Consider the following 72089-nt stretch of genomic DNA (forward strand, 5'->3'; position numbering starts at 1 on the left):
AAAGGATATGAGAATGCAATTTGTAGATCTATTTAGCATTGACTTTGTAAACAAATTGATGAGTGCTAATGTAAGTTCTTTAAGATTTTCAAATTTTAAAACATTGATTTGCTAAAATCTTATAGTTAATAAAAACTTTCCCGTGCATCGCACGGGTTAGTGACTAGTTATTCCTAATTTCATGTCTAACTCGAATTAGGGTTTTTAGGTGTTTCTTAGTTTCCTTAAAAGTACAGTTGGTAGCCTTAGGATTCTTTTATCTATTTAAGAGTATTGTAGCCTCTAAGACAATTCAATTTTCAGATTAATAAAATTCTAGAGAATTTTCTATTTTATTTTTCTACTAAATTATGGAGTTTTGTGTGTGTGTGTGTAGATTCAAGGGTTATCGTCTTAAGGCAGACGTGATCTATTTCTTGTGGCTTAAATTGTATATTTTTTTAGTTGCGGTAATTTGGCAGATGTAGTTTGCTAATATACTTTCAAATCAATAAAACAAGTATTACCGTGGTTGTCAAAACATGAATCGTATCGTGAATCGATTTTTAATTTTTCTGTATCGTGTATCGTAAGATATACAAACATTTAATAAAATTTATAAAAAATTATAAATATACATATAATTTATAAAAAATTATAAATATACATATATAAAGGGTATATTCATTATAAATTTTGAATATATTCAACTAATGACTAATTTATTCATCACTTATGTAATAATATTTAACAAGCTAACTAAATAAATCAAACAAGCATGTGTTTATAACATACGCATTCAAATTTCCTAAATTCAAAAGTGATAATATATTACAAATGACCCAAAAATAATAATTTATTTTCATCATATTCATCATATTGCCTAATTAACCTCATCTAAATCAATGCTATTATCATGTTTATAATTTTGCAAACTTATTTCTTCATTAAAATTTTCTTCCTCATCATTTGTCATTAACATTTACAATTTCTTCTTGTTCTTTTTATTTTAATAATTTTTTTATAAAAAAAATTTTGGCATTCTAGTTTCTTGGACTTATAACAATAACAATAAAAATAAAAAATTTATATTGTCAATTAATATTTTATTTGTAGTATATAAAATAAATTTGTAAATATTAAAGTGAAGGGTAAGTGTGTACTATGTAATCTAATTGTAGGAAAGAGAGCAAAAAAAAACTTATGAATATGTTATTTTAGTAGGGTAAACTAAGTAAACTAATAATTTTTTGTTAAAAACAAGTTTAACAACTTGTTAGATTCAAATAAAAGTACAAATTTTAACAAAAAATCTCATTTTAAAGCATTTGTCCATGTATCGTACGATACGATTCATACAATATGCACATTGTATCATACGATTCATGAGCACTTACGATACGCCGATACGATACAGAACTTTTTACACACGATACGATATGTATCGTATGATACGTATCGCGTATCGTATGATACTGACAACTATGAGTATTACTTTCTTTGTGTTCATTAAATTTTAAACAAATTAGACAAACTTTATTTGCATCAACATATGCTTTTGTAGATGTATTTTACTACTCTAGCATGTGTACGTTTATATAAGTAGTTGTGATCTAAGTCTATATAAGAGATCTCATAAGTCATAACTATTAAAAAAAGAAGAAGGAAGTTTGATGAAACTTGCCATTTTCCTTGGGGTTACTTGCCAATTACCATGATTTTGTGAAGTGCATGCATAATGTATTAATTTGTGGTTTAGACCAACACAGATACAAAGTTTAGCTATATAGCCTATATCTTGCTATGGAATTCGTTAACTAATTTTGCAAGACTAAAATACACTTAGGCCTCCTTCAAAAATAAAATAAAATAAGGCAATTCATGTTCATTCTTCTCTGTATTTGTTATTACACTTTTTACTATTGGCCTACAATTGTAGGAACAAGGGGTTCTGTTGTAGAAAAAATTTATCACACAATTTTGAACTAAACCCTTTTTGTGGCATGTCTGCAAAAACAATCATGAAATTAATGGTCCATTTGAATTGAGAGTGAAGGAGGGAGAGTAAAGTAGAGTAAATTTAGCCCAAAATTAGCTTAATTTTAGTTAACTTTACTCTACTCCCCTCCGCTCCCTCTCATTCTCCTCTCCATCTAAACGGGCCCTTAGAATTAGACAAAATTAAATACTTTAACTAGAACCGTAGAGGATCCTTCTATGTAAAACTAAAACATGCATTCATATCCATGCCCCATGAAAAGCTTATGTCGATGCAAAAAAGTCAAGAGGCATCCATTCCCTTTTGTTCTATTTGAATTTTGACCCAAGACCAAAATCCCTCACATGCAGGTGGCCTTTTGCGGATACCAATGGCTAAAGTGACAAAGATCTACCGTACGATTTGGGCCTTTCAATTTCAAATCCAAAATTGATGGCCAAAATTTGGGTATAGTCTTCAATTTCATTCAACTTTTTGTTCATATTAATTACACATGGTTGAATTTAATGGTTTGTAACGAAATTTTTTGCTGCAATGAGTAATTAATACAAACACATAATTGAATATTATTAGAAAACTTAAAGTATAATATTTAAAAATTTGTATTTAAGTTTTATCCAAATTAATAAGTGTGTGTATTTCTGTTTGTATTAGTTTATTTGTTTGTTTGTTTTTGTTTTTGTTTTTTTGTTTTTGTTTTTTTGTTTTTTTTTTGTTTTTGTTTTTTTTTCCAAACGATCGATTTTAAGTCTAACTACAACGATGGTAACTTATTACTAAGGGCTCCTTGTCATGGTCTTTTCTATCATCTTACTTGGTTTATTTAATTTATGAATAACGTTTTAAAGTTCTAGCTAACTTTCTTTGAATATAACTGTATTTTTACTTAACTTATTTGTTAAGTCCAATAAACTAATGAAAATAAATTCTTTGTAAACGAGCACCAACTCTAAGCAATGTCTTCTTACTTCATAGCATATTGTCTTGACTAAAAGTTCTTTTTCCATGAAAAAAAAAATGTCAGTTTTCCATAATCCTTACCTTTACACAATTGTGCCTGTTTGCTAGACCATTGTCACCCCAACAACTACTAAATCAAACCACCTTTCGATGGCTAATGGAAAACATGAATACACCGAATACATGTGTAAGCGGAAAGCGTAATTCTTTTATCAAAAAAAGTAAAAGCGTAATTGGATTTCTATTTGCCTCGTGATGAATCCAACAAAAAAATGACCTTTATGTGATTATTTCACGTTGTTTCAAGCTCTAAAGAAATGTCCATGGCACACCTTTGATTACATTATCACCAGCTCAATCAATTACTAGATCAAGAAGCTACATCACTAAGGCCAAAACACCCTTCTAAGAGAGAGCGGGGATTCTAGCATTTTACCCTTATTTAAAAAAAAAAATTAGCAATATGTCCATGTTTTGAAACTATTTAGAAAATTGAGTTTCAATGAAAAACTCAATTTGTAGAAAATCGAGTATCGGATGATCAAAAAAAAAAAAAAAAAAATTGCATGGAACTCGAGTTCATGGAGCTCGAGTTCCATTTAAAACGCCACTATAGGACAATCAAAACGTAGCTATAGGTTTGGCCCGATCAAACTTTAAAAAAAAAAAAAAAAAAAAAAAAATTGCATGGAACTCGAGTTCATGGAGCTCGAGTTCCATTTAAAACGCCACTATAGGACAATCAAAACATAGCTATAGGTATGGAACTCGAGCTCCATGAACTCGAGTTCCATGCAAATTTTTTTTTTTTTTTTTTCTAGTTTGATCGGGCATAACTTGATTTTAAACCAATCAAAACTCGATTTTAGTAAAATCGAGTTTCAAAACAGGAGCATATACCTAAATAGTTTCAAAACAAGGACATATTGCTAAATTTTTTTAAAAAATATAGGTAAAATACTAGAATCCCCAAGAGAGAGCAGCAACCAAGTGAAGGGAGAGAGCGAGAATTTTCTATGATCAACTATGAAAAAATGTGTTTTAGAACCTAGCACAGTTTACCACTGATTTTAACCAATTCAAACTTAACCCAATAGTTCATTAATCCTTTCACACAAAAAAGAAAAGAAAAAAAAGAATAGTTCATTAGTCATGATTTAGTACGGTAAACATCATTGGTAAACAATACAGCAAATAAATCACCAACACACGCATATAGAGACCATCATATGTTTATGAAGTGAATAGACTGATTCCAATATGAAAATAGTTGCGATACATAACAAGTTACAAAACCACCAGCGTAAGTAATTGTTTGTGTAAAGTTGTAATTTACAACTATGAGTTTTGTTGGCTGTTATTCTATGCCAAATTTGATTGTAATTATGTTCAATCTTTTGTACCCTGTATTTCATGTGGGATTTATTTGTAAGGGTTGTGTGTGAGAGAGAGAGAGAGAGTGTGTGAAGACTCAAGGCATTGAAGACTGAAGTGTTTTCGTGGGTAGCTCGCGAGTAAGCATCCCGCGAAGTGACGCATGTGCCTTACACATGATTGGAATGCGAAGAGTCAAGACAGGATGGAGACAACTGGTTTTCACGAGTATCTCGCAGCTAAGGCCTTCCCGCGAGACACCCGCGAAACATTCTATTTTGCCAAACTGTCATTTCTGATACACACTTTTTGTGCCTACACTATTTATACCTACATTACCGACAGATGTTGAGGAGTGCTTCTGAGAGAAAACCCTAGCCATAAACCTTGAGAGTTAGAGATTGTTATACCCACAATTCTCTACATAATTACTTGTGGATTTTCCTCAACTACTACCTCTCCATTTCCATACCATTGAGAGGTTGATAGCCTAAACACTTACCACACCCTTTCAGAGTGTTCAGTGAGGTTTTGGTGTTGCTGGGAAGCATTGGAAGAAGTCAGGCTTTGGCGGATGCAATCGGGCGTATTACGAGATCCGAAGAGCTAGACAAGACACAATTCTGAGAAGCCTTGTTGGAGTAGGAGCTTGGAAGGCTTAGGTGCATCGGGTAGATTAGGTTTGGAGGGTCTCTTGCTAACCCATGTATCCCAACTGATTGTCTAGTGGATCAATTACCGCTTGGAGGGTGGCCGAGAGGTTTTACGCCGAGTACTTCGGTTTCCTCTTCGATAACACATCGGCATGTTATCTTGTGTTTGCGTTCTTCTTCCCTACTCTTTTAGCTTTCATATTACTATTATGTTATATTGAATATGGCTTAGAATAGTTTGTTTGTTTATCCGTTCGCATTTACTCTATTCCGTACTTAGTATAAGTTAGAATAAAATCTATCGAGCCGTATATTTTAATTTAGGGGTCTAAACAGCTCTTGTGTTTTAACACATTTTCAAGAATTCAATTGGTATTAGAGCGGGTACACTCGCTATGGTTTAATTACCTGAGTGTGATCCTAGACCCTTTTGTAGTGGACCGATCACAATCGTTCAATGCTCCACCATTCTTTGATGGTAGCAATTATGCATTTTGGAAAGTCCACATGAGGGCTTTCTTATGTGCTATAGATGAGTTAGTATGGGACTCCGTCAAGAATGGGTATGTTAAACCCATGATAGCCAAGTCCGAGTGGGACAAGACAGCTCTTGCTTTGGCTAATGCAAACAGTAAGGCTATTAACGCTATATTATGTGGTGTGTCTACTGATGAGTTTCATGGGATATCACATGTGGGGATTGCCAAGGAAGCTTGGACGATTCTTGAGACTACCTATGAGGGTACCAAGAAAGTTAAGGATACAAAGCTCCAGATGCTTACCACTAGATTTGAAGAGCTCAAGATGGGTGACGATGAGTCTTTCGATTCATTCTACGGGGAGCTCAATGAAATCGTAATTGCTAAGCTCAATCTCGAAGAGACGATTGAGGATGCTAAGGTGGTGAGAAAGATTTTGAGGTCCTTACCAGAGAGCTTTTGAGCAAAAGTCACAGCTATAGAGGAAAGTAAAGATTTGGATGAGATCAAAATTCAAGAGCTCATTGGATCTCTCCAAACATATGAGCCGGGACTGCCTTTTCTTAAGTTGAGCAAATCACTTGCTCTCAAAACCATCACTGAGAGAATGGATGACTCTTCTGAAGAAGATGATGTGGAGAAGGAGGTAGCATTCCTTGCAAAGGACTTTCAAAAATTTCTAAAGATGAAAAACAGTGGGAAGCCATTCAGTAAAGGAAAGTTTTCATCCTCGAAGGGTGTAGGAAGGAGTTTAAGAAGAAAGATGGGAAGGAGTTTCAATCCCCTCAAGGAATTGTGTGTGAATGCAATGGCCATGGACATCTCAAGAAGGAGTGTCCCAACTATTTGAGAGGGAAGGGCAAAGTGTTTGCCACTACCCTTAGTGATTCTGACAGCTCAAATTCAAACACGGAAGGAGAATGTGACAGTGAAGGAAACTACAGAGCATTCATGACAATTGCCTCCGTTGATTCTAAGAATGATTTAAGCAATTTGGTTGATAAACTTGGTGATCTTTTCGATGATGAGGGAATTGAAGAATCGGAAGATGAAGACGTATGCCAAAATGAAGGGAAAATCAACCTATAAGAAGCATATGATTCTCTGCTGGAAGATTGTGACAAATACGCCAAAGTTGCGAATCTTGCTGTGAAAAAGATGAAAAGGGTTGAAGAAGAGCATAGGTGTACACTTGTGCAACACAAGGAAGCAAAGTGTGAAGTGGAAAGACTCAAGGGAAAGTTGGTTGAAGCTTACTCTAAGATCAAGTTTCTTGAACTTGAAATTATCCAAGCTAATGTCAAGGTCGAGCACATCTCCTCCAAGAAACTTGACAATGTGTTGTCCTCTCAAAAATCTTCACATGATAAGACCGGTTTGAGCTATATCGAAGAAGGAAGTTCGAGCAGCGAACCCAAGAAGGAAGTGAAGTTCGTTTCAGCCAAGAATATTGAGAAACTTAAAGAAGTGAAGCCTGAGATTGAGACCCTTGCTATAGTAAAGAGAACCATTGGTGCAAAGCCAACGGAAAAAGGGAAGTCATTACCAGAAATCAAATGGGGCCTCAAGTAAAGCATCAATGTCATCATTGTGGCGCACAAGGGCATACCAAGCCTAACTGTTTCAAGCTTCATGCACTTAAGAAGGCTGATTACATGCGTGGTCAAGAAAGTTCAAAGAGAAGACCAAGGGGAGCACAAGCTAAGTGAGATAGTGAGGGACATCTCATTGGAGATGTTGAAGAACATATCACTGTGCCTTGCTAGCTTCACTCCGAGGTTTGAAAGCTATGTAGGTCGTACCCCGCCATCTAAGGCCCTCAGCCAAAACACTCGTAAAGTGTGGGTGTAGAAGGGTACTTATGCATGATCACTTCCTATGCCCATGCATCAATACTTCCAATGTTTAGGGTCATTGGTTCATGCATCATGACATGCATAATTCATTTTGTGTCATTGCTTTTGGTTTATAGCATGTTTCTTTTACAAGTTTTGTTTTATACTTGTTGATTTGTTGATCTTACTTTACTTTTTTTGTTTTTGAGTGTGTTCAAAAAATTCAAAAACCCATAAAAATTGAAAAATCTTCAAAAAGTTTAATCGCTTGTATTGTGTATATCACATGTGAGTTTGGCCTAGTACCTTTGTACTAATGGCGTAGTGCATTTACGAGCTTAGCTTGTTATATATGCACATTTTTCTGTGTGGGAGAAATCTTGAAAACTATGTGTGATTGTTGTAAATAAATTTTCAAGCTTGTCATGAATGATTGGTCAATGGTCTTGATGGTCTTGATACTTGTATAGACTTGTGCCTATATATCTTCCCACTTTTATTTTTATGTTTTTGCAATAGAGCTCACCAAATGTAAATCTCAAAATGAAAAAGAGATTCTGAGCTGCAAAAGTCATCGCACATACTAGTATTTGACTAGGAAAAAGGGAAAGCGACATTTTAAAATTGAAATGTATGGTGCTCAAAAAGCCAAAAGCTAATTCTCAATGTTGAAATATAAAAAAATTTCAAGCACCAATTTCAAAAATGAGATGTAATTTTCAAAAAGATCAAATGTTATGATTTTTAAAGAAGCCAAATGAAAAGCTTCTAATATTTGTAATAATTTTCTTGTGGGAGGTCATATATGTTCATTTTTATAATTGAGATAGACCACTTGATTTAGTACCAGCTGTGTATGACTTGATTGAATTGATCATTGAAGCTTCACTCTGGTCTAAGGACTATTCCACATTTGATACTCACCCACAACACACAAGACTTTGTTCAAATAATGCTTATCTCATTTGTGTGATTGTACATGTTCAAATATGATGTGTATGCTCAATTACTTGTTGATCAAACCCAAAAATATTTTTGAATATTTTATATGTTTTTGAAAGTAATTTTATACTTTCGTGTTTTTAAGTTTTTGTTTAAAATGCCTTTTTGTGTTTTTCTTCAAAAACTGGTTCAGAGGCAGTTTCGTGAGAAGCTCACAACTTAGAGCTTCCCGCGAAAAGCGTTTAAGGGAATTCTAAAAATTTCAAATTTCATACAGAGAGTATCGCAACTACGTCGTGACTATTTTGCGACTTAACCCTTCTCGCGAAATGATTTTTAGGCAAAAACTGGAAAAACACAAGTTTCATACAAAGGCTATTGCGACTATTTCGCGACTAAAAGCTTCTCGCAAAAGCTTCTATGCTTCAATGGTGTTTTTCGCGACTACCTAACCCGCGAAAAACATGTGTTTTCAGTTTTGTAAGGCAGATGTGACAGTTTTTCAAACACTCTCATTTCCCTAGCCTTGCCTCTCTCGAACCCCTTTCAACCCAAAACTATTTTTCACTCAAAACCCCATCACTTTCAAGCAAATCTCTGCAAAATCAATCTCAAAGGTATGTTCTTAACATTCTTTTTATCTTTTCCACTTAGATTATGCATAAATTAACTTAGGTTTTTAAAAAATTGTGGATTTTTTGAAAAAGGGTTAGGGTTCTTGAGTTTGTGAAAATTTTTTCAAAATTTTGATTGGGCTGAGTCCTATTTGGTTTGTGTGTATCTGTGTTGGCCCCTTGTGGCATTTTAAGCATGTATTAAGGCATTTTTCTATGTGTTTATGCATTGTTCATTCGTGTAGTGTAGTGTTGCATGCTAAGTGCTTGTCAAAATGCTCAAGTGGCATTTTGTGTTGTTTTGGACTCAAATGAGCTCCATTGCTTGGGTTTACTCTTGATTGAACATGTTTGACATGTTTTGGTCAATGGGTGTGTGTTTTACACACTGTGCCCATTTTGTGTCTCACGATGCCATGCCATGCACCACATAGGCACACATTAAGCACTCACTAAGCACACGCCATGCATCACCTCATGCACACACATACACAACACATGCACACATATGCACAGTTGCTATATTCATACATTTGGCTAATGTTTACACTATTTTAGCACTTTCAACATGTTGTTTTAACTGTGTTATATTATGTTTTAAGTATTTTTATCTTTGGTTTGGACTAACTTGAATCTAATCAAGTTTGTGTTCAGTTTTTGTGTTTTTGCACATGTTTTCCTTTTGTGTTCTCTATGTACATGTGCAGATGTCTCTAACCAAGCATTCAGCATCCAAGAAATTCTCCAAGCGTGCTCGCACATATTCTGATAACTTTATATCAGCTGATGTAGACATGGCTTACAATGATTGATACAAACGAGCCAAAATAATTATGGAGAGATTTGTCAAATTGGATACTCTTGAAGACACTTTCATTCTAGACATGTTCAAGGAAAGGACATGGATGAAGTTGTTAACTCCGAATGGAAGTGTGTACTTGGAAATCATTAAAGAGTTCTTTTCCAATGCTAGTGTGGACGAAAACCATATTAACTGCTAGGTGAGACACAAGGAATTTGCGATTACAAGGGAATCAATCCAAGACTTCCTTGAAGTTTGTCCTCCTTCTCAGTCGATTACCATGCAATACAATGATCGTTTGGAATCTATTGAGGAAATGGTAAGGCTTCTTGGTGGTACACTAAACAAGAAGTCCATGAACACAATTCCATTCAGTTCGAAGATGAGGGCTCTTGCTTATGTGATGATCCACAACTTGTATCTAGTCACCAACCTGACGACATTGTCTGCTCCGAGGACAATCTTCCCCTATAATCTCTTTACTCACAAGGAGATTGATATTTATGGACACATCTTCCACCTCCTAACCAAGAGCATCACTAAAAGGAGCTCAAGGACAATCATGTCATTCCCCACTCTTATTATGGGCCACATTGCAAAGACAAGGCTCAAGCTTCTGAGTGGTCTCACTGTGGTACAAAGAGACCATCCTATTGGTGCACACACAGTGACTTGAAGCACAGCTCACATCAAAGGCTCCAAAATAGGTGTGTCTTCAATACCACGAGATCGTGTTGAGGAAAAGGGTGGAGATACAAAAGAGGAGATTGAGAGATTCACCACTGCTCTAGAGACTTCAGCTTAGCCATCATCTTTAGCACCAACCCGGGGACCCGATAGACTTAATCGTCTCATTGCTAGAGTAGAGTAGATGTTTATTATGCTAGACTCCCATGTGTAGCATACCGTGGACTAGTTTGCATATATCTAGGGTCAGATCACTGCATTATCTTCACAGATCGATGATTTGCCCATGGAGCAGGGATCCGATTCAGAGTTTGATCAGTTCTAGCCTCTTTGGCCATTCCGATCAAAAAGGGGGAGAAAATTTTGAGGGGGAGCTTGCACAGTTAAGGGGGAGCATAGCTTAGACCTTAGATACATTGGTTCATTCAGGCGGTTTAGCATTATTTATGTTTGGTTTAAACTATTTTAGTGTTTACAACTCTTGGATAGCTGTTTTTATTGCTTTTCTTTAAAGCTTAAGTACTCTGTTTTTTTTTTTTTAATTTCAGTTTAATATTCAGTACTTGTGTTTATCTTAATGCTTTGTAGCATTTTTTTTTTTGGTACTTTTAAGATATTGCTAATATGTCTTAAGTACCTCACACTTGTACCCTTGTGGGATCTTGTATCCTAGATGCCACAAGGGTACATGTGTGAGCATATTCTTGGACATGCAATTGATCATTGTGATTGGTCTTTATTGCATTGCATGTCCAGATGAGCATATTCTTGCTAAATGTTCATTGTAGTCATTTTTTAATGACTGACCTTTTTTGATCAAGATATGCTTACATGTTATATAGTGTTTGCAAACTTGATCGCACTTTACTTGCTCATGTACGTACCATGTATTCAACTTGTCATAAGCTTAATGAAAGTTTTGTTTGTGTGCAAGTGTTTCAGGTTACAGGTATATACATGCAAGTGCTTCATAGCTTCTAGATTAGGTGTGAGTGAGTTTTGCCATTGTTCCCAAACTCATGTTTCAGTCTAGAGTCTGTTTTAGGGGTTTTGTCACGGAATAGCCAAAGGGAGAGATTGTAAAGTTGTAATTTACAATTATGTGTTTTGTTGGCTTTTATTCCGTGTCAAATTTGATTGTAATTATGTTCAATCGTTTGTAACTTTTATTTCATGTGGGATTTATTTGTAACGGTTGTGAGAGAGAGAAAGAGAGAGTGTGAAGACTCAAGGCATTGAAGACTAAAGTGTTTTCGTGGGTAGCTCGCGAGTAAGCATCCCGTGAAGTGATGCATGTGCCTTGCACATGTTTGGAATGCGAAGAGTCAAGACAGGATGGAGACAACTGGTTTTCACGAGTATCTCGCGGCTAAGGCCTTCCCGTGAGATACCCGCGAAACATTCTGTTTTGCCAAACTGTCATTTCTGATACACACTTTTTGTGCCTACACTATTTATACCTACATTACCGACAGATGTTGAGGAGTGCTTCTGAGAGAAAATCCTAACCACAAACCTTGAGATTTAGAGATTATTATACCCACAATTCTCTACACAATTGCTTGTGGATTTTTCTCAACTCCTACCTCTCCATTTCCATACCATTGAGAGGTTGATAGCCCAAACACTGTCCACACCCTTTTAGAGTGTTCAGTGAGGTTTTGGTGCTGCTGGGAAGCATTGGAAGAAGTCAGGCTTTGGCGGATGCAAACGGGCGTATTGCGAGATCCGGAGAGCTAGTCAAGACACAGTTCCTAGAAGCCTTGTTAGAGTAGGAGTTTGGAGGGCTTAGGTGCATTAGATAGATTAGGCTTGGAGAGTCTCTTGCTAACCCATGTATCCTAACTGATTGTCTAGTGGTCAATTACTGCTTGAAAGGCGGCAGAGAGGTTTTACGCCGAGTACTTCGGTTCCCTCTTCAATAACACATCGGCGTGTTATCTTGTATTTGCATTCTTCTTCTCTACTTTTTTAGCTTTCATATTATTGCTGTGTTATATTGAACATGGCTTAGAGTAGTTTGTTTGTTTATCTGCTCGCATTTACTCTATTCTGCACTTATTATAAGTTAGAGTAAAATCTATCGAGCCATATTTTTTAATTTGAGGGTCTAAATAGCTCTTGTGTTTTAACACATTTTCAAGCATTCAGTTTGTATATTCGTGTTCCCAGCTCTTACTAGCAACATGTTGCACCAACTACTTCTTTTCAATAACTTCTCAGGATGCAAGTTGATTGTTGAAAACAAATTTGATCTCTTGGAAACTTCAAGATCACTTGAAGTTGATTATGGTCATTGTCGTTTCTAGCAATCCAAAGTGGTTAATCACTAACTTATATAAATTGTGTCTCCATCGAATTTTTCTGTCCACGTTTTAATGAAGATCAAAATAAATATAGGTTGAGTCATTTGATTGGTATAATAATTCAAGGAAATCATTTCATTTTTGGAAGGCCAGTGAGGGTAATGGTGACATTGAGTATATTCTCAATAGTTTATGAACTAAATTCGACACTGTTGTCAATTTGTGGACAAAATCAAACTCTAAGGCTGCATTTGTTTTGGCTTCAAAGCACTTCCAGAAATGCTTTTGCACCCACAGCTCTGTTTGGTAGGTGCTGAAAATTGAGTCAAACGGAATTGGTATTCCGCATTGACCGTAAAATAAGGCATTTCGGGCGTAAAATGATTTCAGGTTCTATTTTACCTTCAAATGAATTACACCCCAGGAAAATAGAAGAGAGAGAGAGAAACAGCAAGGAGATTGCACTAGAAGCACCAGCTCGTCGCACCCAACACCGGCCCACCCCAAATCGCACCAGTCTCGTCGCACCTTAGCACCTCCGAGATCGCGCCGCCTGAAGCACCGGTGAGATCACATCCCAGCATCGGTGAGATCGCACCCTAACACCGGCGAAAAATGCACCCATAGTCGCTACTAGAAGCTCATTGGCGCCGCCATCTAGATCGTCACCACCCAAGCTTGATCCACCCAAAACCAATCTCGTCCTTGACCCACCTAAGATCGAGCTCATTCTTGACACACCGATCTTGTTCTCCCTCTTGCTCAACGTCGCCGATCTGGCCGCCACCGACCACCGGCCCACTCCACTCCACCCCCAAACCCACTCGATTTGGCCGCCGTCGTCCTCCATGGAACTCTGATCTCTCTCTGGCCGCCATCGATCTATCTTTCTTTCCTTCAATCTGTCACTCTTTCTCCCTCCGATCTCACTTTCTTCCTCTGCTCAATGTTTTTATTTTGATTTTTGGTTGTGTTAAGCATATGTATTGAAATTTTCTATAATAAAATTTGTTTGGATGCTGAGAAAATGGCTAAGAAAATGTGAAAATTTTGCAGGAAAATAGCATTTTTAGAATGTTACCAAACATCGAAAATCATTTTCCGGACTATTTTCCATTGCACAACCAAACACCTGGATATTATTTTCTTTACGGAAATTCACTTTCCCCTGCATTCATTTTACACTCGAAATTCGATTTACATTGAACCAAACGCACCCTAAAACATAGCTCATAAAGCAAACTTATAATTTATCTAACTTTAGACAATGTGCCGCACTTTCTACACCTACAACATTTATCCGCCTAAAAAAAGGTGGCTCTAATGTCAAAAGGAATGATTGGTTAGCATTGATAGTTCAAAAAAGAAACCTGATCCGACAGATGTTAGTGAATGTGGGACTGTACACATCTCCAACTGTCGAGGTTTAAAGAGAACAGGCTGGGAGCAATAGCTAAAATAAATATTTATTCCACGCTTTTTATCCTGAAACACTTGCACATACAACAACAAACTTTCATTAAGCTCACAACAAGTAAAACACAAGGTATGTATAGGAACAAGTAAAATGCGATCAAGATACCAAAAGAATTGTAAGCTATAAAGCATAACTTGATCAAACATGAACAGTCATTAAGAAAAGACCACAATGAACATTTATCCAGTAAATGATCATCTGGACACGCAATGCAATTAAGAGTAACGCTAAAATCAATTGCATGTCCAACAAGCATGATGCATAAAAGAAACTTGTAGGAACCAAGTATAAGACTTCTGGGTCTTAGATCACTTGGGCTCACAATTTATTTGTAGTGGGCTTGAGGATTTCCTACTATGGGTCGTTCTCGGCAGAGAGACTCAAAGTAACACTCAGTTGATACTCTCTTCCTTGATTGTTTTCTCTCAATTTTTCTGAACCCCTCCTTCTCTCAACTTTCTTCTATTTATAGCCAAGGTTAGTGGGGGGATTATGATTACAGTCACCGTTAGTGCTACTGAAGGTCCAATATTATCTGGTTAAAGTGGGTGTTTAGGTGAGAGGGCGGTGTAGCATTTATGATCTTGGAACTTGGTTCCATCTTGACCGATTATGTTCGGCAACTCAGTTTCCCGTGCATATCACATTTTCCCGGGCACGGCTCATATACTTGACCGGGAACGGTTAATCGATCACCTCTTGGAATTCAATACCCTAAACTTGTTTGTACACTAAGGCAGTTTCAAGAAGGGCGCAGGGTAACTGGACCTTTCTGCTGGGCCTGTGCCCAGGGCCTGCATGGGCCTGGGATCTCGGTGCCGTACAAAACTAAAACTAAAAGCATTAGAAAGTAATAAGCATCAAAACGACTATAAAAACCAAGATACAAAATAGTACTAAAGAAAATTAAATTTTAAACTAAAGTACTTGAAAGCTTTAAACGAAAGTAATGTAAATATCCAAAAGCTATAAAAACTTAAAGTAAACTAGACTAGCCAAACAATGGTTAGACTATCCAAAAGTGTGTGACTATAGGAAATCTTCCTCCTTTTGATCCCACAAATCTCCCCCTTTCAATATGTACACCTCCTTTCATGTGATGCTCTCCCCCCAACATTGCTATATAGACAAATAACACCAACAAGAACATCACTACTACCCCCACAACACCCCAATCTTTGCACAAAATAGCTAAAGCTTTTATTTCCTTGCACATCGCATCGTCAATACCACAACATAGCAATGCTCCCACAAATGGTGGTTAGACGAATCTGAACCTGGTTATTGGTAGAGTATATTACATTAGCAAGACCTAAAATATGTTCATGTAAGCCCTCAACCAAGATTGTTAGCCAATCGGAATGAGAACTAGATGGTCTCGACTAAGTGCTAGTAGGCTGCGGCTCAGGAGTGTGAGGAAATGCAATCTCGGGATGCCCAAGGATAGTGGGAACAACTAATCATTGTTCAGAAGGAGTGGCATGATGGGAGGAGTCGCTTTTTGGAGTTTTGGAGGGACTTTGCTTTATCCTTTCAGCAGATGAGTGACTCTTGCTCATTTGGAATGACATCATTGAAATTGGATGTTGATGAGGCAAGATAGTTCATTCTTTTGGTGGACGGACACATTTAAGAACCATGATCTTCACGACAAGACTGCAAAAAGGAAGACACATTCGTGCAACTAATCGGCCTGTCATTTTTCCCATGGTCTGAAATATGTAAGCACAAATGTCAATTTGAGCTTCTTTGATTAGATCACACAAAAATTGAGCTCTTCCAAGATTGATGAAACCAGTGTTGGACAGAGGATATAGATTGGAAAACATGATCAATGTGAGAGTCTTCTATTCCAGTCCAAACTTTACAGTACCAATGGAAGTGCCTTTAGAGGAGACCTCATGATCAGCTCCTAAAATGTCAAGAATCTCTGTCACTAGAGCTAGTCTATCATCATATGGTGAAATGTCCACATTCGCTGGACGATTGATGTGAAGAATCTTCGCAAGATAATCCGGGGTGATGATAAAATCCTTTCCTCGAACCTAGCACTTTAGTTCAGCTCCAATGAACCAAGCGTTCAAGTAGAACTCTATGACCAATTTGTCAATGGGATCCTCAAAGTTTCCGAATAGATTTGCCCAATCTTTATCCGCAAATATCTTAGGGATGAAAGTGGATCCCAAGGTATCAAACCAAATAATCCTTTCCACCACAGTAGGTGCACTTTCAAAGTTGTTAGAGAAGGGCTGAAAATTCAAGAGAGTTTTGAATCTCCTGTTGTCAAAGTCATCGAATGAATGATGGGTCCTCTTTGATATAGGAGATGACGTGAGGTCAATCACTCGTTCTTTACCATGAGAGGAACAACGATACATCTGCAAAAAGAACAGTCACACAAAAACAACGACAAACACAAGCAAGGAAACAAACTTGATTAGATACAAGTTAATCTATAAAACCGAACAAAAGTTCTAAAAAGAACATAAAAACAAGTAAACAAAGTCACAAGATCATGTTTTAGACGCTAAATATGTAACAAGACTTATCTAGTATGAGTGAAATTCAAAACATGTCAAGTGATCAAGTGTGTGCATCAAGTGTGCATGTGGTGTGCATGTGAGATGCATGAGCAATGCATGACAAAGCACTCATGGGGAAAAGTGTGTAAAACACACAACCAATATTTAAAACTTGTTAAGAATGTAAAAACATAGTAATCCTCAAAAATTGGTACTCATCAGAGTCCAAAACAACGAGAAAATGCCATTTGGGCATTTCATCAAACACTTAGAGTGCATACAAACGACTAATATGTAAAAAAAATGCATGAACATGTTGAAATTTTTCCTAGATACATGTTAAAATGCCATTGGGGGCCAACACAAACACAAACAAACACAATGGGACATAGCGCAATCAAGAAGATCAAAAGATTTTGCAAAAAAATAAGTTTTTCCCAACCCTTTAAAAAATAACCCAACCCTAAAAACCCTAGAATCTAAGACTTAATCTAAGGAATCAATAGTGAAAAATTGTTAAAACATATTTTAGATGAGTCTTAGGAGGGATTGATCTTGAGTTTTGGGTGAGAATTTGAGAGAAAATGTGTTTAGGGTTGAGAGAGGCACGGAGGAGGCAAAATGAGAATGTTTGAAAAACTATCATTGTTTGGCTTTAAAAACTGCAAAATCGCTCATTTCGCGGGTAAGCTTCTCGTGAAGTTACTCGCGAAATGGTCACTGAAGCATATTGACAAATTTCGTGGGTAGCCTTTACTTGCGAGACAGTCGTGAAAGTCTCTGTCTGAATTTCAAAAGTTTTTAAAATTGCCTTCCTCATTTTTGCGGGTAGGATCTTAGTCACAACTTACTCATGAAAATGCCTTTGAAAAAGATTTCAACTAAAATGAAATGGACTGATTGGAAAACAAAACTCTAAACACACAAAATGCATAAAAACACTTTCAAAAACATTTAAAATACTCAAAAATCTTTTTGGGTTTGATCATCAAGCAATTGAGTATACACATCACATTTGAACACGAACAATCACACAAATGGAATAAGCATTCGTTGAACATTAGACTTGTGTGTTATGTGTGTGGATCAAGTATGAACTAGTCTATATTCTAGTATGAAACTTTAATGATCAATTCAATCAAGTCATACACAACTAATACAAAGTCAAGTGACCTATCTCACTTGTAGAAATGAACATATATGACCCCTTACCAATGTGTTTACAATTGATTGAAAGCTTTTCATTTGGCTTCCATTTTTCATACTTTTGATCAAATACAACTCAAATTCTTGAGAAACGATGCCATGAACTTTTTGATGTATTTTTTTTTTTTTTTTGACAAATAAGCCATTGGCTTTGGCACCATACATTTTAATACAAATTTGCTCCACCTTTTCCTAGTCAAATTAGTTTTCGAAGCAAGGCTTTTTCAGCTCTTTCCCCTTTTTAGAGATAGACATTTGTAGAGCTCTTTGAAAAAGAAAAAGAAAATGTGAGGAGATATATAAACACAAGTCTACTTATGTACCAAGATCAAGCAAGATTATTGACCAATCATTCATGACGAGCTTGAAGATCTATTTACAACAATCAAATGTAGATTTCTAGATGTCGCTCACACTTAGAAAATGTGCATACATAACAAGCTAAACTCGTAAATGCACTACGCCATTAGTACGGAGGAACTAGGCCAAACTCACATGTGATATACACAACACCAAATGATCAAACTTTTTAAGATTTTTCACTTTTTATGGGTTTTTGAATTTTTCAACACACTTAAAAATAGAACAAACAAAGTAAGATCAACAAAAACAAGGTAAACAACAAAACCTTTTAAAAGAAACATGCTTAAAACGAAAGCAATGACACAAGAAGATTACATATGTCACGATGCATGAAACTATAACCCTAATACGTTTGAAGTATTAATGCATGGGCATAGTGAGTGATCATGCATGAGTACCCTTCTTCACCCACACTGTACGAGTGTTTTGGGTGAGATCCCTAGATGGAGGGGTACGACTGATATAACTCTCAAACCTCGGGGTGAAGCTAGTAAGGCATGATGAAATGTTCTTCAACATTTCCATTGAGTTGTCCCTCATTTTCTCCTTTAGCTTGAATTCCCTTTGGCATTCTTCTTGAGTTATCTTGACCATGCAAAGAATCAGCCCTCTTGAGTGCTTGAAGCTTGAAGCAATTTGGCATTGTGTGCCCTTGCACGCCACAATGATGACAGAAATGTTTCACTTGAGGTCCCCTTTAACTATTGGGTAATGACTTCCCTTTTTCTTTTGGTTTTGGACCAATGGTTCTCTTTGCAGCAATAGGGGTCTCAATCTTGGGCTTCTCCACTTTAGGCTTCTCTACATTCTTTCCTGACACAAATTCACTTCCTTCTTAGGTCCGCTACTTGACCTTCCTTCACTGGTATAGCCTAAACTGGTCTTGTCATTTGAAGATTTTTGAGAAGAAAGCATGCTGTCAAGCTTCTTGGTGGAAATGCACTCCATTTTGACATTTGCTTGGATTATTTCAAGTTCAAGGAACTTGATTTTAGAATACACATTCAGGTACTCTTCCTTTAGCTCTTCAACTTTACATTTAGCTTCCTTAAGTTGCACAAGTGTGGATTTATTCTCTTCTTCAATTTTCTTCATCTTTCTAACCACATTCTTTGCAACTTTGGCATATTTGCCACAATCTTCAAGCAACGCATCATACACTTCTTGAAGGTTCTTCTCACCTTCATTGAGACACATCCTTATCTTCCAACTCTTCAACTTCTTCACTTTCGGAATATACACCTAGATCATCAACCAGGTCACTCAACTCATCTCTAGAGTCAACTGCGGTAATTGCCATGAAGGTTGAATAGTTTCCCTCACTATCACATTCTCCTTCTGTATCAGAATTTAAGCTTTCTGAATCACTAAGGGTAGTTGCAAACACTTTACCTTTTCCTCGCAAGTAGTTTGGACATTCTTTCTTAAGATGTCCATGCCCATTACATTCATAGCACACAATTCCTTGAGTTGATGATGAATCTTTCCCATCCTTATTCTTGAACTCCCTTTCATCATTCTTTGAGGATGAAAACTTTCCTTTGCCAAATGACTTCCCTTTGTTCTTCATCTTAAGAAATTTTCAGAAGTTCTTTGCAAGAAATGACACATCTCTACATCGTCTTCATCGGAGGAATCACCCAATTGCTCATTTATAGTTTTTAGAGCAAGGGATTTGCTAGATTTGTGAGAAGGCAGTTCGAGCTCATATGTTTGGAGAGATCTAATGAGTTCTTGAATCTTTATCTCATCCAAATCTTTACTCTCTCCTAGGGCTGTGACTATAGCCCGGAAGCTTTCAGGTAAGGATCTCAAGATTTTCCTCACCACCTTAGCTACTTCAATGTTCTCCCCAAGATTAAGCTTGGTAATCACTATCTCGTTGAGTCTCCCATAGAAAGAATCAAATGACTCATCGTCGCTCATCTTTACTTTTTCAAACCGAGTAGTGAGCATTTGAAGCTTGGTATCCTTGACCTTCTTGGTACCTTCATAGGTTGTTTCAAGAATAGTGCACGCCTCTTTGGCGGTCTTCACATGCGAAATCTTGTGAAACTCATCAGTAGAAACACCACAGAAAATAGCATTAATTGCTTTGCTATTGGCATTCGCCAGAGTAAGAATAGCCTTATCCCATTTGGATTTGGCAGTAGTGGGTCTTACATACCCATTCTCAACAGAGTCCCACACCATCTCATCAATGGCACAAAGAAAAGCACGTATACGTACTTTCCAAAAAGCATAGTTACTCCCATCAAAGTATGGAGGAGCATTGAGAGATTGAGATCTATCCATCTCACTTAGGGTCTAGGATCACACTAGGATGATGAAATTTGATAAGTGTACCCGCTCTGATACCAATTGAAAGCTCGGAGTCTTGTCTTCTCTAGCTTTCCGGATCTCGCAATTCAGCCCAATTGCATCCGTCAATGAATGGCTCTTTCCAATGTTTCCTAGCAGCACCAAAATCTCACTTTACACTCAGTATGGGTGTGGCAGGTGTTTGGGCTAGCAACCTCTCAAGGATATAGAGATGGAGAGGTAGGAGTTGAAGAAAACCACAAGGGAATGTGTAGATGATTGTGGGTATAACAAACTCTAACTCTCAAGTGTATTTTCTAGGGTTTTCTCTCTGAAAACACTCCAATTTGTGGGTAATGAGGGTATATATAGTGTGGGTAAAGACTTAGTAAAACAAAACTTCACTTGCCAAACAGAGAGTTTCGCGAGTCCTACGCGGGTTGGCCTTACCCGCGAGACACTCGCAAAAACCTCCAGCCTAGCATGACTCTTCATCTTTCAATCATGTGCCCTACACGTGGCTCTTTCAGGGGTCAGCTTCTTGCAAGACACTCGCGAAAACTACTTGTTCATTCTTTGAAGCTTCAGTCTTCACACTCTCTCACACTCATCCCTTACAATTAGAAACCCACATACATAAAGGGAAAAATGATTGAAGAAATTACAATAAAATTCGGCACGGAATTAAAGCCAACACAAAATAGTTGTAAATCACAACTTTACATAAACTAATTAATTAATTAAAAAGGCAGAAGTTGAAAATTTGTGAGACAAATTTTAGGATAGGAAAAAGAAAAAGAAAAATTGATGACAACAATTAGGTTTTTATATTTATCCAAAAAATTGAAAAGTGGTTAGAACAATTAAGTTGTTGTTTGATCCAAAAAATTCCTACTATTTGGTGCAATTATGTGGCAATTAAATAGTTAATCCACTTTGCGCAACAACGGATTCTAGACCCAACTTTTATTATATAGTATAATATATGATATAATCTCTAATTGAATTTAACTTTTACCCTGCATTTACACATTCCATTAAAATATTGGCACATAATGTTTTTCTTAAATAGTAGAATCTATAGTTCCATATACAAACAAAAATCATAATAAATCTTTATTAACAATTATCAAATTCCATATTTTGATAAAATAAAAAGATAAAATCATATTATATAAAACACTCTTATGAATTATACGGATTATTGATTACATTGTTATTAAATCTGTTGATGCAAATACAATAATAATGGAAATAACACAAAGAGAAATTGAATAATACTTCTGAATATTATTAATTTAAAGAGAAAAATTACATAACATTATTTGGACTGAGGTGCGATACTCGCTCTCTTTAAGGAGATTGAAGTCCTTGGTTGGCTAAATGTTGTAACCGATGCAGACCTTCTTTGACTTGTCTCTCTTAGGATACAACAGCCCAACAAGTGTCATATGGCTAGAACAACCTCTGCACAAAGTGTTCAAGCCCAAAACTCCACCAGAAAGAACACCCTTCCTTGCCAAGAACCTCTCTATTTTTTTAGTGTATATTATTGTAGTCATTTGGATTGGGTCTGAATGAGTCTATTTATAGGCTCAATGGGCCTCACAAAATTACTACCCAAATTAGTCTGATTAATTAGGTCTGATTAATTATTGGATATTAATCTGATGGGCTGGAGTTACACAATTAATGGTGAGATAAGGAGGTATTGAAGAATGATAAGGCCCAAACGGATAGTCCATTAAGTGGGTTAATGGCTCTTCATTTTTCATAATAAAAATGGAGTATTAATTCGGCCCATTTACTCACCAACGGATATGGTAATTATTTTGAATGGGTTGTGAAGTAGGAGGATCCAAGAGGCTGATTCATTGCCATTTTTGACACCTCCATCCTTCACTTCCCCCTTGTGCACATATCTAGTCCAATATCTAAGTCAATTCATATTAGCCCATTAATCACCACAATTAAAAAGAGTAAAATAATCTCTTTCCTTTTCAATGTGGGATTAAACAATTTCACTAACTTCTCATCTTCTACATTCATTCTCACATCTTTACATTTATGTTGTAATATTTATTCATTTTATTTAATTAATATTAAAATGCTCCAACAAAATCTAAACAGGACATTGACCTGGTTTAGGAGTCGAGTCATTGGTTCAAACAATAAGTCATTAGTCAAACTATAGAGTTAAATTAAAAAAAAAATCAATATAAAAAAAAGTTAAAATAAATATGTAAATTGAAAAAGGAATGTCTAAGTTACAAACTAAAATTAATTCTAAAAAACTAGTCACATTTCACAAGTAGCACTAGAAAACATAAAATAAAATAATGTCATAAATACAACCATGTTTTTAATAAATAAAATCTTATCACATTACTTAAAATTATTTTAACAAAAGCATATCTCAAACTCCAAAATCACATTTTATGCATATTGCATATCTCACTATATTTCTACTTCCATTAATTACGAGAGATAAAACTTAAAGCTCTATCTTTATTGAAATGCCCAATATCAACTTCATTATAAAATCTTTAGTTCTCATTACACTCCTCATTCAATTGATGATACTGTAATGGACCTATACTAGATTTTATTGATTCATGGTCTAACTAAACAATTGAACCAACTTAATGGATATGTACTCAATTAAGTTACATTAACTACTCATTCTTCTCATCATTATTTAATGTGGGACTTCACTCATATGTGTAACCCAACAATCTCCCCCTAACGTGTGAGTCTCTACCTTTCTATGGGTTTCAAGACCTCTCTGTGAACCATGAACAAGTCCTACTTGCTCCCCCTTGCCTAATGGGCCTTTCCATTCACTTAGTGCATCATCCTTGGGCCTCCATGTGTCAACTCTGCATGTCCTTTATCCTTCATGGGAACCTCGCACTTCATTGTTGTCTAGCACCAATGGCAATAATAATCTTTTGTTGGGCTTTGTCCAAGATCGTTTTTGTGGGCTTAATGGGCTCACTTGGTTCAATATACCATCCCCGCTCCAACTGCGAAAGGGACCCGCCCTACTCCATTTGCGAAAGGGCTTTAAGTACACACACCATGTTCTTGCTCCAATTGTGAAAGGAACCTCGATAACCTTGCCACCTTTTCCCCACACTACCACGGGCTCTAATACCACTTGTTGGGGAGATAAAAATCTTAGGGAGCTTCCTTGAATAATTAATATAACATGACACATTTTAACCCAAAATGCCTAAGCTCAATGGGTATTTGCTCAGTTATGTTATATTAATTACTCGTTCTTCTTATTATTATTCAATGTGGGACATCACTCACATGTGTAACCCAACACTTATGTATCGGTTTACCAGGTTAATGGCCTACCCTAAGAAATCTGCCCATTTTTAATAATTATCACTGACATGTTAAACGAAAATAAAATAATATTGTTAAAAATCATACACATAGGGTATGTTTGGTATATTGAATGAAAATTACATTAGAATTAGTAAACTTTATTACTAGGAATAGAAGATATTGTAATGGAATAACTATTATTATTCATAAGTTTGATTGTTATATATGGAAAACTTCTAAAAGATGAGGTATAAGGAAAATTTATATTTTTGAAAATATATTAATTTTAAAACCTATTATATGCACTAGGGAGTTGTTATTACAACTATTTTAAGGAGGAATAACCATTCGGATTTAGATCTTCTAGAGTTCCTAAGATAATCTACCACATAGAGTTCTTTTAATCTCAACCATTCATTTTAAAATAAATGGTTTAGATTATACCATGTCATTAATCCATTGATAAAAATATTAAAATAGGAATAATGCTAGAGATACAAACTATTTTACAAAAAAAATTTACAAATTGCTGATGTGGTGAGTAATTATTAGTAAATGAAAAAGTGATATTAATGGGGGCCTAGATGAAAACTAATAAAATGTTGGCCATATGGGTGTGTATGGGTCGGGTTAAGGGGATTTTTTGACCCAACCCACCATAGTGGATTAAAAAAAATCCAACCTAACCCAACCCAACCCATCACAAGGGTACACCCCAGCCCAACCCAACCCAACCTACACGAATTGGGTTGGGTCGAGTTGAACCCATGGGTTAGACAGTTTTTTTTTTATTCTTTTTTTTATTACTATTATTATTAACTTGAGCAGGAAAAATATATATCCTACTTGCCACCTGAGTTGATAAATAAAATATTCATAAATTAGTATTTTAACTTAGTTATAAACAAAACATATCCAACTGAGTTGATAAAAAAAAAAAAAATACATGAACTATTATCCCAACTCAGTTATAAACAAATAGGAGTGAAATGGGAGAGTGGGAGTGGGAGGCGGTAGAGAGAGAAATAAGATTGTTAGGGTTTGTAAGGTAATTGGGTTTTAGATAGGAAGAACCGAATATGTGAAAACATTATTAATTATATAATATATTTCTATATATATAATTTAAATTTTAAATATATAGATGGGTTAGGTCGGGTTAGGCAGGTTTGTGATTGTTATGACTTGCACCCAACCCGACTTGCTATTAAAAAAATTTTCATAACCCAACTCGACCCACCAACCACTAAAAACCGAACCAACCTAGCGGGTTGGGTTGGGTTTGGTGGGTTGGCTACATACCCCTAATTGGTCACATCAACATTGTGTAAAAATATTGTAAAATAGTTTATATTTGTAGCATTACTCTTTAAAATAAATGCCATGTCAACTACAAAAATGGACACCTCAGAGGGATTAATGACATGTGGTAGAGTACCCTAAAAATTCTAGAATATTTGAATCCTATTTATTACACATGAACTGTTTTTTGAGAAACAAAAATAATAACTATTCAATTAAATGAGTTATTATAGCATACGAAACATACCCATAATAATGTTGCCAATGGCATAACAATTTATGATGAGAATCCTTATTTAGTTACCTGCCAAAACAAGGTGGATTCTATTTTCCAAAGCAAAATAAATAGGCAATCTACCAAGACCTGTACTCTTAAAGGGTAAAATTTTGAGAACCAAGTCTGGATGTCAGATTAATTTAAAAGAATATAATTTTTATTATTATTTATAACTCAAATAGTTGAAGTAGGTTTATTGCAGTGGCAGAGCAGTAATAATATTATCTTTTATGATGCTCTGTTATAGTATGTATTTATTTATTTTTTGATTGATGCTCTATAGTATGTATTAATTAGTCTTCTACCGATTTTGGTAAGAATAGTATTCTGAAATTTAAAATAGTGTTTTCTTCCAACTTAATTTAATAGGACCATAAAACTTAAAAAATTCGGTACTATAAAAAATAAAATAAAATAAAATAATGCAAGTTCTGTCTAGTAGCTTTACAAATTAGCATTCTAAAAAAAAAAAAAAAAAAAAAAAAAGCTTTATAAATTAGCCTTCTAGATCTTGGTTCACTAACCCAAACAACCCCCGGTTTTGCTCTCTATCTCTCTTTCTTCTCTCTCTCTCTCTCTGTGGGCAGCGGGACTGTGTGAGATACTATCTAATTAGCTAGACTGATTTGATACTGCAAGCTTTTGTCTTTGATTACCACCATGGCCATGGTGGTGCTCACAACTCTCTTGGCCATATTCCTATCGTTGTTCATTAAAATTGCGTATGACACTCTCTCATGCTACTTTCTAAATCCAAGACGCATCAAAAAAATCATGGAGAAGCAAGGAGTGCGTGGCCCCAAACCTCGGCCTCTCATAGGCAACGTCTTGGACATGGCCTCCTTTGTAGCCAAAACTACCTCCCATGACATGAACTCCATCGACCATGACATCGTGGGTCGCCTTTTACCACATTACGTCGCGTGGTCCAAACAATATGGTATTGCTAGCTAGCTACTTCCATTTTCCCCTCATAAAACTTTGCATATATATATATATATATATATATTTATAGTCTGAGCTCTAATCGCGATGGTACTTCGGGGTCCACACCCCCTATGGGAGAGGAACAGACTCTTTCAGTAAGTAGGAGTAAATAATTTTTTTTCTCTCTCCACGTGGGTATGTTTGGCTTCAACATCCCGTGGACACTAGTCCCGATGTATATATGTGTATATCTTCCTCTCTTTTTTTGGTTATTTTTTAATGAATACTTGTTCATCTTTTCCTCATACTAGCTTGTTTGCAATATTAGGAAAGAGATTTATATTTTGGAATGGGGTGGAACCAAGGATGTGCCTGACGGAGACTGAGTTAATAAAAGAGCTATTGTCCAAGTACAGCACCATGTCCGGTAGGTCGTGGCAGCAACAACAAGGATCCAAACATTTCATTGGGAGAGGTGTATTAATGGCTAACGGCAAAGATTGGTATCATCAGCGTCACATCGTTGCTCCGGCCTTCATGGGAGACAGGCTTAAGGTATGATAATATATGATAAGATTGATAATTGTTCTCAATGATATTGCAATATTGACACAACCCCACTTTTCACTTCAAAATCAAATTTTTTATTTTTATTTTTTAAATGTTCGAATTAAGAATGTGATAAATTGATGGTTGGTTTTCATTTTTCTAAAGAGTTATGCGGGGTACATGGTGAAATGCACTAAGGAATTAGTCCAATCACTACAAAATGCTGTAGAATCAAGCCAAACAGAGGTGGAAATTGGTGAATACATTACTAGACTCACTGCAGATATAATATCTAGAACGGAGTTTGATACTAGCTATGAGAAAGGAAAACAAATATTCCACCTTTTGACAGATTTGCAACGGCGTTGTGCTCAAGCAACTCGCAACTTATACCTTCCCGGAAGTCGGTAAGTTACATATATAGATATATAGTCATGCACACGTCTTTGATATCTATACCATGTTTTTTTATTTTATTTTATTTTTAACCGGACGATTCTACCTTTGATAGATAGGGGATATGTCTTTTACGATGATCTGATTTTCTTGTTTCTACTTTTGTGGATTCCATCTTTTTACTTTAAGCTTATGGAGTCTTTATTTTCTGTTCATCACTTTTAAGAGGGCTACAATATCTAAGATATTTCTAAGGATATTTCAATTAAATTAAACATCATCTATCACGTAATCATTATAAATGCGTCAGCAAAACCAACCCCCTAAATAAAAAATTAAAAAAAAAAAAAAAAAAGTCATCTAGCATAGCATACAAAAATTCAAACTCCTTAATTTATTTATGATTTTTTTCAGGTATTTTCCTAGTAAATATAATAGAGAAATAAAATTATTGAAGATGGAGGTGGAGAGGTTATTGATGGAAATAATTCAAAGCCGAAAAGACTGTGTAGAGATTGGTCGGAGCAGCTCATATGGGAATGATTTGCTGGGTATGCTCCTTAATGAGATGCAAAAAAATAAAGATGGTGGATTCAGCTTAAATTTACAGCTGATCATGGATGAATGCAAAACATTCTTCTTTGCTGGACATGAAACCACTGCCCTCTTACTCACATGGGCCATCATGTTACTAGCCAGCAACAATTCTTGGCAGGAAAAAGTTCGAGCTGAGGTGAAGGAGGTTTGCAATGGTGAAACTCCCTCTGTTGATCATCTTTCCAAGCTCACCTTGGTAAGCAAGAAATGATTATTATTATTATTATTATTATTATTATTATTATTATGATGGGTGGAGTTCCGAGAAACTGAGTTATGCTAGGAATACAATTATTTTTATATGTGAAGTGATAAATTTTGATTATGATAACATTACTTTTTCATAGTATCATCATTAATACTATTTTTATTATGTACTAATCAAAATAAAATATACATGAGATTGGGACAAAACATGTAAAATATACTCCTAAAAACATCAGGAAGAGTGACAATTGGCAATTTGCCATTGCCCCTAATTAACCAAAAATAGCTCTTTCGCAAAAACAAATAGAACCTAACAGATCCTACTTCTAGCACTACTGCACTAGTAGCAAATAGCAATTACTATTTTCTTTTTAGTCATAAACTCAGGGATATTCACTTTTGAATTGTATGTAATGTCAACCATGGGTTTAACTTCTTAAAATAATCAAAATGGTATTGAAGAAGTCCAGAACCCTCATTATGTGCCGTCAGTTGTTTAGGTATATGTATATAGTTAATTGTGAAAATGATGGTTTTTATTTTTTTATTTTTATCACACAGGTCCAGGTTTATGTAACCTTCTCTACCTTTTGGCTAACATCAAATTCAAGTCTTAGGTCTTCAATAGTAGTAAAAAAATAATGTGCGATGGACATCGCGCCGCTTTTCTTCCCCTAGAAAACTAAATCCAAAAAGGAAAACTGAGGACACTGGCTAGTGCACTCAATTACTTACTCCCCACTTCAGAGTCTGAGAGGACAAACCTAATATAAAATTTTGAGAGTCAAAAATGATTGTTTTAGTGGCTTAGTTGGTATTGAAAGGAGACCAAAAATGGTCATAGGATCTGGCATTGCCTTAGTAGGCAGAGTTTTAAAAGTTGTATTAGTGACGTAACGTCATAAAATGTTTGATTTAATTTTTTTTTTTTTTTTTTAAATTGTTACAAGTCAGAAGGAAGGATTTCAATCCTAATTCTTCTCATAAAATAGATCCATCAATGCCATTGAACTGAATCCTATCTTTGAATCTATTTCTCAATTCTCATATTATCTGATTAGAAATATTCTTGCTTTCATTAAAGGGTTTTTTATTTTTTAAGCTTTTTATTTTTATTTTTATTTTTACACAATTTTTAAAATTTGTCTTTGCAGTTGAATAGGGTAATAAATGAAACTCTTAGACTCTATCCACCAGCTACTGTTCTACCTCGAATGGCATTAGAAGATCTTAAGCTAGGTGACCTGCATATCCCAAAGGGTCTATCAATATGGATTCCAGTGCTTGCAATTCATCATAGCAAAGAATTATGGGGTGAAGATGCAAATGAGTTCAACCCAGAAAGGTTTGCTTCCAAGTCATTCACACCTGGCCGGTTCATTCCTTTTGCCTCAGGCCCCAGAAATTGTGTTGGCCAAGCTTTTGCCATGATGGAAGCTAAGATCATATTAGCCATGTTGATCTCGCGGTTTAGCTTCACTATTTCAGAGAATTATCGTCATGCTCCTGTTACTGTTCTCACAATAAAGCCCAAGTATGGAGTTCAAGTATGTTTGAAGCCCATAAGCACTTGAAACATACTGATTTTGAAGTCGTATAGAGAGCTTGTGTTTTGATGAGGGAGTTTGGAATGAGTGTTTTGATATAGATTTTAAATGCTGGAAGTCTTTTTCAATTTAACCAAAGTTAGAGGTAATAGATTCAGGGAAGAAAATATGCTATTGTAAGAATTACAAATGAAATGAAAGAACCATTATGATTTTGGTTTTGGTCATCTGGTGTCAAAACAAGCACTTAATTAAAGTTAGAGGCAGTTTAGACGTGCCTAAAGTCCCATTAAAAAAAAAAAAAAATCAAAGAAGCCAAAACATAAGGTGATGAGTTAAAAGTGTTTCTTCTTTAGCTTGGATGCTCCCCAGACACTTACATTGGTAATGTGATTCTTCCATCTTTTTCTTCAAATCAACTAATTTAACAAATGCTCAACTTTTAACATTTAAAAATAGACAAAGGTAAGGATTTTTTTTTTTTGAGAAAGGGATAGGGTCAAGTTGTTTTGCTATAAGTTTGGTGTGCTAAATTGTGAGTAGTAGTCTATCATTCTCATATGAATTAATTATTTTTTTTTTCAATACTTACAATTTACTACATTAAAATTGTGACAAAAAAAAAAAAAAATTGTATTCTTACATTTTCTTTATATATTTTAGGTTCAAGTCTCAAAGGTGCTAACTCAGCCAACCTATCAAATGCTAACAGCAATCTGGGATTCCGCTCCCCCCACTACTAATTTCTCTAATTTCTTTTTTGTTTCAACTTCCATGTTCTTTATTTCTCCTCTGTCCCTGCCTAACATGCTTCCTACGAGATATTCCCACCTCACGCTCCTCTATTGGGCGTGTCATTAGCCACTACACAACACAATTAAACTAAAATATTAATTGGTTTTAGTGTAACAATATTTGAATACATATATTTTATTTTATAATAAGAAATTTCATCAAGGTTTAAAAAAAAAAAAAAAAAAAAATTCACCAATTGAAATAACTAAAACCTGCTTTTAATTAAGAGTTATGTAGGCACCTCCTTAGAAATATTTATATGGAGTAGGTTTAAACTGTTATCTTATTTTGTGGCCTAAAGATAACGAATTATTCTAATCTAGGTTCACTGAATTATTCTTCTAAAAATAGGTTCATTGAATTATCCTAGAAATTATATTTCTACTACCACTATTCTCTCTCTCTCTCTCTCTCTCTCTCTCTTAGACGTGGCAAAACGGGCGGGTTGGGTCAGGTTTGAGTCGGGTCAATTGGGTTTGTGGGTCAATCAGGTTACGAGTCAAAACGGGTCATTTTTAAACGGGTCAAGCGGGTTGCGGGTAATCTTGGTATAATTCAGTGAACCTAAACACTTGATATCCAAATTTGGTGCAACTCTTGTTCCATCTTTCTAGAAGCTAATCTTGGTATAATCTTCGATCTGTTTAAAGTAGAAAGAGAAAATGAACGTGGCAAGTAAAGAATGACAAACTATAATGGAGTACATAACATATTAAGTAAAAAAGAATAAGTAAATATTTTATAAGAATTACACCTCAATCTCAATTTACTCAATGTTGGTAAAGGTGGAAAAACGGGCAGGTCGGGTTGGGTTTGGGTTGGCTTAATCGGGTTGCAGGTCAAAACGGGTCATTTTTAAATGGGTCAATCGGGTTGTGGGTCAAACGGGTCGGGTCAGAAAATTTTGACCCGTTTTGCCATCTCTCTCTCTCTCTCTCTCTCTCTCTCTCTCTCTCTCTCTCTCTCTCTCTCTCTCTCTATATATATATATATATATCTATCTGTGTGTGTGTGTGTGTGTGTGTGGTGTGTGTGTGTGTGTGTAGCAAAAATACAATTTTGATCATTATATTTTGGGTTACAGTCAATTTGGTTTTCAACTTACAATCAATTTTCGTTAATGAGTTGACAATAGGGACCATTGTACCAAAATTTAATATTCAAATTAACAGTAACCCCAAATTGTAGGGATCAAAATGATATTTTTACCTATATTTTTAATAAGTTTATTGTAACACAAAAATGCTAATGAAACGGCCTTTATTTATTTTTTAGAGATTTTTATAAAACACCCTACTGAGTATGCCTAAAATTTTATTTTAGTTTGTAGCTTAGAGATATCACAATCTAAACCCTTTGTATTATTCTAATCAAGGTTTATTGTATTATCTAAGAAATCATAATTCTACCTATGGATGTTACTTACTCCTAAGGTTAGCTCATGATTGTATATATATATATATATATATATATATATACACATGCATGTGTATTTGTGTACGTGCACACACTCATGAGAGAGATCGTACCCCCAGCCCTCCAATTTTCTAATTGGCCCAAACTCATGTGAATGAAAGTACTCATATTGGTGCGTTTTAAAATGGACATTCTACTATTTATATTTTTTCGCCCTAAATTGAGGGTTTACAATAGAGACATCACTTATTTTAATTAAAGAAAAATTTTTTAAAAAAAACCCAAAACATATATAATTTTTATTGATATATTTGAATGTACCTCATTTGAAAAAAATATAGAATATTACATGGCTTTGATCTTAGATACAATCTAAGAAGAAGTACATTGCTTGGATTCTAGTTACAATCTAGAAATTGGAAAGTAAATGGAAAATCTTTAATCTACAAATCATTGATCTAAGTTTAGAGGTTATGTTACAAGATAAGAATATGTTAGGCACTCACCTTACTCAATGAAATTGTTCTTCTAGATTATGGTGGCCAATAGTTATACTATATCATCCAAATAACATACCATAACATTCAAGAGAACATCATCCAGAATTTAAATAAGCATTCATGTAAGCATGGTGAAAAACCTTAATTAAAACATACAATCAAATTTGAAAAAATTGGAAATTGAATCATGGTGATTATGTGTGTGTGTGTGAGGTCAAAATCCTAATTTAAACATGTGATTCTACTATTATAAATCAAAGGCATGGCAACATGTTTACTATTAGGTGAAACCACTAATTCTAAACATATGACCACATTATTTGAATTAAAAGCATGGAAACATGTTTATTACCAAAATAAATAACATCCTAAGATCTAGCATGCTAGCATAAAAGAACATGGGAAAAATATTCAAGAACTTAAGAATAGATATTCAACAATATTTAATATAAAATCATACTTGAATCTAAATTGCTAGGATTTAATTAAAAGAGAGTTTTAAGAGACCATTCATCGATTTCAACAAAGTTAGATTGCTACCCAACCATGGTGGTTAGGGGAGGTCCTTTAACCCAAGGATTAAGGGGCATGCTAGAAATAACAAACCAACACTTAACCAATTCCACCCTAGCAATTCCAACATACATTCAACCATCTTAATGCCCCCGAAAAGAGGAGGAGGTTCCTCTTAGAGGTTGTTAAGGAATGAGATAACAATGTGAAGGTTTGTAAACTCAAAACCCGTAGGATTTGATGTTTATCCCAAGAGGGTACCTTACTTTGTTTCTTCCTCTAAAATCCTAAAAATAATGGAGGTACTCCAAGAGAGTCTTTAGAGGAGTGAGGCAACAATTTGAAGTTGTAAACTCAAGACAAGAGGACTAATGCTTACCCTTCTATTGATTTGAGGACAAGAGGACCAAAACACTAAAGGAACTTTTCTTACTACTTCCTCTAGATCTCTAGGGGATTCTGAATGGTATTGGAGGAGTCCATTTATATTGAATGTTAGAGGATTTTAGAATAAGATTTAATCAATGTGGGACTTGAAAATTTCTGAATTTGGATTGAATTTCGAAGTTATGAAGGCTTGACCTGAAAGGGGAGTAAGTGAAAAACCGAAGTATGCGTTTGGCTCCAAATTAAAAAGTTAACTTATTTTACTATTCAGCTTATTTCTACTACTATTCATGAGTTCCACTGCACTTTTTGGTACTATTCATGAGTCCCACTGTATTATTTCAGCTAACTTTTACCTTTATCTACAGTACTTACAACAAATTTTTTTTTTCAATTTTAGCAAAATAAGCGAATTCTAAATAGACCCAAAAAGTAATAAAATTGAGTGCTGTTTGGACCATCTATCGATTGACAAATGGGCCCGGTAACAACTTACCCACTTGCTTTTTACACGATTTTTTCATTAAATGCATTTATTCCTCCAAATCTTAACCATATCAGCCCCTCCTTGGACCTCAAGTTTAGCTAATTAACTCCTAACTCCCTTTCAATCCATTAATAATTAAACTAATGTATAACCCGTGCATATCCATGGATACATTTAAAAACAATTACAATTAAAAAGATATATGAGTTCAAATTATACCTCATGTAAGAGTTGCAACTTATAGCTTTTCTAAGCCATGAATTTCTAAAATATGTAATGATTTCTCATTATATGTATGATTTAGAATTTAATTAGATTTGGACAAGTCACTAAATTTAAATTGGACCAATTAAAAGCAAGTGCTTGTAATCACGTGTGATTGAGACTCAATTCATGCAAATGCATATTAATCATTAAAACTTGATCTCATGATATCTTTCAATCTAGTGATTCAATTGAGGCCCATGACTTGTCATTTTGATTGTTGTGACTTCAAGATTTATTTAATGGAATACATTTGGAAATCAAATAGCCAAAATTACAATCTTACCTTTGGGATGTGAAATGACCATTATGCCCTTAGATGAGGTTAACTGTGAGTTGCAAAATAAGGTGTCTATAATGTGGGATAGAATCAAGTTACACTTAGTGTAACTTTAAGCTATATTATACCACTTGGTAAAAGCAAGCCACATTAATTCATTACATTCTCTCTTAATTTTGTTTTTCAAATTTTAATATAGAATTCTGTATTTTTTAAACCTTTTAAAATTACATAAAAAATTAGGGAAACAAGAATATTATAGCATAGTAAAAATAATTTAAGATTTAAAAAAAAAAATAATAATAATGATTTTTTCCCCATGGTTGATCTAAACCAATTAATAGGCGACAAGGCGACAAAATCATTAACTAGTTGAAGAAAGCCAAGTACTTATCATTTTGCCTCATGACAATATTATATGTGAATGTCGTAGGGATAGTGCAGTCTACCTTGATGGTTAGGAGCCGCAAAACCAATCAAGCACGGGTCGCCTGGTGGAGCATTTTGAGTAAATTGGGACAGGATAGAAGCAATAAAGAATAGTGTTCACAAAGCAACTTGCATTGGCATCGAACAAAGCAACTTGCATATTTTGTGGGACATTATGGACGGTGGTTTTAATCGTACCAACTGAGTTGCACTCAGTTGCATTGTTCAATGAATACGGATAAAAAAAAAAAAAAAAATAATAATAATAATAATAATAATAAAACTAAATAAACTGCATTGTCCAAGACTAGTATTTTGAAGAGGAATTAGTTTGGCTAGCATTCTATCTAATTCATATTTATAAGCTAATTTTTTTTCTCTTTAACTGAATTTTTTTCTCTATCAAAAGATTCAAAACAAGCCAATCAATTTTACTAATTCTAAATCTAGAACAAAATTTTAGCAAAGACCCTTTAAAACTATGATAGTTTGGATGGTATCTCTCCATGCACTAGAGGGTTGGGGACTGGGGAGGAGTATACTTAGTAACTATATATTTATAAACCAATTCAAAACTATTATCGAGAAACCCTCGATTATATAGTTTAAAGTTAAAAGATCTCAATATCATTATTAGAGTCAAACCTATATGATCTACAACAAACGAGATTTATATGAGTTTGATACATAAATTAGAAAACTTCTTGATAAAAAATTGACAAAAGAGATGAATGTCCCTCACTCTTGTCCCACTTTTTTATGGTAAGAAAGCTTAGAGAACCAAAAGAGGAAAAGTCCATACATATATATATATATATATATATATATATCAACTGTAAGAGTCTTAATAAACAATTAACATTTAATGGATAATTTATTTCTCAAAAAGATATCTTGGTTACCAAACCAAAGAATTAAAACATTTTACTATTTTAGTATAGAGTTAACAGAGGAATCTTGACCTTTAACGACATTTAGCACTCTTAGAGGATATTATCATTGGAATGTAATGCCCTTTGAACTTAATATAGTTCTTCAAGTGCTAAGAGTCTTGTACTTTAGTGGTATAATAATAATAATAATAATAATAATAATAATAATAATAATTGTAAGGACACAGTTTGAAGCCCAAGTCAAATTGTAAATGGATATTGGTCCAACGAGTCCAGTACAATGAATTTGTAGAGAGTGGGTCAGAAAACTAGGCCCTAATGAGTTAGAAAACGGTTAGAATGGATTTAAAAGACAATCAAGCAAGAGCAGGAAGGATTTTTCTAAGTAAATTCGCCCTCGGCACAATCCGCGAAGGTCAATTCTTATATAAATCAATTGTTCATGTTACAAATACAATTTTTGATTGCTACAGTGTTTTCTCTCTCTATTTCTCGATCCCTTTCTTTCAGGGTCCTCCCTCTAATTTATAGTATCTCCTTTTTCTTATCTTCACCTTACACGTGGATAGTAGATCACTCATATTGAACCTTGTTCCATCAGCACCTTATTGAAGTCTTCAAGGGTAGTTGTAAGGCTGAAAAATACTATTCAGAGATCACTTTCTCATTAATGCGGTCAGAGGGTTAGCTACAGAGCATTTAATGCGATGGTAGCATCTTTCTCTTAGATATTTCTGAGCTTCCGTCCCTCCTATACGTTCATAATTCACATCCCTATCAATGGAATTTCCTGCAAGGTCACTTTGAATGATAGGATATACATTTGGTCTGTGCTTCGTTTATCTGAGGAGATACTCCTCCTCGAACCACCTCCCCCAACCTTTCCATTTGTAACATACTCATGGGACTTTAAGCTTAACACCCTCACTACTGTTTATTCATCCTCAGACCAACCAATGTCCTTGGCCAAGGCCTAAGGCTCAATATATAATTTTGAGTTCTTATCCCTACAATAATAATAATAATAATAATAATTTATTATTATTATTATTATTATTATTATTATTATAGCTCTCAAATCTTTTAAAGATGGACTGACAAAATCTCTACAAGACCTTAAAGACTTTTGTGCAGTTCATATAAATTATATTCTTCTATTCTCTAAAATATCTTAAAATTGTTTGTACAAAAATCCAAAAGAATGGAATATTCCTTTCCCCAAACAAAATTGAGATAGAAAAGGAATCCCTAGAATTTCTAGGCATAGTTTTAAATCAATTATATTTAGACTACAAGAACATATAGTTTTTAAAATAAGAGAATTTTTTGAAAAAAATGAAGATAAAAATAATTGCTAAGTTTTTTAGGAATTCTTAACTATGGAAGAAATAAGGGGAAATTACACTTTACTATCTTAAACTATACTCTCGATTATACTTTGCACCTAAATTTTTTAAATGCACACTTTGCACTTTAAAGTATGATTATTGTTTCACTTTGCACCCCGACATTAAGTTTGTTGTTGACTTTGATAGCAAAATATGGCATAATGTGAAAAGATCTAATTGCCCATCTTCTTAATCCCTTACAAGCAAATGAAAAAATTATACTTTGCACCCTAAAATTTAAATTTCCATCCAAGCTAACGGCAAACTTAATGTTGGGGTGCAAAGTGTAACAATGTTCATAATTTAAGATACAAAACGTGTACTCAAAAAAGTTTATGGTGCAAAGTGTAATATGAGGAATAGTTTTGGTTGGTAAAGTGTAGTTTTCCCAAGAAATTATATAAAAATCTCTCTAAAAAAACAATCCCTCTTTTTGGTTTTTTTTTTTTTTTTTTAAAATTCTTTTTGAAAACTTAAGAAGAAAAATTATTTTTTGGACCCAAAAAGGCCCAGAATTTGTGAAACAAATAAAAAAAAAAGATTTAAACTATACCTAAGGGACACTTGATGAATAAGGTAGAAATTGATTAATATTATGAATGTATAATTGTAGTTTCCTTATATGGAAGAGGAAACATAGATAGTACAATATAATACAATAATAAAACTCCATACAAGGAAATATATGAACAGGCCCAAAACTACATTTTTTTTTTTTGAAGCCCCAAAACTACAAATTGATTTGTGACAAATAAAATTACTTTAAAATTTAATCTTTAGGCATGGTATAGCATAACAATTATTTATTTATTTATTTTAGGATTGATAGTAGCATAATAGCTAAGAACAAACAATAACATGTTGTAATTTAGCAATAGTTCTATCTCTTTTACGAGGATAATCAATGTACAAATCTCCCTTCCCTTATTTGTTGTAACCATCTCATCATCAAATAGCAACAACGCGTTAAGAAGAGAAAAGTTACCGATACTACTCTCCCTCTTTCCTTTTTAAGTCACCATCACTTGATTCAAAAAAGAAAAGAAAAGCAAAGCACTACTATATCTGCCCCCATGAGCCGTGAAGTAAAAAGTCAATTAAGCAAAAGTCCTCTAAAGTCAAAAGCTAAATGTGATGCACATGATAATAATTTAGGTATGAAAAAAAGATATCTACAATTTCCATTCAAAGTAGAAAAAGAAAAAGGCGAAAATCATATTGGACATTGCTTTCACAAATGTGAACATATGTACGAGCAGGGTGAGAATACTTGGTTACAATCTTCTTGATGGAGACCCTTTTCCTACCATGCCACTCACAAGGATTTTGACTTACAAGCATTATTAGCAAACGATCTTAAGTCAACGGGTTAAAAAGCCAAATCAAAATCTAACCCAAAGTGCCAATTGTGGAATTTTTTAGACTGATTTGGGAAACTTGAGGCAGAGTAGATTTGGCAGAAATGTATCATCTCTAATGCGTTTTTAATTGCGCCATATGCATCTATACTTGTCTTCCACGACTTGCATGCATATCATGGACAAGCATCTAAGTTACTTCTTAACTAACCATGTAACTATATATACATAATCATAGTGGGATGGCCCTTTAAAGACAAAATGGAAGTCATATCAAAATATATGCCACCATAAAATAAAACAAATCAATCATTATATTATAAATAGGTCAAATGTGTCAAACATTAACAATTTATTTAAAGCTTTTGTCATGTCAAACCAATTTGTATTGGCAAAAGGGAAACTTAAAAATTATAAAAATAAATAAAAACAAATCCACGTTTCTTGATTTGGGGATGATATCCTGATTTATTTTCTTAAGAACGGGGGTGATATATAGATTTGAAGTATTTTTCTTCTAGGATAGATTTGAAGTATCTGTTTAGGCACAAAAGTGAATAAAATTAAAAATAGACAAAACTTATATACAGTATTTTAGGTGTTATTCCTTAGGTTCTCATCATAAAATTCAGCCATGTGGCTACTTAACTAAAAATAAACTTTCATCCCATAAGAAAAAATTCACATGAAAAAATTTAAAAAAAGGAAATTTAAGGAACACCTAAGTATTGTACCTAAATTTTATCCAATGAAAATTTGCACTTTAACGTGCAAGTGAACAAATTTTATGCGTTGGTATCTGTAAACCATATTGAAATAGGTTGCTGAATTCCACTCAGCCAAGGCGTACTCCCCCTGTTGCGCCCACAATGGCTGATACACGTAATTGAGATTATTTTTACTCATTGCCTAGGGACGTTAGGTATGACTATGTTATTCAAGTGCTCACAAATGTAGGGGTGAATACATTATATATGTAATAAATCACATTTGTTTTGTCGATGTTGAACTACTTTTATTTTTATTGTTACTTCTAAGGTCTTATAAACGTTGTCAGGTTGTTTAGTTATGGATTAAGTTCTTTTAAAAATTATGGTTAAAAATTAATTTTTTCCCCTTTCTATATCTCCTATTTGGGATTGATTAGATACTAAAGTAAAATAAATTATATATTTTTATTAACAAGACATGATGATGTGATTTTTAATAAAGAAAAATAATTTAAATAGTTATTTTTGTATTGTATTTGTCATTTTGAAATTTTAGACTATAGTTTTAATGAATTTGTCATAATTTATAGTTTATATTTTGTTTTTAATTATTTATTTGTAGGGAGAATTGAAAATTTAAAAAAAGAAACTTGATATTGGATTTACAAATCTAAGAATAGTATGGGAAAAATAAATAATTTATTTAAGATTCCTAGGAATAAACCAAACATTATAATTTCACATTCCTAGGAATCTAAATTGCAAGGCATCACATTTCCAATAATCTAGATGCCAGGGCCTAGGAGTAATGTGGATTTCCTCATACCAAACCCCACCTAAAGGAAAGATCCATGTATCTCATAATCACCTTCAAGTTTCATGCCTCCAATTCCATAACGGGTATGGGATAATCAAAAAATAGATGAAGATGGTCCCGATCGTTATTAAAGATAAGAGATTAGATAAGATAAAACCCCTAGAATGTCATACTAATTCAATCCCCAACCATCATATAATTAGCATCCTCACCAACCCTAAAGCATCGGAGGATCTTCCCTGCCCGCATGCCATCAAGCCTCTATAATTTTGGTAGGTGTTCACAAATCGAGTGCCCCTCATCAAACTGCGTTAAGTATAAAGTGGACATATGATTTTTTTTTTCTTTAATAAATTAACCTCACAGATCCGCGACATCAAATCCACAGTCACTAGCCCTCAATGGGGATGGAATGTCAATTGGACTATTTTTCATTTATTGGTAGGTAAAGAGGGAGAAGATATATTGAAGTAAGGGACAAAATTGGCCTCTATCCTTTTCGGGAAAAATAAATAGCATTCTATCCCCTTTCCCAAACTAATTAGGAAAATGTCATTCTTTTGAAACTCGACTTTCTCAAAATCCAGTTAAAAATATATATATATATATATATATTCTAGAGCCCTATAGTGGCATTTTAAGGAGCCTATAGTGATGTTTTAAAGACCTATAGTGGCGTTTTGTAACTTGATCTCCATGAAGTCGAGTTACATGCAATTTTTTTTACCTATAACTCGATTTCATGGAGCTTGAGTTAAAAAACACCACTATAGGTCTTTAAAAATGTCACTATAGGACTTAACTCGATTTTGAGAAAGCCGAGTTTCAAAAGAGAGGCATTTCCCTAATTAGTTTGGGAAATGTGATAGAATGCTATTTATTTTGCCCGAAAAGGGCAGAAGCCAATTTTGTCCTTGAAGTAAGGGTTCAGTATTGATGTTCAAAAATTTTTAGTGTATATACCTTGGGATCTTGGGGGTCTTTTAGACATCCAAACTTGTTACGTAAAGATTCTCACTTATTAATAAAACTAACTACTTCTTTCTTTTATATATGTATTTTTGTGTTGGTCCTATTGAAAATGAAAATTGAACTTTTAAATGAAAATTCATGCATGGTTTTTTTTTTTTTTTTTTTTAATAAAAATTTGTTAAGGCATGTTTGGTACATTATAATGATAATTATTTGGAAATAATAATAAGTATTAAAAAAAAAGATATAATGGAATAACTATTTCTATGCATATATTTAATAATAACACATAGATATAACCATGAACATGTACTTCACAGTTGATATATCATGATTTTATGATAGAGTGGAATCATATTTCAATCAAACTTCTTAAAATACCCATATATAATTATATGTATACTCACTGTGGGATTCGTTTAATTGTATAGTTAATATCGTTGTCCTTTTTTTTTTTTTTTTTTTTCAGAATCAGTATCTCCATAACTGTTAAAAAAAGAAAAATAAAAAAACACCTAACAACATTTTCCCTAAATATTAAATTCTAATAAATGAAGAACTCAATTGCTTGAATAAAATGATGATATATATATATATATATATATATATATAAGGGTTGTTCTTTTTTATTTATTCATTTATTTATTTTTTTTAAGTCTCATACAATATATATATATATATATAAATACAAAGGTCAAAACTAACAATTTAATGGTGGGTTTCAATTTTCTGAAGTAATAAAGTCTCTTGTCATTGAATAAGAGATTTGAGATTTGAACCTCACCTATAATAAATTTCAATTGGTATCATAGCTTGATGATAAATAATAATCATCATTGATAGGGAATATTTCTCTAAGGCAAAGTGACTGGCAAGGTTTGACTGTTTGATAGGGTCTTAGTCGCCCGTCGAGGTTAACCTAAGGACTAATTGACAAGCACGTACCCAATCAACCAACTGACACTCCATATGTAAGTTATGTGAATCGTATTTCCTTCTATGACATATTGGCATGTTGGTTCATTTTCATAAAAGCGGGATTTGCAATATTTAACCTCCCTAAATGCAGTTTGAGACTCGAAGCCAATGCGAACTTGGGAGTACGCAAAGCCTCTTATAAAGAGATGACATAGTCGCCACCTGGTTATAGGTTTGGGGTGTCTAAGGTCTTTCTATTGAACTAACTCCAGAGTTAAGGTACAAGATAGGAAGAGCTTAGACACCCCAAACCTACCTAGCCATAATCGGCCTTCATATATCGTTGAATAACTGGATGGGGTATAAACTATCCTAAAGACTTAAACAGATGTGTGATTTTATCTAAAACCTAGGGAGCGATCTAATGTCATATGAGACAAAAGAGGAAAAGCATGTAAAACATGTGATCATGTAAGCACATGGAGAGATAGGTACAGATAGAGGCAAACAACTCATGGCATCATACTTAAATCAGCACCATAAAAACATGGAGAACATCAAAACAACAACATTAAGTGTGTGCATGTTTATACCCAATCATGCATGTGTACAAGACACATGCATGTTAGCAAGGTTTGGCCTAAGGTGGCCCAGGCCCCCCCTAGCCAAAAAAAAAAAAAAAAAAAAATTATTAGGCATATTTTGGGGTTTTTTTTTATAATTGGGCCTCCCTCCCCTAAGATATAGTAAAGCCTAGCCCAACCCAAAAAAATTAAAACCCATTACCCATTTTAAGTTTTAACCTATGGTTACAAAACAAATTTAGAAAAAAAGAAAAAGAAAAAAAAATGATGGAGATAAAGAGACAAAGAAAAATACATAATAAAATAAAAATATCACTTGCCCACCTTGCTAACTCATACAATAACTAACAGTTTTAAGTTAGATAGATTTATAATTGAAAACTAGTAAATCTATAAATTGAAAAATATTAGATTTATAATTAATACAATTAGTCCTTTTGTGAGAGATAATATATGTAATTCTTATTTGATTCGTAGATCATGGGCAAATCAAATACTTAGTAACCAATTTTTTTTTTTCACTTATACTCCAGCCTTCCTAACTAAAAATCCTGGGTCCGTCCCTACATGTTGGTACCAACCAAGGTTAAGAGCTTTGTTTAGTGATGGGTGATTAAGTCTTCATTAAAGTTTGAGTATCTTCCCTTATATAAACTTAAATGATTTTTGTTGATCATGAATGATTTTCCATGTTTTAAGGATCAACTTGAATCTTGATTAATTGAGAAAGGATTGATTTGACTTTTATGTTTCCATTTAAGTTCAATTAAATTACCTCAATTACTTTGAAGCTTTTAAGATATCTTCTTCTAGTTAAGCCGTAATTGAATTATTGCTTAAATCTTGAAATCATGCTTATTGAATGCTATTTTCCTCTATATTTAAATAATTAATTAACTTCCAAAAGTAATTGGAATTTAATTAATTATTGACTTGAGGTTTTTAGAAAGTATTTAGCATTATGAGTCAAAAGTCTTCCTTAATTATCTCTAATTCTTTTAATTACCTTGTGGGGTTCAAATCATAATTAAAGAGTGGATAGGAGAGAAGGAGAATATGCTTTAGGGTTTTAGATTCAAGAGAAGAAAGAAAAGAGAGGTTCTTTTAAGTATTTTGGGTTTTATTACATGTGATACAAAATGAAACAAACAAGACACCAAACATACATTTAAAGCAAATGAAATAGTTAAGGAAAGATAATAAAACATGGCATTAAGAAAAAAAAATGAAACAGAAAAAAACAAGAAATCTAAATTCTGCCTATATTGGCATACGCCGCAAGAAAGGTGCATACGTATCCTTCTACTGGTGTACACATTTAGGCATTAGACATATTCTCAAAAAATAGACCAAAACATGAATGCTAGCTGTCTAAAACATGTGTACATAAATATGATGGTGCATACAAACGTCATTTCATGCATACACATCCTGAGGTGGATTCTTGGGTTTTTGACAGATTTGCAGAAGCTCAAGGAAAATGAAGTAGGCAACAAGCATAGAACATGTTATGGTATAGGAACAACATATTAGAAAATTAAAATAACATAAAAACACAAAATAAATAGAAATTGAGGAGGAGAATATGGATCATGGGAGATACCCACATCTCCTCTTTGTAGCACTTATAGTGTTGTTGATGACCGGCCTCTCGACTGAAATTGACTACAGCAACTATGTATGTGGAGCGAAACAACTTGGAACTACTTGGATAGGGTTTTTTGAATGGCCTTAGGTGGTTTGATAACAATTTTAAATGCAACTCCAACTAAAGTTTAGAACCTTAGTAAGTAGAAGCTTATATTTTAACCAATACTCACTATTTCTACCCTTCTAGCCTTCAACTCTTTAGTTTAGGGTTTGGGATGGTATTTTAGCAAAGTTTTAGTTGGTGGAAGAGTCTGGATCCTTTGGATGGTGAAAATGATGGTATTTTTATAGGGGACCTAGTGTTATAGGGTTTGGTGGGACATTTGGGTAGCTGGTTGATCATACTAGTTGCTTTAGGATCTCATCAAAATGGAAATGGAGTGATTTAAGACTTTTGTCTAGAAGGTGTGTACGCTATAGATTGGGTGCGTATGCATCATATACCCAGCGTACACACCTTTTGTAAGCCTTGGCCAAATTAGATCAGAAATGGGCTTTTGGGCTTGATTTGTGGGTCATAATTGGGCTTGGATTGTATTGGGCCACTTTTGGGTTCATTTGCTTATTGGGCTCCACACATGATACTTATCATTTTGGTAACAGATAGATTTCTCGTCGTTGGGACCGGGGAGTTCAGGTATAGGTTGGAACAAGATACGATGTCAACACCATCTAGCACTACTTGTTTAGCCCCCTTGGAGACAAACGATCCATGGAGACTAGCAACTCTTAACACTTAGCTCCCTAGTATTTGCATGTCCTCCACTCCATCATGGAAAGAGTTGCACACCACGTCTAATGATCCTCCTACAACTTTGTATCTACCAAGTATGGGAAGTTGAACCTGAAGATCTCGGAGCCATTAATTCCATTCCCTCCATTACGCTCCCTACAAGGGAAGTGTCTAAATTCCTGGAAGCTTGATTAGCTCTAGACCACTATATAAGTAACAAGCCTCCTCCCACATGCATAATTTCCTAACTCTCACACTTTTAAAGTTTTGTGAAGCCTATTGTGAGTTTTTGACTTAAACATTGAAGAGTCATTGGTAGGCACCACATTGTTGCACTCTGTAAGTTTTTCATTCTTCAAGTATTTTGACACTATAAGTTTGAAATTCTGGCTTACTAATAGTTATGTGGATCATCAATCAAGGAGTGAACCCTACACATTTAAATTCAATTGTATCTTAAAAAAAAAAAAAAACTTTTAATGAATAAAGGTATATATAGTTAGAAAACTTTTAATGCTTAAGTTGAAATCTCATAATATAACGAAGGTGAAAACTTTTAATGCTTAAGTTGAAATCCTTGGGAAAGCTTATCAATGAATAAAGGTATATATAGTTAGAAAAAGATGAAATGGCCTAAATATTGATCTTGAAATCTTTTCTTTCTTTTTGTTTTTTGAAAGCAAAAAACTTGATTCAAAAGCTGCTCTCAATTCAAAATCAGAATTATAATAAGCTTTTATATATATATATATATATATATATATATTTATACGTATGTATATTTATAATTAGATAATGGGCAAAAGGGAGGTGATGTTCAAACTGCAAACATGGAACATCACAAAATATCTCATTACCATTGTGCTATAACTTGAACCTATAACCTATAACAAAATTAATATAACATAAGACAACACAATTCTTCAGGTCTTGAATTAAAGTCACTCGACTAAGAGACTTGTAAGTCAAATATCACTTTATAATGTTTCCATTGAAATGTTCAAGGTTCAAGTTATTCCACCGTCAGCTATAAAATTAAAAAATAAAAGAAATTGAAGTCACCCATTAAGAGCTTTTTTTTTGGTTCAAAATATTGTTAGGATATATGTGATTTAATCTTAGGAACATATGTCAATATAGAATTAGCTAATCCTTTGACAAAACACACTTTACTTGTAATTTGGTAGATCTTGGATGTGTTTAATGCTTCAAGGAACAAGGTTTCAAGTTCAAGTGTTAAAGCCATGCAAGTATGTCCAAGAAACAAGTGAAGAAGTGTTGGATTTTAAAGCTCGATAGCTAGTATCTATCGAGGTTTAAAAAGCTGCTAAAGCCTGATGCTCGACAGCTATCTTAACAGATAAGCTATCTATCGAGGATTATGAAAATCAGTTTTTCAGAACTGATTTCACTTCAATCTGTGAATAGATGTTTGGGCTTTTTTTTCTCACAACCCCAAACATATATAAGTGATATGCCAAAAACATATTGACCTCTCGTGATAAATTAATTGATTAATTAGCCAAGTTTATTAATTAATCAAATTAACATACAAAGCGTGTGGTAGCACAAAAAAAATCATCAATTAAACTAAGTATGCAGTGGAAAATAAATTGATACGGTAATTTGTTTACGAATGGGGAAAACCTACACAGCGAAAACCCCATTGGGTGATTTTATGATCACCACTCCCGAGAATCCATTATTATCAAAACAAGTGGTTACAAGTAAAGGAATCCCAGTACCTTATACCAACCTACAATTGAACCCTTACCCTAATACCCAATTGGACTTGTTCTGTAGTGACAATTTTTCCTTTCAATGCACGGCTTCCAGTACATGACTAACCAATTGCGTGGATCCCAATACGCGACTTCAATCACCAACTAGAGAAGGTTGTTGGCTACAAAGTTCTTCTGTTCATCACTCGATGAAGATCATGAAGTTACTTGGTCACAAAACCCTATGGTGTACAAAACACAACAGCTTCTTGAAGAGAATAAAAAACTAGGGCAAACTAGGTTTCCGGTTACACTTTTCTTCAAACTTGTGCAATTGTGCTCTTGTGCAACTGCTCTAACCTTTTACGGCCCTTAAAATAATTTTTATACATGTTTAGGGTTGTGAGAAAAGAAAGCCCAAATATACATTCACGGATTGGATGAAAAACAATCCTAGAAAACTGAGTTTCATAAACCTCGATAGATAGCCATCTATCAAGCTAGTTGTTGAGGCACAGGCTTCACAGCTTTTTAAATCTCAATAGATGCTAGCTGTCAAGCTTTAAAATACTGCACTTTCTAAATTGATTCTTGGACAGACTTGCATGGCACACTTGAACTTGAAACCTTGTTTTTTGAAGCATTAAACACATCCTAGATCTACCCAATTACAAGTAAAGTGCATTTTGTCAAAGGATTTGCCAATTACATAAAATAGACATATGTTCCTAACACTTTAATCACATATGTCCTAACAATAAGGATTTTTTTTAAGGGTTGTCAAAGGTTGCGTGAGTGTGAAGCCAATTTATGTTCATGCAAATTGTGATCAGAGACAGAATTTGCCCTAATTCATCTTTCTCTTGAAGAAGCTTCTGTGTTTGTACACCGTAGGGTTTTGTAACCAAGAAACTTCGTGATCTTCAACGTGTGATGAATCAAAGAACTTTGCAGTCAACATCTTTCTCAAGTTGGTGAGTAAGCTGCATACTGGGATCCGTGCATTGAATTGGTTAGTCACGTACTGAGAGCCGTGCATTACAAGGAGAGATTGTCACTACAGAATAAGTCCAATTGGGTATTGAGGTAAGGGTTCAACTATAAGTTGGTATAAGGTACTAGGATTCCTTTACTTGTAACTGCTTGTTGTGATAATAGTGAATTCTCAGGAGTGGTAACCTTAAAATCACCTGGTGGGGTTTTTGCTGTGTAGGTTTTCCTCATTTGTAAACAAATCACTGTGTCTATTTAATTTCTGCTACATTCAGTTATTCGGTGATTTGTTTGTGCTACCACATGTATTGCATGCTAATTGAATTAATTAATTAATTAACTTGGCTAATTAATTTGTTAATTCATCACAAGAGGTCAATACATTCTTGGCCTATCAAGTGGTATTAGAGCAGGCACACTCCAATTAGGTTTTAATCTTTATTGTGTGATCCATTGACCCCTGTTTGTCTTGGATAGAGGACAATCTCTTATTATACCTCCTTTATTTGATGGCACTAACTATGCATATTGGATAGTACACATGTGAGCTTTCTTGCAATCATTAGATGAAAAGGTGTGGCAAGCTGTGGAGATAGGTTGGACCAAGCCGAAGGAAGCGCTGGTTGATTGGGATAATGCTAAGATCAAGGCGGCTAACTTCAATAGTAGGACATTGAATGCGTTATTCAGTGCAGTCACAAATAAGGAGTTCAAGAAGATATCTTCTACTGAAATTACTAAGGAAGCATGGATCATTCTCTAGACAACCTATGAAGGAACCAAGGCTGTCAAGGATTCAAAGCTTCAGAGGCTTACCACAAGCTTTGAAGAGATTAAAATAGAGGAGGATGAGTCATTTGATGAGTTTTATGCCAAGTTTAAGGACATAATGAACTCAGCCTTCAATCTTGGGGAAACTATTCCCGAGCCTAAGATTGTGGGAAAGGTGCTCAGATCTCTACCCAAAAGATTTCATGCCAAGATCACCGCAATTGAGGAATTGAAGGATATTGACAAAGTTTATTTGACAGAGTTGGTTGGCAATCTACAGACCTATGAGTTGGGCTTGACAAAAATAAGGAAATCTAGTAAGGGAAAGAGCATGGCATTGAAGGCCAATAGCAGTGACATTGATGAGTCTTCAGATGATGAAGATTCTAAGATGAAATCCTATATCACGAGGCAGTTCAAAAAGTTTATGAAGAATGCCAATGCTAAAGGCTTTAATAAAGACTACAAGCAGTCCAACTTGTCTCAGTTCAAGAACCAGGACAAAGAAAAGAAGGATGCTAGGGATGGCAGTCAGTACACTGTTCCCTCAGGACCAAATTGCTTTGGATGTCAAGGCTTCGGACACATGAAACAAGAGTGCCCTACATATCTCAAGACCATTGGGAAAAGCAAGGCACTTGTTGCTACCTTGAGCCTGAAGATGATTCTGACAATAAGGATGATGGAATCCTAAATGCCTTCACTACCACTGTAAATCCTACTAAGGGGATTGTTGAAGATGTGGATGAAGCAGAAGACTTGGTGGAGTCTAAGTTTGAAAAGATGGATGAGCAAGATGACATCCACACAGCCTATGCAAAGTTATACAAGGTCTCAGAAAAGCATGAGAAGTTGTATAGGTTGGCCACCAAGAAGCTCAGTGATGTGGAGCTTGAACGAGAAGAAATCTTCATGAAGTTTGATGAAGCAAATCAGACCATTGGAGCACTTAGATTTGAGAATAATTTCTTAGCAGAGAAGACCAAGAAGCTTGAGGTCGAATTTTTCCAAGTCAGATTGGAAAGAACTTCAAGTGCAAAGCTTGATGAAATGCTCATTCTTTAGAAATCTACTTTTGATCGAATCGGTTTAGGGTATAATTTCTCTTCTCCTAGTATTGCTTCTGCTAGTACTACTATTTTTATTCCTCCTAGTAATAATGTTGAATATGAAAACAATGATGTGCAAAATATGTTAGCTTATGAGAACATAGATAAGGGTAAATCTAACTTAGGAGCACCCCCTAAGCAGGATAAGAAAGAGATCAAAAACCCAAGGCTAAGAAGGGAAATACTCAAAATCCTAAACAAAAGAAGCAACATCTTTGTCATCATTGTGGAGCAGCTGGACATACTCGACCAAATTGCTACAAGTGGTTAGCCACTCAACAGAGCAATAGTATGATCTCATCGGGAAACCAGAATCAATTTCCATTCTCCTTTGTTCCTCTTAGAGATCTTCTCAAAGCCCTTATGTTTCTTTCGAACTTGAACAGTTTTAATTCTTTCCCTTCACCCCTGGATCAAGGGTTTGCTAAAATGAAAGGTTCTTCCAAGGTGTTGAAGGAAAAAGGCTCCAAGTGATTTAATCACTTTTTCTCTCTCTCTCTCCTTCTTGTTTTTCTTTTTGCATTACTTATATGTTTTGCTTTCATGTTTTGAGTCAGTCTAGTTTTATGCATTACTTTGCTTAACATATTTTTGTTTGTTTATTTTTTAGTTTTGTTTTATTTTCTTTTTGTAAAAATAAAAAAATAATTGAAAATTCAGAAAAATACAAAAAACAGTATGTGTTTGTGTAAATTGGTATTTGTGTACCTTGGATGGCCATTGAAACAAAATTTTCTAAACTTTGTATCTTTCATAGCTTAGATGAGCATCTCTATGCGCAACTAAGCAAGTGAGTTTTGTGGCTCGTGTTTGTGATGAGTAAGATTAAGTAATCTCTTGTACTTAACACTTGTATCACTCTTTTTGACGGGAAGGACTAGAAAATCCTAAGAGAAATGCATAAATAACCATCTCACCACTGTTGCCCACCAATCATGAAATGACATTTGTATGCTTTGGCATAGAAAAAGTGAAATTTCAAATGCTTAACATCATTGGGTATTTCTTTTCTATCTCTTATATGCCCATCCATGGTTTGCTTTAAAAGAAAAATATGCAAAGAAAAATAAAAAGCAAAAAGAATCAAAATGCTTTATATATGATTGCAAGCGTGTATTCTAGGAGATGTGGGAGTTATAGGATGTACCTCGAAGGTGATAGTCTCCATCAAAAAATTATGATTGTGTGTGAGTTAAAGTAATCTTCTCATATCTCAAATCGTCATAACATATAGACACTTATGCAATCTTGCGATATTTTTCACACTCAACATGCAATATTCTTTGCTACTTTTGATACATGTGTAAGTACAATGTGATTTGGCTATCACAAGGAATACATGTGTTAATGTATGCTCACTAAACTATTTTAACTTGTTTTTGAAATATAAAATTGGTTAGACTTGTTTAGTGTGTGTGTGTGTTTTGGATCTATGTGCTTGATATTTTTTTCTTGTTTAGAGATGATTTTGAGAGCTTAAATGTTGCTTGGATCTTTGGTTGTGTAGCATGCTTGATTGCATTCATGTCTATTTTTTTTCTCTTTTTGGAAAACTATTTTTAAGCAATCTCTACAGCTGCTAGACACCTCTTGAAAGTTAGGCTATCTATCGAGCCATTTCAGCTTCTTTTTATTGCATTCTCAATAGCTTTTCGACAGCTACTCGATCCATCGAGAAAGTTTCTGGATGCTCGATAGATTCTCAATAGCTTCTCGATCCATCGAGCCCCTTTTGCTGTGGACACCTCTCAATTTGTCGAGATTTATGATTTTCTATATATACAGTCAGCACGAAAATTCTCTCATTTTCTCCGATCTCTCTCAATAGATTCTCTCTTCTTTCACTCCAAAACTCCTAAAACTCAACCTTTTCACATTCCTCACTTGATCTTCGGCCTAAATCAAGTGTTCTTCATCTGGAATGATCTTATTACTCTCTTGTATCATGCATTTCATTCTTTTTGACCTAAGTTTTGGGTTTTTGAAAAGTTTTTGGGGTTTTTCAAAATTGATGAGGTTCTTGCAAAATTTTTGGGTTGTTTTTTTTTTAAATGAGTTTTAAAACATCATGCATTGCATTATATCTGCATTATAACAATGTATAATGCATTTTAGATATGTGTTTACTTTGTTACAATGATGTGTGCTGGTAGGTTTGGATTGGGCTGAGCCCATGATGTTTTTAAGTTTGCATGTCACATGTTCATGCATTTTCATGCATACATACATTCTTTTATCTTTATATTGATATTGATATTGTTAGTGCTTTTCTATGTGTTTCTTTCTCTCCCTCTTTCTTTTGTTAGTTGCTTTATGGCACCTAAACGAAAATCCACTCCGTCCTAGAACCTTCTTTGTTTTGGGGCATCCTCTTCTTCTGACACCACTCCTTCACATGTATGGTTTCATGATGATAAAACCCGTAAGGACTTTTCAGAGAACCTTTTTTGATGAGGCATTCATTTGGAACACCAAGTCATTCTATCAGATTTTTCCGATTCTGACCTTCCCACTGTCATCTACAGTCGGGGTTAGGAGTCACTGTATGGCAACCCGGTCACCTATCCCTCCATGATCATACAAGAGTTTTACTCCAATATGCATGAATTCGATACTTCTATACCTCATTATGTCACTTGCGTTTGAGGTACGCGCATTGTAGTTACTCCGGATATTGAGGTACTACATATTCCTAGGGTAGTGCATCTTGACTACCCTGGTTACGATTGTCTAAGGACTGTGTCCAAAGATGAACTCTCGTCTCTATTTTATGAGAAACCTTCATCATGGGGTGACCCTCAAAACACCCCTTGCTCGGGCTTTGCAAAAGGTTCGAGATTCCTTAACATGGTGATGACATTCATTCTTCATCCTTTGTCTCACTATAACTCTATCACAGAGTCTCGTGCTCGATTTTTGTTATCCCTCTTAAAGGACATTTTTATTGACTTCCCTTCTCATTTTATTCTATTCCTTATAGATGTCTATAGGGATACGACGACTCATGATAAGCTCATTTTTCCTTCTGCTATCATGAGGTTTCTTTACCATTTTTTCTGTCTTCTTTCCTGAGTCTCCTCATTTTTGAGTTATGAGTGCCATAGATGCAACTACTATTAGTTGGAGCGAGGCACAACTTAGATCGAGGCGGCCTCGGACAGAAACGACGACTCCTCTAGCTTCTACCGCTCTATTCACCTCCTTTCCTTCGTCTTCTGCGAGTGGAGTGACTCTCAAAACCATCATGGATTAGCTTATGCGCATGGATGCTCGCCTTGACACACTCAATGATGAGTTGTGTTAGGTGAACACTCTTGTTGGTCGTATTGCATGACGATAAGCTGCCATGGGTGGTTTCACTGCTTATACATCTCCATCTCCACCGGCTTTAGAGGATGAGAGTGATGGTGGCTCCGGGATGCTGATGAGGATGAGGATGCTAACTCGCCTAGCGATGATGAGACATCTACTTGATGTACTTACTCTTTGTCACTCGTGACAAAAAGGGGGAGTAGTTTTGATATGAGAGTAGGCATATACATAAGGGGAGAGTTAGCATAGGAGATTTTTGTGATAGAGGGAGTGTTTATACTATGAGGGATGTAGTGAGGTTTTTATGTATTTTCTTTTCTTTCTTTTACGTTTACCTCATGTATATTACTTCGTGACCATTTGACATACATTGTACTTATATTTGGATTTATATATGTTGATGCATGTTATTCACCTATCTTTACATGTGTTGGTTCTTTTTTCTCTTTATGCACATGATTCTTATATATTGTATGCAATCTTCTATTTTTGTTTCACACTAAGATGCCGTGATGAGTTTTGTTTAAAGTGTTTCAAAAATACAAGTTGTCAAAGTCTTTTTGCCATAAATTCTCTTCTTGCAAAGTTTTTCAAGAGTTTGTGTTATGATAGATTTTATTGTATTCAACAAGTGAGTATGAGTTGATTGATTTATGACCTCTCTCATATGTTCATTTGTTTGTTGTGGCTTTGTCATGGATTGCCAAAAGAAGAGATTATTAGGACATATGTGATTTAATGTTAGGAACATATGTCAATATAGAATTGGCTAATCCTTTAACAAAACGCACTTTACTTGTAATTGGGTAGGTCTAGGATGTGTTTAATGCTTCAAGGAACAAGGTTTCAAGTTCAAGTGTTCAAGCCATGCAAGTCTGTCCAAGAAACAAGTAAAGAAGTGCTGGATTTTAAAGCTTGATAGCTAGTATCTATCGAGGTTTAAAAAGCTACTGAAGCACGATGCTTGACAACTAGCTTGATAGATAAGCTATCTATCAAGGTTTATGAAAATCAGTTTTTCAGAGCTGATTTCACTTCAATCTGTAAATACATGTTTGGACTTTCTTTTCTCACAATCCTAAACATATATAAAGATTGTTTTAAGGGCCGTCAAATGTTGTGCGAGTGTGAAGCAAAGTTGTGTTCATGCAAATTGTGACTATTGACAAAATTTTCCCTAATTCATCTTTCTCTTGAAGAAGCTGTTGTATTTGTACACTGTAGGGTTTTGTAACCAAGGTGCTTCATGATCTTCATCGTGTGATGAACTAAAAAACTTTGCAGTCAACATCTTTTTCAAGTTGGTGAGTAAGCTGCATACTGGGATCTGCGCATCGAATTGGTTAGTCACATACTGGAGCCTTGCATTACAAGGAGAGATAGTCACTATAGAATAAGTCCAATTGGGTATTGGGATAAGGGTTCAACTGTAGGTTAGTATAAGATACTAGAGATCCTTTACTTGTTACCACTTGTTGTGATAATAGTGAATTCTCGAGAGTGGTGACCTTAAAATCACCCGGTAGAGTTTTTGCCGTGTAGATTTTCCCCATTCATAAACAAATCACCGTGTCAATTTAATTTCCGCTTTATTCAATTATTTGGTGATTTGTTTGTGCTACCATGCGTATTGCATGCTAATTGAATTAATTAATTTGTTATTTCATCGCAAGGGGTCAATACATTCTTGGCCTATCAATTATGATAAATAAACCCAATAAAGGCCTCTTAATTAGCTCCATGACTAAGAACAAAGTCCCTCAGGATGGATTTAACACTTCATAGCTTTGCGAACTCTTTTGTCAAAAAGTATAGAGACACATTTCTGCACACTTTTCCACAACTAATACACATGTTGAGTAATGATTTGATTAATTTTTATAATTATCAATGGTAGTCTCATGTGTAATTAATGGAATCTAAATACATGTTGAAAAAAATAAAAATTGTGTCAAAATATGTCCATAGAAGAATTTCAAATAGTAAGTGTGCATTTGGGTTAGGATTAAAAATGAAAATTATTTCACTATTTAGCTTATTTTTGCTACTATTCATGTATCTCACTGCACTTTTTGACACTATTCATGAGGTCCACTATACTATTTCAACTAACTTTTACCTTTATTTATAGTACTTTTAGCAATAATTCTTCAATTTCAGCAAAATAAGCAGTATCCAAACACACCCTAAGAAATAGTATTACTAGTCTAAGCCAAACATGGATAAACATAAAAATATTGTGTCATGTATACAAATCTTTCCGCACGCACGCACACAAACAAATAAAAGAGATTATCCCATGATAATGATTAGATTTAAACCCCTTCCGTCTTCTGCCCACATGAGTGGGTCTTAGTGGCTAAAAAGTGGTGGCCTTTTTTCTCTCCCTCTCTCTCCATAAGTGATGGTATATTCTTCTTTAAAAAAGAAGAAGAAAAAAGTGGTGGTATATGAAGTCCATAGTCCTAAAAGATTTTAAGAGAGTCAAAATAAGATAACAATGACTTCTAGTACTAAATCTTATGTATTAGTTTTTTATTGACATGAAAACAACTGCAAATTATGCTCCACCACTACTCTCAGCCCCACCACCTTCCCCTCTCCACCACTCTCTTCGCTTCATGGTACATAATGAAACCTACTTAATGTATTTTCTATTTGTTATCTAATCAAGAAGTGCTTCATAATTTAAAAAATTGTACTTCGCTAAAGACGGTTTTTCCTTCTCAAAAAATGTGACTAGCTTGGTTTTCATACTAATTAAATTGTCCTTTGTAAAATACCGGTTCAAGTGGCTAACCATTATTACATACTTTATATTATGCCTCGTGTGACCATTATAATATATAAATCAGAAGCCCCTACCTCACAATTTTTTAAACAGCTAGTGACTTCGTATCATGAGTTAGGCTGCGCTTAACATATATAATACCTCGGAAAAGTTGTTGGAATTATTCCTTATCGTTCCAATAGTTATGATGCCCTTTACAGTGATGTGATTTGTATGTTATCGCAATGGTGGGGTTGTAGCCAGCTTATGCTATCCAAAGACTGCAATAGCATGTCTAACCTTACCTCCTTTGACGTATTATTCACTAATTTCATCATTTACTTTCATTATTCTTTTTGAATATGGTGTGAGTTTGGCCTAAGGGACAAGAAGCGAGAGATTGGAATTAGTGAGCTCTCATCTATCCCTTCTGTTTCATGAATTATGGTTTCCCATCGATTTTTTTTTTTTTTTAAATAAGTAATAATAATTTTATTCAAATAAAAGGAAAGAATTTACACTATCAAATTTGGAGTATCTGTGTGTGTTTCTCGAGGAAAAAAAAAATCAATATTGCTTAAAAGAGAATGTTATGTATAATATAACTTACCACACCATTCCTTACAAGTTACCATGACTTTTAAAGAGAGTTTGTAATATGTCTTTGTCTTAAAACCCCACCCACTCTAGGGTACTGCATTCCAAGCTCGAGAGCGTCGATGGCGATGAAATCTCTTTTCCCAACAACATAGCAATTAAGCCACTGTATATGGCATGATTGCGGAGATTGTCTACTGTCAATATACTTCCTAATAATTTTGTTTATGTGATGAAGGCATCATTTCTAAATACTAGCTTGTAACATCATGCATATGCATGGATATACTTAAAAGATACACATTAAGATGCATAGTATAATTCTTACATATACAATTTAAATATTTTTGATAGTTATTCTTATATTTTTTTAACTCTTTAAAAAGTCTTGTAAGAATATTATTAGCTAGAGAATGTAAATTGTTCATTTTTTAAAAATATTTTTAGGTTCATTAATTCTAGACTTTTTGGTTTTTGTACACAATAACTCACTTGAATGGATATTTATGATTTTGTCCCACATTTGATTCCAAAATTAAGAAATAAAACTCTCTAAAAATAAATAATTTAGAACACATGACGCAAAATTGGATTTCAATTGTAGAATCAAATTGGATTTTCTCTAAGGTTTACCTATTAATATATATATATATATATATATATATATATATATGACTTATAAATTTGAGTTGTTTTTAGTAATAAAAAAAAATGCTCATAAATATAAAATCATTCAAACTCTCTCTTCCTCTAATTTTATATATAGTGTTAGATATATGATAAACATATGATTATGTTTTTTATGATTTATTTATATTGGACTCCTCATTTTTTACTCTAAATTAACTCATTTGGCACAAAAATTAAAAAAAAAAAAAAAAATAGATGGGACACATGCCATAAAATTAAACTTTAATTGAATTTTCAATTTCTGCACTAAACTAACTAACTTGATACCAAAAAAAAAATAATAATAATAATAAAAATAAATTTTTATTAGATGGGACACGTGATGCAAAATTTGAAATCTAATTGGATTTTCTCTTAGTTTTACCTATTATATATATATATATATATATATATATATATATATATATATGACTTATAAACTTGAATTGTTTTTTGTTCTACCAAAAAAAAAAAAAGGCTTCATAAATATAAAATCATTCAAAAATTATGTTTTTATGGTTTACTTATATTGGACTTCTCATTTTTTACATAAAATTAACTCATTTGGTACAAAAATTAAAAAACTTAGATTAGATAGGACACATGTCGCAAAATTAAATTCTAATTAAAATCCAATTTTTACATTGAATTAACTCACCTAGCACAAAATTTTAAAAACTTAGATTAGATGTGACACGTGATGTAAAATTATACTCTAATTGAATTCCAATTTGAAATCTAATTGGATTTTCTCCCAACTTTACCTATTATTATATATATATAGATGACATGACATTGTGGAGTGGTCGCCATACTTTCAACAATATCACACACATTAAAAAAAGTGGTGCCTCAATATGTTATATTAAGACTTCACTTGGAATCTTCCACAATGCTATCCCCTCAACAAGAGGTCTTGCAGCCCACAAAAGAGTTAATGACTCACAAGTGAGGCAGATATTGTGAACACATAATGGTAAATGTCAACACTATATTTTGTTCACCCTCGTTTTATGTATAAAATCTTTAGAATGTGGATGTCCGAATCTTTTCAACGGTACCTCACTTGAGCCAAATGAAGGTTCGAACAGTTGGAAAGCAAAGAAAAAAAAAAAAAAAAGGACAAATCATATGAAATCCATAAAAATTGGGTTGTGGTGCTCTCTTCGGACTCAAATTTCACAATAATCATGAAGATTTGAAGCAAAAAGTTGGTATTTCTTGAAGTAGAAGTAATTATCTACAACCCATAACAAAAGACATCCTAAGATCATGTCTAGTTTGAAAGTTATTGTCCACACAAGATTGATAAAAATCATCATGCAAAACCCACTTTGTTTGGACCACCCAACTTCCAAGGCAAGTGATTTTTGGCACAGCGCACGACAGAACTCAAACACAAAATTGAGTTCTTTGGAAAATAAGCCGTGAGAGATTTCAGACAACATTAAGAACACGAAAAACAGAGATCATTAAGGCCTCCAATCAGATCTCGAAATTCAATGCATTTGAATGCTCGAAAATGTGTGAAAACACGAGTTATTTAGACCCCCAAATTAAAGTTACGGCTTGAAAAATGTGAGTGGATAAACAAACAAGCTACTCTAACCTATAATCATTATAACACAGCAGTAAAATGAAAGGTAAAAGAGTAGGGAAGAAGAATGCAAACACAAGATAACACGCCAATGTGTTATCGTAGAGGAAACCGAAGAACTCAGCGAAAAACCTTTCTGCCACCCTACAAGTGGTAATCGATCCACTAAACAATCAATTGGGATACATGGGTTAGCAAGAGACCCTCCAAGCCTAATTTACCCGATATAACTAAGTCCTCCAAGCTCCTACTCCAACAAGGCTACTTGGAACCGTATCTTGTCTAGCTTTCTGGATCCCGCAACAAGCTCCATGTTGTATCTGCCATCCTTAGCTTCTTTCAATGCTTCCTAGTAGCACCAAAACCTCACTGAACACTCTAAAAGGGTGTGGTAAGTGTTTGGGCTATCAACCTCTCAATGGTATGGAAATGGAGAGGTAGGAGTTGAGGAAAATCCACAAGCAATTGTGTAGAGATATATGGGTATAACAATCTCTAACTCTCAAGGTTTGTGGCTAGGGTTTTCTCTCTGAAGCACTGCTCTACATTTGTGGGTAATGAGGGTATATATAGTATGGGTGAAGGGTAGGGAAGTCACACTTAAAAATCCTCTAGGCAGAGAAGGCCTTACCCACGAGACACTTGCGAAAACGACAGCCTGGCACGACTCTTCAACTTCCAGTCATGTGCTCCTTACATGGCTCTTTTGCGGGTTAGCTTCTCGTGAGCTTCTCGCGAAATCTATTGATTCTTCATTTAAGCTTGATTCTTCACCAACTTAATACTAACCCAATACAATAAAATCCCACAAAATACAAGGAACAAAATTAAAGCAATTATAACATTTTTTTTCATGGAATAAAGTCAACATAAAATATAGTTGTAAATCACAACTTTACAGCATCAAAATTAGAAAACAAGGTTGAATGAGACTTAGGAAAGTGTCAGAAACTGCCAAAATCTAGACATAGAGAGCCTTACATCTTAGTCCGTGTCAAGAACTCTATGCATGGACTAACTCTGTGTGAGGTTGTTATAAATTTTGGTCTACAAGAGTATAATTCATTACTTTCTTTTAAATTTCTTTACCTACCTTGATTTGTTTAATTTGAATAATTGCTTGTAGTTGATGAATAACATGATTTAACTACTTTAATTACTTAGAATTTCAATAGCTATGCTTGTTTGGATGATATTTTGATTTCCAAATTCTTAGAATATGTTTATTCTCATGTTTATGTTTTTACAATCTCCATGACTATGTATCTATTGTATGTTTACAGGCTATTTGATTTAAATGTCTTACCCATTTTTAATATGTAGCATACCCTTTTTAATTCACTTGGTTGCTAGTTGAATCACATTATAAATTTTTGGATTGCCTGAATATAACATGGTGCTAGTCATAAACTCACGCAATGCATGAGAATAGATAATTATTTTGTAGTTATGGTATAATATATAATTTTTTTTCTCTAAATTTTTGAGAACAATTTGTTTTCCTAAAAAATTAAACAATTTCCCTTGTTGTGTTCCTATATTAAGTGGTGATAATTATAATGATTGGAAAGAAAGAGTTATCTTTTCCTTGGGATGCATGGATCTTGATTTGGCACTCCATGTAGATGAACCATCCATCCCCATAGGATCAAATGCACCCAATGAGCAAATAGAATATGTATGGTGGGAGCGATCTAATCACTTAAGTTTTATGTTCATTAAATCTCATATAAATAAGAGCATTAGGGGTTCAATCCCAGAATGTTCTAACATTTAGGACTTCATGAAAGCGACTGAAGAACAATTTATAAGATCTGATAAGGCTTCAATGAGCATCCAAATGTAAAGGTTTTCAAGTAAAACATTTGACTATTCTAAAAGTGTGTGTGAGCACATCATGGAGATAAGGGACATGGTTGTGCAACTTAAGTCCCTAGAAATTGAGAATTTTGAGTCATTCCTAGTTCATTTCATACTTAATTATCTTCCTTTTGAATAAGCGCTTTCAAATATCTTATAACACAAATAAAAAAAAAAATGGTTAGTAAATGAACTTTTGACTATGTGTGTTCAAGAGGAAGAGAGATTAAAATATGAGAAGGTGGAAAGTACTTGTTGATACCTCGCGGTGGTAGACCACCCATCTAGTGATGCTCGCGCCCTTTCAAAAATGGCTTTGAGCTCGAGTGCTATGAAATGAGGGTGAACTTCTAGTGTGTGTGACTGAATTGAGTTGATTTTAACCAATATTTACCAAAGGTAGTGAAGTCACCACCAATCATTGGGTTTTTTCTAAGGTGTGATTGGTCACCTGACTTTATTTGATTTTATTACCAATCCTAGGTTAAGAAAAATTTCGTTTTCCTAATCTAATATAGACGGGTTAAATATCTTGATTCATGAGTTTGGAAGTTTGGTTACATGTGGGGAAGGTGTTAAGTACCCCACAATGCCTATCAGGAGACAGTCCTTTATTTTGATTAAATCTTAATTTTGGATATTGGCAATTAAAAACAAGTTATTGGCATTAGCTTTTGGGGCTTTAAAAGAATTGAGCTTTGAGGTTTGATTTTTGGAAGGGGTGTGGTCTTAATCAATGCTTTGCTAGTGCATTTTAGAATTGTTGCCAAATTTCCTGACAAAAATCCAATAGCATTTTGCCTTAAGTGCGTCATAGCACATAAAACACTATTCTTACCAAGATTTTGTTGTGAGAATATGGCAATAGAGGTGCCCCATTTTCACGGTAAAAATCCAGCAGAGTTTTGCATTTGGTGCACTATGGCACATGTAGACACTCGATTTTGCACCCATGATTTAATCAAAGAAGATGACTAGAGTGACCATCCATGTACAAAAAAAAAAATAAATAAATAAAATCATTCTTGCATCACATGCATCATTTTGTTCTTGCATCACATGCATCAATTTGTTCCTGCATTGTATGCATTAATTCATTCATTGCATATCATAAAAATGATCTTAAGATTCTAACGGTCGCAACGGTGTTTCCGATTTTCAAATCGGACCATCGGATCGAAAGATATCGCATGATCAAGTTTGCACGATCAGCATGCATTGTGTCTAGGTAGAATCGACAACACATGATTAATTTAAATTAATTCCGATCGGTTAAGCAATCAAAGTTAATTAAATAATTTTGTGATTGGTTGATAATTAGTGTTTAAAATTGGGATGTGTTGGGAAATTTAGACCCCAGTTGATAGAATTAACAAGTTTTAAACCAAAGTTGTTAATTAGATTTATTATGAATGAAACTTGTTAAAACAAACAAAATAAAATAAATAAGACAAGATATGATGACCTAGGAAAACCAATGAAACAAACTAGTTTCACCATAAAAAAATAATAACAATAAAAAAAAATAAATAATAAAAAAAAAAAACTAGGGGGAAACCTTCCCAAAAAGCAATCCACTATAATAAAGAGAAATTTCAGATCTAGTACAAAACCTTTGTCCTTAGACTCTACAATCCTCATAGATGAACTTACAGCAGAAACCTTCTACCGCTTTGGAACATTTGAACTCTTCAATATATGAAAGCCATCATTTTTGCACAGATCCTAGTACGTGACTAACCAATGATGCATGGCTCCCAGTACGTGACTAACACACCAACTTGAAGAAGATGTTGGTTGCAAAGTTCTTCACTTCATCAACAATGAAGATCAAGAAGCACTTAGTTACAAAACCCTAAGGCGTAAACATGCAATAACTTCTTTTAGAGAGAATAAGGCACTCGGTCACTTTTTGCATGTGTTCTCCTTGTAATCTCTTATATGACGGCCTTTAAAATAAGCCTTATATATATGTCTAGGGTTGTGAGAAAAAAAAAACCCTACATAAATACATAAGCATGGGTAGAAAATCAGATCTGGAAATCTGAATTTCGTAATTCTCGATAGATACCTTGATAGATAGTATCTGTTGAGACCTCGATAGATGGTATCTGTCAAGCAACTGTCGAGCTCGATAGATAGCTATTTGTCAGGAATCTGTCCAGCTTCAATGAACAAACCTTCTTCACTTATTTCTTGGACAAATTTGCATGGCTTCCATACTAAACTTAAACCCTTGTTCTTTGAAGTATTAAACACATCCTAGATCTACCCAATTACAAGTAAAGTGCGTTTTGTCAAAGGATTAACCAATTCTAAATTGACATATGTTCCTAACCTCAAATCACATATGTCCTAACAAGATGCATGCATAGGAATAAAATGGATGATTGGATAACAACAAAATTGGGGATAATCATAACATTATCAAGATTTATTTTAAGGGATTTATCCACAAGATAATTGTTCTTAAAAAAGCCTGAATGATCCAAAAAAGAGATAAAAAATCATAAACGGAGGTTGAAAACACGTCTAGGTACAAGGATTGGCCAAAAAACCCTAGAAGGAGAAACCAAATGGCACTAGAACACGAAAGCGTGTTCGGCCTCCAAAAGCCAATTCGGCACTTTTGGAGTGCCGAATTGCCATCTTGTGGGCTTTGGCCCAACAGCCTTTGGGTGACGATAAAGCACACCCTTTTCGACCTTTTCTCACAAGGATGCGTCCAGATTCAAACCCTAATCGTCCATACCTTTTTTTTAGAGTCTTCTGGCCTCTATAAATAGAGATTGAACCTTATAATTCGGCAGCTTTTTTTCTACGCTCTGGGAGGCATGCGTTTTTTACTCTTAAACCACCCATATTTTCTGATCCCCTCTCTGAGTGTTGCTGCTTAAATTAGGGATTTTAAGTTTCAAAGAAAATTGAAAAAATTTCTTTGAACCCTAAAACATCCTCTCAAGAACAAAGTGTGCTCATGCAAGAGGTTGTTTCCTTCACCTTTTTTCTTGTGATGTGATGATGCATGTTATATCTTTTTCTTTTTCAAATATCTATAAGATGAATTGTTAATTGTTGTTTTGTTAAAGCATGATTGTTTTTTATGTGATTGTTATAATCTTTTTCTTGAATGTCAATAAATTTGCATGTGAACAATTATTTTTCTCAATATAAAAACAGATTTGCATCTTTCTAAGATCTGAATTTTTCTCAACACAAAAACAAATCTGCATCTTTATAAGATGTAGATCTGAATTTTTCTGAATACAAAAATAGATCTACATCTTTATAAGACGTAGATATGAATTTCTCTCAATACAAAAAGAGATCTGCATCTTTATAAGACGTAGATCTAAATTTTTCTCAATACAAAAACAGATATGCATCTTGATGAGATGTAGATCTGAGTTTTTCTCAATATAAAAATAGATCTACATCTTCCTTAGATGTAGATCTGAGTTTTCTCAAACAAAAAGAGATCTGCATCTTTATGAGATGTTGATCTAAATTTTTCCCAAATTTGATTTTCTTAATACATGCAAATTGTTGAAATGAAGAAAGAGATTATATATTACTGTGTTTGTGTTTATTTTAATTCATGATTGCATAAATTTAGATTATGAGTGGAATTCTATTCTTAGAAAATCTTTTTTTAAAATACATAGTAAAATAGATCTGAATTTTTATTATCAAAAACCACTTTTTTCTACATACTACAAAAACAGATATGATATTTTGACAAATCAAAACCATTTTTTTAATCATTAAAACAGATCTGGATTTTTTTTTAAAAAAAAAAAAAAAAAAAAAAAAAACCCCAAAGAAGAGACTTCATTCATAAATAAATTTGTGTGATTTAATTTTTCATTCACATGTTCAACATATCATTCATGACATGCATGGGAAAGTACATTGGTTACAAGAGTCTAGAAGACCAAACTTTGTCTGGGTATAATGGGTGCCTAACACCTTCCCATTCCGTAACCTAGCCTCCGGATTTAGGTTTTTGGCTTAGTAGATCTAGCCTTATCTTCATTTGTTTTGGGTAGAATGTAACTAGGACAATAAGCCATGTAAATATTTAGTAGATTGTAACTAGGACCCAAAGCTATGTAACTTTTTAATTTTCTTTCAGATATGTAATTTTATTCAATCAATGAATGGAACTATTCAGTCATGTATTTTTTAATTAGTATTTTTTCTTATTTTTTTTTATGAAGAATAATAAGTAGCGACTCCATACCACTTACCCAAAAAGAGAGGTACCCTAAAAAGGTACCCAAATCTCTTTTTTTGAAGGACACGTCTCTCATAGTGGTGACTCCACTGGGGATGTCAAGGGCTAAGCTTCGTATTAGACTTAAGTGATCAAATATGTACTTTTGTTTTGCATGGTCTTGCATGATATAGTTGTTTTTTTGTTTATTTATGTTTGATGGGATGTTGTATTTTGGTGTACGATATTTTGTTGTTTGTTTTGGTTGTGAAAATCTTTCCCTAACTGTCATAGTGTGTGCCATCCAAACAATAATGTATGCACCCCTTTCAACAATTTTGTGGTAGTAGTAATCACAGATCACCGATCTTCATTAGATTCGGGTACGTAGTGGTGAACTCACCAACTCATAGCCTAAAGTCACTGGATCATTTCCTGTTGACTGTAAAGGAAAAACCATGCCACTTAGACCAACACAATGCTCATTACATTACAAGTTGGGAGGTGTAACATCCTAGCTATGGGAAACAATGAAACAACAGACCCACCCTACAACATAATGACTTAGAACCTATCCTTAGGTCAGTCCTGGTTAAAATTGCATTGCATGTTATGTGTGTGTTTGTCTTGATTGACTGATGGATGTGGATGGGGTCTTAGCTTTGATTAACTCGGCCAAGCCTGTCATTAGGGGAGAATCTGGTCAAGATCTAAAGGAAGGCTACAAAGAGAACTAAAGTTTGACACACAAGCTAGTAGCTCTAACTCCAAGCCTGTCACTCCCATCACAATACTGAAGCCTTCAAGCATAGAAGTGACCCCACTGCTACAACATCATAGCCCCTTCTTCGACCTCCAAGACAGTTCAAGTCACAAGAAGTCTGAAGCTCCTAGTAACATGGTAGAAGAGGGAGAACACCCAAACACAGAAGAACCCATGAACACCCAAGAGCTACTTTACACTATGGTAGCTAGTTAGATTCAGCTAAGGGAAGATATGAACCGTATGATGCAACATTTTTAGAATTTGAAGAACAATCAAGAGGGGGACAATACTGATCATGATCCACTAGCCCTAGAGAGTGAGAAGAAGATCAATGAAAGGATGAATAAAATGGAGGAGATTATTAGAAGAGCCCGCAAGATGGAGGAACTTATGGATTACGATTCTCTTTCCCTATTCCCTAATGCAAGGTTGCCACCCAAGTTCAAGATGCCCAATCTAGACAAGTTTGATGGGACCAGCTACCCAAAGTCTCATATGAAAATGTATATGAGAGCTATACAGCCCTTAAGAGCGACCGACGAAGTACTTGCTTAGATGTTCCAAAACACATTGATTGGAGGCGCTCTTAGATGGTTCCTCAACCTGGATGATGCAAGAGCAAGAAGTTGGGAGGACATCTGTCGAGAGTTTCACAAGCAATACAAGTACAATATGGAAGTGGACATCACAAGAGGAGACCTTAAGACTACCAAGCAAGAGCCGAAAGAATCCTTCTCTACTTTCATCACCAAGTGGAAAGCCAAGGTAGCACAAATGATGAGTAGGCCGAGTGAAGAAGAACAGTTAGCCATGGTTGTAAAGAACTTATTGCTTGTATACCATAAATATTTGTTTACACAATATTTTCCCAATTTTAAGGCTTTAATTGCTGCCGGAACTCAAATTGAAGATGCTATAAACAATGGTACTATAAAGATTGATGACCTTCCAAGGTTTAGAAAGAATCTAGGATCTAATTCTAAGACTGCAGAGGTTTCCAATATTCATAAAAATGATCCTTATCAATTGATTTCACCCATTGCACCTATGCAAAAACCAAAAGGGCCTAGACCCAAGAGAGAATTTCATGAATTGTACATGCTCATGAGCCAAGTGTTTGATAAGCTAAAGGTAAAAGGTTATTGAAACCCTTGGACCCAAGACCAATTCCAAACCCCTTGCCCTCAGGATTTGATATGAATAAAAGATGTGCCTACCACAAAGTACTTGGTCATGACATTGACCATTGTTTTGCCCTTCGTCATGCAATTCAAGACATAATAGAAAATAAAGTGATTGCGTTGCCTACAAGGCCTAGCATCACTAACAATCCCTTGCCTAATCACAATTTTGGGAAAGGACTAAGGGTTAATTTCTTGATGACCGAAGAAGATAATAAGGAAGACCCGTCTGACTTGATCTATAACCTCCCCGAGTGTTTCATGATGATGTGGGAAGAATTAATGGATAGAACCTCTGCTACCGTCACAAGATATGACATATGGAATGAAGTACAAGAACAAGAGAACATCCAAACATCCACAAATGGGGGGAGACACTTCAAACCCCAAGAGAATAGACAAACATCCAAAAACAGGGGGAGGCACTTCAAACCCCAAGAAAATAACCAAACATCCACAAGTTGGGGGAGACACTTTAAACCTCGAGACACTGATCCCTATGATTCAACCAAAATTGCCCACATCACAAGTGAGAGAGACATTTCAAACCCCCACATTTAGAGACCAACAACCCGGTTGAAGCTCTGAACAGGTCCATTCAACAAACACCTATCGAAGAAGATAAAGTCCACAAGCAACTGCAGAAGACACAAGACAACATACCCTTATGGGATTTACTCTTGGCCTCATTCAATTACCGACAAAACCTAGTAGACTTGCTCAACCAAATCCAAGTCCCAACGACCACAACCTCCCAAGATCTGAATGCTATGATTGGGTCCATAAATAGGGAACTCACTATTTCCTATTTCGACAAGGACCTGACCAAGAAAGGGAAGCACCACAGTGATCCATTGCATATCATTGTGGATTCCATGGGGGAAAAGGATACCAATGGTTTTAATAGATGATGGAAGTGCCTTGAATGTCTATCCTTTGAAGACTGCAAGCTGCCTTGGCTTGAGCATCGAAGACTTTGCGCCTACTGATCAACATGTGAGGGCATATGACAATAGTAGAAGAGAAGTCTTGGGAACCATAACATTAGAGCTTACCATCGGACCGATGGTCAAGAAGGTGTATTTTCAAGTCCTTAATATAGCCTTATGCTTTAATATGCTCCTTGGGCGACCATGGATCCATGACATAGAAGCCATACCTTCTTCCCTATATCAAAAGGTTCGATTTCCACATGAAGGGGCTATTGTGACCATCTATGGAGATACTTTAACTGCGCCTAAACCCGTTTATGGTATTGATTCTAAGAAGGAGCCATTGACCTTGGATGGCTTTGAGATCGAGAAGCCCGACTTTGAAAAGAGAGAAGAAGAAGTTGAAAAGATCCCTATGGACTTTGCTTCTTATGGTAACAACAATGTGGTAGCAATGATGAGAAGGATGAACTACCTTCCTGGGATGAATTTGGGGAAAGCTGTGAAGAAGCCAACTGTTCAAGACTTGGCAATTCCTACTGCCACACAACCTTTTGGGCCAAGCTATAAGCCCACTGATGATGATTTGTTAGAAATGGAAGTGAGAAAGTTGGCCCAAGCCAAGGCCAAAGCAAAAGGACTTCCTTGTCCTCCAAAACCTTTGAAGCCCTACACTCCTACATTGAATAGGAAGTTTGTAAAAGCTGGAGAAAGTCAACGTTATTGGGGATTCCCAGAACCAAGATTCGATCCTATAACAAAGACAACGGTGCCCGGTTTCAAGATACTACTGGATTGTCACAATAATGCTCTAGAATTGACGAAGGAGGATACAATCTGGGTCTTTACTAATTGGGCTGATCACATGGATCCTGACGCTATGACTACACTCCTTGGAGATCATATCTACAATATAGAAGAAGAAGCTTATTGTGAGCCACCTGCCATTGTGGAAGCTAAGACTAAGTTGAAGAACTGGGCATGGGAGGGAGCCGCCCACCCTATGGAGGACTCTGTGAGGAAAATCAAGACTGTCAAGTTAGTCACTTTCACCAAGAAAATCAAGACCGCCGAGCCAGTCTCTCCTGCTAAAAACATTGTTTCCATTCCTATTAAGTCTATTTTTGCTAGTGTTTCTATTCTCGTTAATTCTGTTTGTGATAGTTTTCTAGTTAAGTTTGTTGAGTCTATAGAGTTTGTTAAAAACTCTTTCTCTTTTAATATGATTTCTGATTCTGCTTATTTGCTGGCTTTGAATGTTTTTATTTCTGAAATTGGTAAAGAAACTCTTAATAATAAGAAATTAAAACATGGATACCTAGAACCTATAAAAGAAGAAACCCAACCTATTAACCTAGGAACTGATGATGAGCCCAAAATGATCCAAGTGGGCAATACCCTAACCACCTCAGAGAAAGATGCATTAGTGGCATTGCTGATAGAGTTCAAAAAGATCTTTGCCTGGTCATATGAAGACATGCCTGGGATTGATACAGATATAGTACAACACTGCATTCCAATAGATCCAACCATGAAGCTAGTCAAGCAGAAGTTGAGAAGAATGAAGCCAGAATGAACTTTCAAGATCAAAGAAGAAGTCGAAAAACAGTACAATACAGGATTCTTGAGAGTGGTTAACTATCCAGAGTAGTTAGCTAATGTGGTTCTGATACCTAAGAAGGATGGGAAGGTTAAAATGTGTGTAGATTTCTGAGACTTGAATAAGGCTAGCCCAAAAGACAACTTTGCATTGCCTGACGTCCTGGTTGACAACACAGTAAGGCATGTGCTACTCTCATTTATGGATGGATTTTCAGGATACAATCAGATTAAGATAGCTCCAGAAGATATGGAGAAGACTTCCTTCATTACACCATGGGAGACATATTGCTACAAGGTCATGCCATTTGGCCTTAAGAATGCTGGTGCTACTTACCAATGAGCAGCTACCACTTTGCTGCATGATTTGATCCATAAAGAAGTAGAAGTTTATGTTGATGACATGATAGTAAAGTCCAAAGATTGTGAAGGGCACATATCAGCTTTGAGGAATTTCTTTAAGAGAATCCAATTCTATAAGTTGCGGTTGAATTTGAAGAAGTGTACTTTTGGAGTCACATTCGGAAAACTGTTTGGGTTTATCGTAAGCTAGAGGGGAATAGAAGTTTATCCTAACAAAATCAAGGCAATCATAGAAATGAAGCCTTTAAAGACTAAAAAAGAGATCTGAGTATTTTTGTGAAGAATATAGTACAACAACAGGTTCATAGCTCAACTCACTATGACATGTGAACCAATCTTCCAACTGCTCAAGAAGGAGGTCCCAATCGTGTGGAATGAACAATGCCATGAAGCCTTTGAGAAGATCAAAATTTATTTGATGAAACCACCAATACTTGTTCCACCAGCTCTTGAAAAGCCATTGTTGTTGTACCTCACCACTACAGATACAACGATGGGGGCTTTACTTGCTCAATACTTAAAGGAGACTAGAAAGGAGAATGGCATATACTACATCAGCAAGAAGATGATACCTTATGAAGAGAAGTATTCACCATTAGAAAAGACATGTGTAGCACTCGTATGGGCAACTCGTAAACTTAGACATTATATGCTAGCTTACAAGGTTCTGTTGATTGCAAGAATGGATCCTTTGAAGTATTTAATGGAAAAACTTGTGCAAGATGGGAAGATTGCTAAATGGGTTTTGCTTTTGTCAAAATTCGATATCAAGTATGTGACTCAAAAATCTATGAAGGGGAGGGCAATTGCTGATCACCTAGCCCATTGTTCACCAGAAAAAGATAAAGAGATTTAAGGAGACTTTTCGAATGAAGACATCATGGAGATTGAAGTAGAATCATGGAAGATGTATTTTGATGGAGCAACAAATCAAAACAGAAGTGGAATTGGAGTTCTCTTAATTTCTCCAAAAGGGGCACACATCCCATTTTTTGGCAGACTCAACTTCTCTACCACCAACAACGCCATAAAATATGAAGCTTGCATCATGGGACTACAAGCAGCCTTAGGCCTAGGAGTGAAAGAGTTGGAGGTGTATGGAGACTCAGCTCTAATAATCTCTCAAGTACAGAGTAAATGAAAGATCAAAGAAGAGAGGCTTATGCCTTATCATCAATGTCTACAGAAGTGGTCATCAAAATTTAGCAAGATCCAATATCAGTATGTGCTGAAGATGCAGAATCAAATTACAGATGCTTTAGCAACCATGACATCCATGATGGATGGGCCAAAAGAAGATGAAGCTAGACCGATAGTGTTGGAACAAAAAGAAGAACCAGCCTACTACATGACACTAGAAGAAGATGAAGGAAAGGATGGGGAAGGTGAATGGTATTCAGACATCTCACAATACCTCAAGGATGGAACATACCCGGATTTTACAAACAAGAATGATCAGTTAGCTATCTGAAGGATGTCCACTAATTATATTATTTGTGGTGAGAGGCTTTACTGAAGATCATATGATGGAATTCATCTCGTTTGTGTAACTGCCAAGGAAGCACAACAGATAATTGAAGAGGTTCATAAGTCAAGTTATGGGCCACATATGAATGCATATATGCTATCAAGGAAGATAATGAGACATGGTTACTACTGGACCACTATAGAAGCCAACTATGCAGCTCATGTTCGAAGATGTCATCAATGCCAAGTCCATGGAGATTTGAAGCACATGCCACCCATGCCATTACATACCATGACATCACCTTGGCTATTCTTTACATAGGGAATAGACATTATTGGGAAGATCCACCCTACAGCATCCAATGGCCATGAATTTATACTTGTAGCCATTGATTACTTTACTAAATGGGTAGAAGCTACCTTATACAAAGTTTTGAATTCAAAGAAAGTTGCTCAATTCATTCAGACTAGTATCATCTACATATACGAGATACCGCATGAAATTATCTCTGACAATGGGTAGCATTCCAAAGGAGAAACAGAAAAGTTGCTACGACAATTCAACATTTGGCACCACAAGTCTTCGCCTTATCGTCCTTAGACTAATGGAGCAGTTGAGGCTGCTAATAAAAACATTGGGTGAATCTTGAAGAAGAGCACAAAGAACTACAAGGACTGGCACCTATAGTTGCCCTATGCACTCTGGGGGTTTAGAACATCAATTCGATCTTCCACAGGAGCCACTCCTTATTCATTGGTGTATGGGATGGAAGCAGTCCTTCCTATTGAGATGGGATTCCATTCACTAAGGACAGTATTGGAAAGTGAAATCTTTGAAGCAGATTGGTTGCAAAGCAAATATGATTTAGTTGTGCATGCTAGATGAGAAAAGACTCAAAGCCTTGTATCACATTCAAGGATATCAGAGGAGGCTTAGGAAAGCTTTCGACAAAAAAGTGAGAACCAGAGATTTAAAGTTGGGGGACTTGGTGTTGAAAGAAATCCAAGCCCCCGTTCAAGATGCAAATGGGAAGTTCAAAAAAATTGGGCAAGCCCATACATTACCAAGCAGAAATATTCTAGGGGAGCAATAAGATTGATCGACTTGGATGCAAACCCTTTCACTGAGCCAACCAACATGGGTCAATTGAAGAAATACCATGTCTGAGGTGGTTGTAAATTAAGTTATTTCCTTTCTTAGGTTTGACTAAAAAAAAAAAAAAAGAGGTAGGTTGAAAACCCGAAAGGGTAGTCTACACAGAAGGAGAGTGAAAAAAAAAAAAAAAAAAAAAAAGTGAGAGAGCCTGTTAGGTTGAAAACCTGAAAAGGAAACCTAGGCAAAAGTTAAGGAAAAAAAAAAAACCCTCATTAGTTTGATCACAATTTCCCAAAACACACCATTTTCCCATTAGCCAAAATTACCAAAAAAATA

At 34.8% G+C, this 72089-nt stretch overlaps 1 protein-coding gene across 1 annotated transcript; it reads left to right on the top strand.

Moving 5' to 3' along the window:
• The first annotated feature begins 26003 nt into the window (after positions 1-26003).
• On the top strand, positions 26004-29867 carry LOC115975819 (cytokinin hydroxylase-like). Its single transcript, XM_031096821.1, has 5 exons — positions 26004-26357; positions 26673-26899; positions 27059-27300; positions 27704-28082; positions 29248-29867. The coding sequence occupies exons 1-5, from the start codon at positions 26078-26080 to the stop codon at positions 29665-29667; spliced, it is 1548 nt and encodes a 515-aa protein (XP_030952681.1). The 5' UTR covers positions 26004-26077; the 3' UTR covers positions 29668-29867.
• Positions 29868-72089: the final 42222 nt, after the last annotated feature.

The sequence above is a fragment of the Quercus lobata genome, chromosome 2 (assembly GCF_001633185.2).
Source record: "Quercus lobata isolate SW786 chromosome 2, ValleyOak3.0 Primary Assembly, whole genome shotgun sequence".
NCBI lineage: Eukaryota > Viridiplantae > Streptophyta > Magnoliopsida > Fagales > Fagaceae > Quercus > Quercus lobata.

Excerpts from the sequence above, each read along its gene's own strand:
- LOC115975819 (XM_031096821.1), top strand. The coding sequence starts at position 26,078 with ATGGCCATGGTGGTGCTCACAACTCTCTTGGCCATATTCCTATCGTTG. Across the intron at positions 27,301-27,703 it reads TTATACCTTCCCGGAAGTCG|GTATTTTCCTAGTAAATATA; the intron begins GTAAGTTACATA and ends GATTTTTTTCAG. Across the intron at positions 28,083-29,247 it reads ATCTTTCCAAGCTCACCTTG|TTGAATAGGGTAATAAATGA; the intron begins GTAAGCAAGAAA and ends TTGTCTTTGCAG.